The sequence below is a fragment of the Dendronephthya gigantea genome, unplaced genomic scaffold (genome assembly GCF_004324835.1).
Source record: "Dendronephthya gigantea isolate DGI-Jeju-01 unplaced genomic scaffold, DenGig_1.0 000046F, whole genome shotgun sequence".
NCBI classification, from domain to species: Eukaryota; Metazoa; Cnidaria; class Anthozoa; order Malacalcyonacea; family Nephtheidae; genus Dendronephthya; species Dendronephthya gigantea.
Genome location: NW_021163056.1, coordinates 530,897 through 602,985, shown reverse-complemented (window position 1 = coordinate 602,985; position 72,089 = coordinate 530,897). Strand labels below are relative to the sequence as shown.

Genomic DNA, 72,089 nt, shown 5'->3' with positions numbered 1-72,089 from the left:
TCCACGATTTTCAATTCATCCTTTAGACAATCAAGGTTTCTCTTGACTGCCATTTTTTCCATGTTGGTGGATTTTAAGCCAACATTGTCTCTTATCCAAGACTTCAACATCAAGAATATAATTTGACTCTACTTCCACCATGAAATAGCACATATCCTTGGCATTGAAGCCTGGTGAGTCACATTGCCCAAGACAAACTAACTGAACAACATTATATTTCTTACTCTGAATTACTTTCTTTCTCTATACTTCTTTCATCATTCATGTCTTCAATGGCCAGCTGTGTAATTTCATGTGATCTGTACAAGAAAAATAAAAAATGTTTTATGAAATCATAGACTTTTTACATAAAAATTGTTGGGAAGAATTTACCAGAAGATCATACCTAATATCCTCCAAACTGCTATCATCGGAAAACTCTTCTTCGTCATCAGTAAACATAGATGTATTTCCCTTATCCTCATCTCTTGGTGTGATATTATGACTAATGTATTATAAATATTTTCTTAATAATCTTATCAGCTTGTTACATGAAAGGTAATATTTATTGATACTGAGAAGTCAAATTATTAATAGCAGTATACTTCATAGGTTTATACCTTTCAAGTGATATACTTGGTCCACCAAAGTTTGAGTCACTGGCCATTGGTGGTAAAATCGGCGACTCCACAGGGACAACAATGTCTCTCACAGCTTTTAGCGGAGTCAATGTTGTCGATGTTTTATTTTGGCTCACTGGATATATCTATGGTTATGCAAAGCATGCACTTTTTTGAAAGGAAATCAATATTCTCCCTAGAGAAAAAAAAGCCTTTTCTTACCCTCGTTAGTGACATGTGACATAACCCCAATGTCATCTCCTCATGCGCCACTGTCACATGCCTGCGTTCTACCTTTCGGTCCTTTCCTAACTGCCAAAACTTGCCGATTTATATTTTCCCTAAAAAAATGAAATTGCCTTTCTAATAGCCATGCTTTACCTTTAATCGAATTGTTTCAAATAATCAACTTTACCTTCTGCGAAATTCCAAGGACAGAAGATGAGCAGCAAAGTCGCTATCATCGCTACATTTTTCGTAACCTGCGTCGCTTTTCGCATCTCTCCATGTTTCAAATAAATATATGCGTTTGTTCGCACTATTCCAGCCTTTCTGTGAACTTATAGAACCACTATATTTTCGTTTCCTTCCTGAATTGTCGCGTCTGCCCCCATGCGCTCCCACACATGGCGCCGCCATCTTGGATATGAAACTTGATATCTACAGGCTGTAGTTTTCAAGTTTCTATATGCCCAGAAAAGATGCGCACGAGGTGACACAGCTCCTTTAAGTAAGATAATAGATTTTAGGTCATTGCCTCATAGATAATCAAAACATAAATCCTAATAATGGGTTTTGGAGTTTGGACAGACAAAAACAAATCAGATATATCTGCCACATGTTTATACTGTCATGATGTACCATTTGCGTACATACGTTTTATGTTGTCAGTATATCTGGCACTGACACAGCGATACCAATTTGCAACAATTCGATTTTAATTTTTACCAATTCAATTCACGCTGTTATTAAACTCGTCTTGAAGTTATAGTCTTGGTTATTAAAGGCATTTTGTCTTGCCAAAAGAGATCTTGTAGACTGTGCATTACCCATTGCGAGATTATAAACAAGAAAATATGCTAGTGCTTTTTCACTTTTTCGTCAGCGTAGCTTGGCCATATTAAATTATGTAATGCTTTCGCTCCTGAACCCCCCGGATTAGAAATTTACGAACTATTTAATTATCCCGGATTTTGTAATCATGTGAGCAGAGTTTGCCAGGGCTCTTCTCTCCTCAGTGAGTAAAAACAACATAAGAGCCCTCCCTGGGTACGAGGTTGTGCAAATCCCTTTAAAACAAAACCAAAACCATGGAAAAGCAATGCTTCAAAATTTACAGTAACTGTGAAAATTCCTCAATATTTTGGTGAACTTGGCAAAAGGGATAGTGCATTAATAAATAAAGCAAGTTAAACTGATTTAAAAACTTTAAATTACTGATCATGTACAAAAAGTTACTATACGCTGAAACCAACCTACCCCTGTAAAGTTTACACTACGGCTGACTGACTGACTGACTAACTCGTTTGAATTTTCGCCACTCATCACAATGCTGCAAAGTTTCTTTGAAAAGTTTCTTTGCACTAAAAAACAATATTTCATCATCTAGGCTAACATTAGTACCGGAAATGGGACAGAGGGCTCTAATTTTCATGTCTGTGACACAATGATTACCAGAGGTAAGCTGTCTGGCAACAGGCTTGGTGTTACCCTGCTTGTTAACCGACCTACGGTGTTCACCAAACCTTACCCTTAGAGATCTCCCAGTTTCACCGTGAGGTAAACAGCGAATAAAGCCTCGAGACTCAACTCATATTGTTAGGCTCCCGTCCCTTTTCGACTGCTAATCACACCAGTCTAGCTAATCCCACCCATTTGGTTGTCACGATTTCTCCTGATTTTCCCCTCTCTGAGTCCGAGAGATCTGTCCTTGCAAAAGGTCTCAAATTTGTTCCCAACCCCGGATCCCATGACTTTTATACGACTAAAGCTGACACTGAATCTTTTTTTGCTGGCTGCGCCTCAGTGCATTTTTATGATCAGACCTCCGTCTCGAACAAAGACGTATTTGAGGCTAGTAATCCTAAAGGTGCCTTTGGGTCCCTAGATCTTTTCATTAGACAATGTTGACATGAAATAGATCAACTAAATTTTGGCCCAAAAGGCCATCAAACCTTACCCCTTTGGAATTTGAGGCTCTCAAATCTCTTCGTGGTCACACTGACATTGTGTGGGATGACACATCAAACCTGCTGATAAGGGAGGTGCCTTGATTGTCTGGAGGGCTGATTTATACCGTGATGAAGCCCGCAGACAACTTGGTGACACCTCTTTTTACCGCAGGGACTTGACATCCCATCACCAATCCATTGTTCAAACAACTGTTTTTCAACTGGTCTGCAGTGATGAACTTCCACAATCTTCACTCAACCTTCATACCAACACCCCTTGCACTCCCTGTCATCTACTTTCTCCCCAAAATCCACAAACTCAACAACCCAGGAAGACCCATTGTGTCTGCTTGTGTCCCACCGAACACATTTCAAGTCTTCTAGACCATGTCATGGCACCCTTGGTAAGGGATTTACCATCCTATATCAAGGATACCAAACATGCTCTTCAAATCATCAACAACATTCATTTTTTATCTTACAAATTCATTTTCACAATGGATGTCAAATCCTTATACACTGTCATCCCCCACCAGGAGGGTTTGAAAGCCCTCAAATTTTTAGACAAACGCCCCAATCAGGAATGGTTGACAACTGTTTTGATCAGATTAGCAGAACTGGTGCTCACTCTCAACAGTTTTTCTTTTGATGGTGAGCATTACCAACAGATAAATGGTGTAGCAATCAGAACTAAAACGGGTCCCAATTATGCCAACTTGTTTGTTTGTTTTGTGGAAAAAGAAATCAATGAACAGTACACTGGCCCTCTACCTGATTACTTTGAAAGTACCTTGCGCCTCTCCTCTTATAATTCTTATCACACTACTTTTGATATTCCTATTCCAGTTATATCAGTAAGAATTTATAAAAACAGCAGAATCCCTGACTGGGGAGAATTTTGACCAGTCTATTCTGTCCAGTTTGAATTATCTCTTTTAAGAAATATAAAAAGTGCTCTTATTTTTAAAGAAATAATATGATATTTAGGAGACTTACCATATCTAATATTACTGTGCCTTTATTAGAATACTTTTAAAGTCTTTTTTGCTAATAAACAGAAATATAAACAGGAATAACCAATGGGGATAACTCAGACTGGGGGAGCATTCAGGGCAGCTAGCTATGTGCCCAGCGGTCCGCTGTTTAGGCACATGCGCAGATAGTCAAAGAGGATAACTCAGGCTGGGGGAATGCTGAGATCATGACACCGGGGTTGGAATGCCGTCATTGTCTAAGGCGACGAGGTTTTCTTTGCTGGGTTCCGACAGGATCAAGCTCAGCCAGAAGAACTTGAACAACAGATCTTGGACAAACATCGACCGGTAACCAAGAAGAGAACCAGAACCATCTAGCTCTCTCTGGTTGTGCATTCTCGAACAATTTCTTCATCCACATTACGATCCCTTCTCCGGAGTTGATACTCTTTTAAGCGATTTAGAAGCGTTCTTTTTGAAATTTTTATGCCATGATATTTTTCGAGAAAGCTCAAAATGGTCTTATAGTCGTAATTTAATGAAAAATAATGGCGAATTATACTTTCTTCATCCTCAACATCCGCCATTTTTAAAGTTGAAAAAATGGTGCCATTTTTTAAAGTTTACTGTGATGTGTATTGTGTTTTCACGATCGATGTGTATTGTGTTTCACAATGTGTATTGTGTTTTCACAATGTGCATTGCGTTTTCGCTATGTGTATTGCGTTTTCACTAAGTGTGTTGTGATTTCACTATGTGTGTTGCGTTTTCGCTAAGTGTGTTGTGTTTTCACTATGTGTGTTGCGTTTTCGTTATGTGGGTTTCATTGTGTTTTGCACTTATGGGCCAACAGTAATGTGTATTATGTTTTGTTTCCCTGTGTTGTGTTTTTCACTTATGGGCCACCGTATATTGATGGGTATCACAAACTGGTTAACTGGCACCGTGGAATTGATGGGTATAGCAGATGTATTGTATACTTGAGATGTTCACCAAATAACTGTGCAACTGCTGTGCTTGATCTGTTTTGCCATGCAGTTCAACAATTTGGATTGCCATTGCGTGTCTGCAGTGATTTTGGTAGGGAAAGCGTTGATGTTGCAACATTTTTGTTACAGCATCCTGAATAGGGAAATAAATCGAGGTAGCATGATACCGGTACTAGTGTACATAATGAGAGAATTGAACGTCTTTGGGTCGATCTTCAGTGTGTGCTCATATCTTATAGGCCTCTTTTCTCATTTGGAAATTGCTGGGGTGATAGACAGACTTAATGAGGTGCATCTATTTGCTCTTCACTATGTATTTTTACCCAGAATAAAACGGAGGAATTGAAGAATTTGTTTTGGATTGGAACAATCACCCTATTAGCAGTGTTGGTAATCGCTCCCCGCTATCTATTTGGCATTCAGGTGTTATATTTTCAATCAATAGCCAGTACAGTGCAATTGAAAGTGTTGTTGGGAAGCGAGACTGGTCCACCTTTGGAATTGATGAAGATGGCCCAGTGACACCAACTAATGTTGAAAATTTTCTTGAAGTGCCAGAAGTTTCCTTATCCCTATCCAATGAACAGCTTGAAGAATTGAGACAACATATAACTCCACTTGATGATGATGGGAATCATGGGTGCAATTTGTACATGGAAACTCTTCATATAATTAGAAACGTCTTGCAAGTTCAATAATACTAGCCATTTCCAAAAACATTATTTAACAGATTTAAGAATAGTCTCTTAACTTGCCTACAGGTACATTAAGTAGTAAGCATTAAGTATATAACATAATCAGGAAAATATGAAGCATAAAAATTAGCTAATTTCCAACAAAACTTTCAGCAGGAGTATAACACATTTTAACAATAATATCAAAACCTTCTAAAGGGATGTTTTCAATGTTGATGCTACAAATGCTACATCGTGCCATCAAAGTGCCATGGACCTGTATGTAAGTGCATTGTGCAAGCATGGCCGATCAGGCCGAAGATATCTCTGGCTGTGAAGATTCTCTTTCAGAAGGTATTGTCTAAAATCATGACTAGTGTTACGCATTTTCGAATTTTTGATTTTGTACTGGTGCAAACTAATGAACTATCCAATTTATTTTAATATTACTAATAATATTAATATAATTTTGGTTTAGAAAACAGTGATTTGACAGATTTGTGCTGGGTATGTAAGGCTTGGAGACGTTGGGCAAGCAAACCAATGCATAAAGTGTGTCCATGCATTTTGCGGTAAACCTGCCAAAGAGGGTTATGGACAAAAAGTTGTATGCTCTCACTGTTGAATCAGATCATGGTAAGAATACACATTATACATAGAAATCTGCTTAATCTAGAACATTTTTGGTTAAAACTATATTGATATCATTCAAAAACATTCCCTCGATCAAGACACTTTGATTTTGGACTGTCCAGCTCCAAAAGAGCTTTCATAACAATGTTTCATTAAGAGAGTGAACGCAGGGCATAACTAAAATATATTAAATGTATTCATCTCTTTTATAGTGCAAAAACAACAACATTGTTTGAAGTCAAAATCAAATACCGATTCTGTGCCAAAGAAGGCCTCAGCCCCACCAAATCCTTGGTCTGGACTTAAACAGTTATCAAGTAGAGATGATAGCGGCGAGAAGCTTACGCCAACCAAGAAAAAAGCAGAACTTGTGACACAAAGGTAAAAGATGATGCCATACACATATGCCTTAAATGTAGAATCAAGATTCCATGTGGTAGAGTTTATTATAAGAAACGACATTGGATGCAAGTACACAAAGATGAACCACCAAACCTTTTCTTATCCATGATTGTGCCCGAAAATAATGAAAAAGCAAGGAAATTGACTAGAGATAAGAAAGAAACTAATGCTATGCAATCAACTAAAGGTAATGACTGTAATGTGAAAAAATGGTTATTCATTTATACAGTGCATGGAGTAACATCAAAGGTTGAATGTTGATAATATTATATGTTTAATCTGTTTAGCTACTTAAGACTCTCACACTGCTAGCAATTTGGAATATACAAATGAAAAATAGGTACGCAATGCGTACATGTGGGTAGCCTCTAAAACATTTGCAAATCATTGGCTGCGATGAAGCTATGGTTTGGCAAAAAAATTCAAGTTTGATGCAATGTCAAACTACAGGCTGCTATAGTGACGAGTCAATATAAACTAATGCTTATAATTTTACTTTCTAATGCGACATGTTAGCCAGTCGAATTAATGAAATCGATTTTTTTGCACAATATATTTAAATTTTTTATTGTATTAATTTAAATACATTTTTAACGACAGAATAATAACATATATAAAAGCATATTTACAAAAGATAGGAAATGCATGGTTTTTAAAAACAGAATAGGTGAACAGAACAAAAAAGAGAGTAAGGTTCCAGAGTGGTGGTACAAATTGTCTGATAACATAAAGCTTAGTTTGGAAAAAGAGAAAGTTTTTAAGACCTTTTCAAAGTATTTCTTTTTTATGCCCTTGATTATTTATTAGCTAGCATAGCATTATTGTACGAATTCAATTTGACAGCCTTCAACAGCATTGTGCATCAGCTCATAGCTAGATGTTCCACAGATGACTCGCTAGATCAAATGACACCAGAAAAGCTTATCAATCAATCGATAGCAGACATTGATGAACTGGACATTGTTTATGACACTATCCAGAAGAAAATCATTGAACTATCCTAAAAGTTATGTTTATAGGAACTGCACAGTTACATAAAATAAACTAAAACAAAAAAAGTATAAAGCTCTGTTAAATTATGTTAAAGCTTCCTAGTGACAATTGATGCTTGTTTTTTGACAAAATGGTATATATTTCATATCATTTAATTAAAGAATCTTACATGACTTTGAACTTATATATATATATATATATATGTTAGGTCTTGATTTGAATATATTATCAGTAGTTTACATACACATATGTTTCTACAATATACACATTGACTGTGAGTTTAAACTAACTTGAGTAAAATTTTTATATTAACTATATGTCTAAACGTGGAATTTTGGGAATGGGACTTGTTGCAATGACTATATTGGTCTTTGATTACTAATTTTCTATACAACCTGATCTATCAAGTCCCCTGCATTTTAGATATCTCAGCCATTTCCTTCCATCTTTCACCAGTAGTTAAGGGGTGCTGACACATTTTTGATGCATGTGTTACATTTTTCATGAAACTGAAGCATAACTTTTGCCAGTTTCATTAAAAACTGAAGCATAACCTTTGCCAGTTTCACCCAAATAGTATAAAGAAACTAAACCTTGAGATCTTGTTATAAATCAATAAGTTCTGTTTGTATCCCTGTTCCACTGCTTCGACATGCTGTTTGTGAATTTAAGCATAATTTCTTTGCTCAATTTTTGGTTTAGCCCAAACGTTTTTAAATTTAACTATTTGAAATTAATCAACAAATGAAATGGGCGATATAAGCAAGTTTTAATACTTATGCTGTGTTACCTTTGGAAATCATATACAATTATATATGGATAATAAATAGCATGCCAAAAGTACTAACGAATCAATAAATATGTTCCCCCATGCCAAAAGTACTTCGAAATCAATAAATATGTTCCCCAATTCCAGAAGTCGTGCAACTGTAATACTGGTGTGCATCCATGTTAGTTCGTTTTGGTCATCCGACAATCACCGAAGATGTTGACAAACAGTAATAGTTCATAATCGTGATCTGTTCATTTATCCGACGATTTCCGAAGATGTGGACATTTAGACGGACGTGGACACTTTTCAGCTATAACATAGTGGTTGGCTACCCACAAAAACCACCCAACTCATCAGGAACAACTCAAAAGTCGTTGGCTAGTTTTGTTATTACACAAGAAAAACCCAAACCATCCCCAGTGGAAAAAATACAATCGGATATTACCCATATATTAGTGATGCTGGACTCATTAACTGTCTCAGAGAAAAATCAGTCAGGAGCTATTAAACTTGCTGTGAATTGGGATGTGTGACAGCTTTGACAACTGCATCAAATCTATTGGAAATCAAACATTCAGACATTTATCAAAATCTTAGAGGATGGCTGCAAGATTACATGTATTACATGCCAGAACTTTTTTTTTCTCAACCAAATAAAAAAATGTAAGTATTTAATATTATAAGATGCAAGTGCATAAAGCATCCATCCTCTCCCTCTTTCTCTTGACAAGTAACAACTAACTAAGTACAGCAACACTATATATTTTATTTACACTACCTAATGAATGTCTATATTGTAAACCTCTTTGGACTTTGAGTTTAGAAATTGATTTATATCACTTTGATCAGTCTAGATACAAACTCTTCTTTTGGGCATGGTTTGACATATGAAAAAACAAAAACAGAGCATTTGATGGCTGGTGGAAACCAGCACTGGTGCAGTTTTAAAAATGCATTGATAGAGCACATTGGATGTAGCTCAATTCGAAGTGCTGGTCCCAAGCATTTCAAGGCTAAGCAACACGCTATGAAAGAAAGAAAGAAACAGGAGCGAAATTTGGAAGTGAACACCCATTTGGTTATTGCTAGAATTCAGATATGCAAGATGAAAGCTGCTGGAATGGCATACAAGGATATGGTTGGTTTTTTGTCATCTTGTGGTGCAGATGTTGGTAACATTGGACATGGACATTAAATTATAGTATATATTACTTATTATCTTTATTAAGTAGTTGCTTAAAAGTGTTAACTTGTTTTTGTGCTTGTTGCAAAGAAAGTAGTTCGTAGTAGTTTGTAGTTTATAGTTCACTTATTGTACACATACTATGTAAGTTGACATTAATTTTTGAATTATTTTTCTTCAACAGTAACCAGTTTCCAGAAAGAATTAAAACTGCATATGAATATGTAATTTTACAAACGAAGAAGTTTTTACAACAGCTGTTGCCATCCACTGGTCTACGCCCTCATATATCTGTTGAAGTTGATAAATCGACTCCACATAGGGACACAAACCACACGATTTTAGTGCTCTTGCTTGTCCATGCAAAACATGTCGCCATGCCTTTGGACCTTGTAATGGCAAAATTACGAGAAAACGACACATCATTGGAGTTTCTCAAACGCCTAATAAAAAGATCTAACAGGCTTCATACAATGTTTGGAATGGTCGTGTCCATTTAGAATATCAAGGTTTGGCAGCTTCCCTTAATTTGAAGGTGCTGGAGACTGTAACATTTGCCACAACACTATTTTTTAGCTTGTCTTATGAACAATAGGACAAGATTTACCAAAGCTACAAAGCTTTGATGGAAACATTTAGAAGATGCAGAGAAAACGAAGATGATGAAAATGAGGAGACAAGTATCAGGTTTGCCTCGTAGAGAAAACTTTATTGTTACCTGCAATTGCAAGTTGGCCTTCACTTAAAAACACGTTTTCCGTCTGTAGATTCCTGGTCAAAATTATGCAATTGATCTCTGCAGAGCTCTTGATGTCCTACAACCAGTCATCTCACTCATGCTACAAACTAAGGAAACCCGATTAAAGGAAGTCTTGAAGAATATTAAAACCAGTTTGGAAGAGGTGCTGAAAGGATCCAAACCTTCTAAAGCGATGTTGCCAAAGCTTTCTTTGCATCTAGAGGAATTGATGGCCTTGGAACACGGTGAAGATGACAATGAGTTTGAGGATGATCATGATAGGGTATGGTTCAGTAAAGGACAATATTTTTTTGTCTATGGCCATTTCACGATACACTGTTCTTTTCGAGCATTCCCCTAATTTATTACTTGATACTAACAGAAATTTGTTCTTTTCCTACAGAGTGTACCTGCATTAACTGGCTGGTTGGTTGTCAATGAAACCAGAGAAGAGCAAGATGGGAAGAGGAAGACAAGATTGCATCAAAGATCTTACTACTTTATGCGAAGATTTGCTAGTCGGCCTAGAAGCAGGGGAGGAGGGGGGTCAGTGGGCACCAAGTCTATGGGAATAATACTTCAAGGGCAGAAAAATTTGTGATGTGTTAGGCCCTCGAGGGCGGCATTGCCCTACTCGCAGTCTGGCTTATTTGTTGATCATGTCTAAATTTCTAATTTCCATTCTTAAATTTTAGCTTGACCTTTGTTCTTTTGGCACAGCTTACAGCTTATTTATAAAGTCAACAGCATTAAATGACCCATAAATTTCTGACCCATAGAGATATAATAGTATCTCTGATAATTTACCCCTTTTATGGAGCAGATCAAGGTAGTGATTCATGTGCTCCTTTGCCAAAGTTTCTACAAGCATCCTCAATGTTGTCATATTGAATAAGTTGCATCATTTTGTTGAGTCAATGTTGCCACATCGCCAACTATTGCGGTCATTTAGCCCGCAATGCGCTACCGGATACACCCACAAAGTTCAACCCAAATCACAAAAATATTGTATAAAATATTCAAATTTGCCTAGATGGGCTATTATTATTACACCATATATGAACATCATGGTTGAAAAAAACAATTCTACAAACCCTATCTTGTATTTACTTTTGAATTTCTAACTTTCATCCAGCGTTGTCTAGTGCTTTAATATATATTACTAGGTTACCCAAAGGGTAGTAATGCTGCCTTCAATAGCAAAACACAGAGTTGTCACAGAAATAAGACAAATAATATAGTTTGCCGCATAATCTTGAAAAACCATAGGCGGCCCAGAACTGATCTCACTGCCCTCGCGCGATGCTCATGTTGTCTGAACAGTCTTATATTATGACAAGGTTGGCAACTCTCACGTCAAATAAGCTAAAAACGCACGACGGTTGACCCAAACACCTTCACAAAACCGCAAATATTTCATAAAAATATGGCGAATAAGAAAAAAAAAGTACAACACATTAAACTTGAATAATTTTACTACATTTATACTATATTTTTAGCATTCAAATGTATTCCTATGCATGTATAAAACGTGAATGTTTTTATGGTTTCTGGCAAATATATTTCAAAACCTATGCTGGGGACACCTTGCCTATACCTTCGTCATATTTTTAAATTGAGAATAGAAAGCTGATTGGCTGTCGTTTAAAAAGAGCCAATCAGCTTTCTATTCTTAATATAACTGTTCAGACAACATAAGCGTCGCACGAGGTCAGTGAGATCAGTTCTGGGCTGCCTATGGAAAAACAACAATACAGTTATATTTAGTGTTTCTGCGTAAAATAATTTATATAAATGGTTAAATAGTAAAGCATTGGAGAAACATTCTATTCATAGAAAAAATATTTACACTAAAATTGCACCGTGTAACATGGCTTTAAAGAGCGTTTCTGTGGAATTTTAAAATGTCAGAACAAAGATAACAGAACAAAGATGACAGAACAGTACATGCAAAACTTCTAAAAAGTGGTAACAATGACTGAAGTGTTTTCGGCTATGTACAACCTAATGTTGACCGTCTAATGTTAACCGGCGTCTAAAGTCATGTACAATCTAATGTTGACCGTCTAAAGAATATAGTTTATATAAGCATGCTGTATATATATGTTACAAAGTAGAAAGCTTCTCTATGGAGACAACATTTCTTTTGTTGTTAAAGAGTACTTTCGCCTCAACGGTTAAAAGAATTTCCATGAGGAAATCGCTGTCAGTTCCCTCAAACTCAATATCGCAAGTGTTTTGTTCTTTGTAGATGTTGAATAATTGTTGTAGTTGTCTTCAAACAGCAACAGGGTGGTTGTGGATGTGCCATCCTGAAAGGGCTTTACAAAAAGATAATACAGCAACATACAGCGCGGTTATACAAAGTACCAAGTACCATGACTAACAAAATATTTTTGAGTAAAAAACATAACTAAGATAAAGCCTTTATAAAAAGGTAATCCTGAATGGGCAATGCAGAATGAAAACGTGAAATTAAAAACTTTTGTGCATGCATATGCGGCAGCAAGGCCACACAAACAACTACATGACTAACAGAAGGTAGCTTAAAAAAACTCACCCTTTTTTATATAGTATGTTCTCGTTGAAACGTTCTGCCAGTATATCAAAACCTAAAACGGTGAATAACTTACGATTAAACTGTGTCAAAAATAACGTTTTAAGTCTTCATAAAGGATCCTGTCGGCGAAAGTAGAATACAAATGGCGGAAATTGAAAGCTTCTGTGTAACACAAGGTCGAATTTCTTCACAAGTCTATACAGCGTGCATTATACAGCGCGCTTGTACACGCCCATGACTAACAAAATAGTTTTGAGTAAAAAATATCACTAAGATGAAGATAATCCTGATAAGATAAGATAATCCTGAATGGGCAATGCAGAATGAAAACGTGAAATTAAAAACCTTCGTGCATGCATACAAGGCAGCAAGGCCACACAAACTAACATGAGACTAACATGAGGTCGAATTTCTTTATGTCAGTAAAGCGCGCAATATACAGATACACAAAGTAAAATACGAATGACTATAAAATAAAATATTTTTGTGTTTAAAATATAAGTAGAACCGTAGTAAAACAAGACCCTTTCTACGGTATTTAGTACACTTCCAACTCGTGAAATATGGAAATGTGACGCCAATGCAAAACGTTCAGACTGTATCATAAATTAAAACCTAAAACGATCAATAACTTATATTTAACTCGTAGACATAGAAGTACATCGACAGTGGCATCGCCAGCTTGATAAGTGGGGGGGACTTATTCATATATTCGTGTTTTACATTATTCATTTCTTTTCAAATTGATTGCTTTATCGGTCTGTCAACATGAATATATGAATATGTTCACCCCACTTATCGATGCTGGCGACGCCACTGTACATCGAGAATAGACTTTAGAATAAAAAATCCTGATAGCATCGCAAAATCCATACACACAAACAACTACACGAGGTCGATTTTTTTTAATATGCCTAAACGCGTGTAAATTAATATTACAGCGCGGTTATACACTATCTGAAATACAAAGTAAAACAAAATATTTTAAATTCACAGTAAATCCAAAGTATATTAAAATAACTTATAAGTTGATCAGTAATGGAACCTAAAAAACTCACCTAAAGTTAAACTCCAGACGACGCCAGTGTATTACAATCTAAAAGGATACGACTGCATGTTTACCACACAAGTATAATTGTGTAAATGTTTGACAAGGGAATAAATAGACTTACCTTGGTCTTTGAAACATAGACGTGAAAGAGCAAACAATTGCGACCACGAAGGTTTTATTCAAAGAGCCGAAATGCATTATGGTTGAAAAAAGAACTGCAAAAAGTGTGACCACAATGCATCGCTCTTGGCAAAAATCAAGATTTCGGATGCTATTTTAAATTTAGGAATTTGGCAGCAATTAACATATTTTGGCAAACTTCAACTTTCTATTGCTTAAGTTGTGTAACATTATTGCACTTTGCCCAGATGGAATACACAAGTTAAGTCTCTTCACTAGCCAATGACAAAAATCTGATTGCTACATCGTAAGGGAAGTATTTACTTTTTTCCAACAAACATAGCTGCGTGCTGAAGGAACTTGTAGGCCACACTTTCAAGATTTGGATTGGCACATTTTCACATAATTCAAATCCTTGTTTTTGATGCAAAACATGTAAGCATCAAATTTATAGCATGAGCAACATATTTAGCATCAAAATGATGTGTAGTGTTGAATGCCGTTAATGTGTATGGGATATATGGGATATATATTACTTCCGGTCACCATTTCGCGCTGCCACGAATTTTGAATATGTAAACAAACTGGTTTTCGAATATGTGAACAAACTGGCGCTTCGAGAATTTTATATGATGCTGTTTAGAAGGAACTAATGAGCACGTTTTAGTGTTGCATGTTTACTAAGTTATTATATTAGCTAGAGACTTTAATCGTTGAGACCGAACTTTATTATTCATTATTTAGACTGAACTTTAGACCGAATTATAATCGAACGTTCTAAAACTGTTCTAGCAGAACAAATCGAGCGCTATTAGTATTGACTATTGTAGTAAATAGTTGTATCGCGTGTTTAGAATATTAGCATTATGTAAAGTAGAGAAAAAGCTATAAAAAGCCGTAAAGTAATGGTAAACAAGTTAGTTGGTTAGTTAGTTCCTTCGTCGCTCAGTCATTTTCGAAATAAAATATTGTTATTTGTATAAAGCTTTAGTTGTCTTCGTTCTCGCGAACAGATGCCTTCGGAATTTTATGTAAGAGCCTTTCAGAATTTTATGTATATTGGCCTTTGGAATTTTTTACGATGCCTTTGGAGTTTTTCGTGATGCTGGCTTTAAACTATAGAATTTCAATGAGCTCTACCAAATGCTGCACAAACAAAGACCCTCTAATGAGTATACTGCAACCTATATTGAAAAGGTTAGTTTTTATGGAATATGTACTTCAGCTTAAAAAATATATATTTTATATATTATATATTTATATATATACATATATTCATTTGTATAATAGGCAAAGACTTGGGTGAAATATCTGATGGTTTTGAAGAGTAAGCATCACCTTATATGCATGCAATGGTCTATCATCATGTACCTAGCTTTATAAGAATACGTGGTGGAATAAAGAAATTATCAGGCCAAGGTAAAATATTCGAAGAGCACTTGCCATTATATACTTTAGTTGTCTCACACTGGTCATATATATATATTCTTAATATTCAACAGTACTAAGAAGAATAATGATGACTGTCGTCGAATTCACTTGAACAGTCAAATAAATGGGATGCTGCTGGGGATGTTCTTCTTGTCGCAAAAAGATCTGAGGCAACTTCTGAACATCAATGAAGCCCAAGACAATACAACAAGAGAAGTAGTCAATACTGCGAACATGATCTACTGGAGAAACAGGCCAAACACAATAAACAACAATTAGGCGGACAAAACCAAAGCCAAACAAATCAAACCACAAATAACAATTCTGTTGAAAACTGAGGAAATTTAATATTCGGTTAGCACTTATATAGACAATAAGAAGAAGAATTAGAGAGGTCATGTGACAGGGTGTGAAGAGAAACAAAGGGTGATTGTGAAAGTAAAATATAAAAGAGTTTTTTGTTTAATTTTTGAGAGTATTTTGTGACTTTTTGCGGAGTACAGCTCTGGGAGGCGAGCATCCGCAACACCTGGCACCTCCGAGAAGGGATAGAAGCGAACTCTATTGACAATTAGGCGGAACTATTGGAAAAACGCTTCAACAGCAAATTCGAGCGTGTTTATAAGGTACGGATTTGATGAAAATTATCGAGATTTTCAAGGTGAATCTTTATATACTAAACGAAGATTTATTAGGACATAATCAAAGGGAAGGTTTTAAACGGCTTGTTTTAGCTTACACGTCGATTTTAACGAGAAATTGATAATTTAAAGGATTCTATTCACGGGAATTTTATAATAGACAGGATACTATATATAAATCTTATATGGTTTGACGGATTTCTAGCGAATTGTGAATTACACCTATTTAGTAAAACCATCTTGATATGAGAAAAATATTGCCATGACAACAAGTGAAGCAAAACTGAAAGCGAAATTGACTCAACTAAAAATAACTGCAGATCGCACAAACAATGTACTGCAAAGTGAACAACCAGAAGCTATAGAGCGTCAACTTAAAGCTTTAAAGACTATTGTAACTGAAGCTAACCAATATCGAAGAAAGGAAGAGACACGAAAGATCGTTGCAGAACCAGACCTAACACAAATTGGTGAATGGAATGTAGAGATTGACACAGAATTGGCCCAGGCAGAACAAGAAATAAAACGCTTGACAACATGGATTGACAAGTACAGTTGGAGATTGGGTGAAGAAAAAGGAAGACAAGAACTAGATTTTGAGCAAAAACTTTTTTAGACACGCCTCAAGTTTCAAACCGAGCTTCAGCAGGCAAAAGCAATAGAGGAAGCTAAACTCAGTAAACTTAGTAAGGTCAGTAGTGAAGCGACAGTCCAAGTAGATAAAAATGCTCAAGCTAAGCTCCCAAAACTAGTAATAACCAAGTTTAATGGGACCTACCAGGACTGGCCCCAGTTTTGGGAGCAATTTAAAGAGATGGTTGATAAAACATCAGTTGAACCAGTCATAAAACTGACATACCGTAGAGAATTGCTAGAGACCAGAGTCAGAAAGACCTTTGAGGCTTTACCATTCTCAAACAAGGGATACAACAGAGCCAAAAGTATCTTGAAAGAAAGATTCGGGAAAGAGTCTGAGAGAGTCAAAGCATACAACAAACAGATCCTTGATCTCCCCACAGTTTCTGACCTGAATGTCAACAAGATTCATGAGTTTACCGACAAACTCACTTATGCTGTGCAGTCTTTGGAGACCATGGGCAAGCTATCACAAGTCAACGGAAATGTAGCCATGACTTATTGCTCGGCAAGAAGATATCAATGTGAAAAAATGTGTTTACTGTGAAGGGAAAACACACAAGTCAAATGAATGCACGGAAGTTACATCAAAAGAAAATGACTATGCCACAACTGTATGAGTTTAGCACATCAGTTGAGTGTCAGAGCAGAGCCAAGTGCAAGCATTGTGATCGACTTCAGCATACCTCTATCTGCAAGCAGAAAGAAACAGAGAATAAAGAGAAAGGGAATACGTTGTTAATTTCCACCGAACATAGTGGGGAAGGAGTTTTTCTTATGCTTTGGCAAAGCTTATTAATCTCTTAAAGAAAAAAACAGTCCATGTTACGAAGAAAAGAACTGATATGCTGATGAGATCACAAGTAGCACATCTGGAAACTTACCAAACATCGGTCAGTTCGGTAAGCGGCGAATTTAAGATGGATGTGAACTTAGTCAAGATCAACAAAGAGGAACTTTTATCAGTGGAGAATCCGAGATACAACGACTTGACTAAGAAGTATCCGCATCTAAAGGGCGTAGAAGTTCTAGATCATGATTTGAAACCAAAATTGCCGGTCCATGTGGTGCTCAGCGCTGGAGAATATCCACAAATAAAACAACCACCAAACCATGAATCGGTCAGGATAAAGAACCAATTGCTGAGCTAACTAAATTGGTATGGTTTGTCATGTCACCCGGAGCATAGTTTCACCATACCCAAATGTTACTTACCCAAAGTTCCCAAACCGACTATGAGCATCTATGGCGGTTGGACGTTTTGGAATTGGAGGATACATCTAAAAACGATCAAGGGGATGTGTACACAGGGTTTAAGGAACAGCTGAAGCATGATGCTCAAGGATGGTATGAGTCAGGAAGAGGGAATCATTGAATTGGCGCCAGAGAAATCACAAAGAGTTCTATTCACCACATAAAGGTGTTGAAAGAGCCTCGGCAAAGGAATCTGACAGTCCAGTGCTTAATGATTGTTTAAATCCGGGGCCGCCTCTTCAAAATAAACTTTGGAGTGTGCTCGTACGGCAAAGATCTTACCCAGTATCAGTATGTGGCGACATAGAGAAAGCATTCTTACAAGTATGTGTTAAAGTCTGTGAGTGAGATGCACTCAGATTCCATTGGAAACATCCGAGCGGTGATTTGATAACAGTCTACAGGTTTACTCGGGCTCTATTCTGGTTGACGTACTCACCTTTTCTACTTGGCAGCATCATCGATCAGCATTTGGAACTTTGGCAAAAGCGCAAACCTGAGATAGTAGCATAGCTCCGAAAGAACTTGTATGTAGATGTTCTGCTGACCGGTGGCACAACTGTACACAAGGCACAAGAGAAGAAAATGAAAATGACAAAGGTCATGAAAGATGCAACCTTCAAGTTGCACAAGTGGAATGTAAGTGAGAAAGTGCTTGAAGGGGATGGAAATTTACATAATGAAGACAAGTGCGAGTGTCAGACATTTGCGAAACAGCAATTGAACGTCAAGGGTAGTGATTCGAAACTTTTGGGTCTACAATGGGACAAAGAATCGGACAGGTTAACAGTAACTTTTATAGCATAGTGGGAATACAATACTTATGTGTTAAGTATACTATTTAAGTGGTGCTTTATCAGATACAATACTCAATTAAGCAAAAGCCCAGGTCTATACTGTATCTGATAAAGCATGAACTATGAGAGTTTTAATGGCTCCATAAGAAAATCTCTAAGAGTTTTTAATGGCTCCTTAAATATGAATCCAGTTTAAACACATTCTGACTGAGATAATTAAATGATATTAATTTTAAAAAACTGACATGACATAATTGTACCTTTCATATCAGCAATTTGTCTTTTCAATGACTCAATTTTCCTGTCTTTTGCATAAATTTCTCTTCTCATGTTATTTACCTCCGACCCAGATTCCTCATCAGAAGATTGCAAAGAATTGGTGCATTCAAGCTTAGAGGTATTTAACCTGAGGTCTGAAATTTTTCCTTTAAAGTAGTTGTCATAAAAACAAGGTGGAAATTAAGTTGTAAAATTTTCAAAGGAACGGGAATGTTTTATTTATAATGGTACTAACCCATAAAGTGGCAAAACTCTCCACTTGATCAGTAAATTATCTGGCATTAATTATTGTGAAATGCATTTAAATATATATAACCTATACCATGCATTAGGTACCTCAAAAAAATCCCTGGACTGCTTTCCCCTCACTTTTTCCTTTAACATGGTGATATGTTAATGTGACATAATTGAATTTGTCACCTTTTTGGCAGTCTTTTGCTTCTTTGCAGGCTATATCACAACATGAAAATACATGTTCATGTATGACACACTCTCAATCTCCAGTACAAGGCAATATATGTTTTAACACAGATTATAATATAAGTATGATATAACGAGCAATTTGATTGGCTACCGCGCGTGCATTGTGAGGCCATAATGCACGCTTCTGGCTTTTGAAGTTTTTGTTGCTAAGCAACATCTTAAATAACATGTAAGGAGAATTTCATTATTCATCAAATAAATAAATTTTGTTGTTGCCCTATAATGTCTTCTTATATTATAAAATAATTAAAAAAGCTCGTTGCGTGCCTTTATGGTGTAATAATGCACTCGGGGAAATGTTGGAAGAATACTCGAGAAGCTTGTAAAACACTCGTGTTTTACAAGCTTGTCTCGTATTCTCCCAACATTCCCCCATCGTCCATTATTACACCATAAAGGCACGCGACTCATTTTTTAATTCTTAAATAAGGGCATAAAATATACAAGACTGGATAAAATATAAAGTGGGTAAAATTGAATATGGCTCTACCAAAACTCAAAGGTTGCTTTTTGATTTTGATCATTTGTCCCTTATTTATCAAAAGGAAATTGATCCATTAATTGAAAGAACATTTCGACTGAAATAATTGGTTAAAAACGGTAGCTCCTTAACTAGCAGGACTCTTCCACTGGCAAGTATGCAAATTGCCCAGCAGACCAGCACCAAATACAATTGATACTCAAATAGTGGCATTAATTCTTATAGTATATAAGTTATTGTCAGACAAGTTGGCAATGTATATTTAATAAAAATAACAAGAAACTTACTGCTTCTAATGGTTCATCTCTATCATCTAAACGGTCATTCTTCTTGCCATTTCATCACCCCCTTCCTCTTGAAGGTGTCTGTGTTGTACCAGTGCTTAAATAGTTTTTCATCACCACATAATCATCTGTTGGATGGAACAAGTATGTGAGGATTATGTTAAACTGATACAATCTTATTTGGATATCCCAATTGAGAATTTTGTATAAAGTAAGTAGTAAAACGACAGGCTGACGCCATTGCCGTGACCAGCTATATAGCATAGTATAATATATAGCTGTAGTTTAACGTCGCAACAGTCAACACACAAATATTCATTAAGTCTGAATTTACTACCTCTCCTTTCTATTGTGGTTGTCTTTTGGGCCATTCTGTCTAATGTTTATAAAAACGAGTATTTGCTCCAGATTTCAGTCATTTCACAGACACAAATAATTCGGATTTTATTAATTTAAATTTTAATATTCTTTCCAGTTTCCACATAGAACAAACAGTATATTTTAAAGTGCCTATAAACCCAAAATGGGTTTTTGGTGATTCGGATAGAGCGTAAAAAGTTACAATAGAAGTTCTAGATTAGATTTTGGTTTAAACTTCTACTTTTTGAGATATAGCGGCTCAAACATATGAAATTCTCAATTTTCTCAAAAAAAGTTACGCAGCTAAATTTACTGTGAAGGGCCTGGGTCGGATGAACACGTTCTTCCAATGTATGGGCCCTAATACACACTTTACGGAAGGTATGCTCGTCAACAATGGCGGTCACGTATAAATTAGCTCTCACACTATTTGTGATTTTAACTATAAAACGTCCTTGCTTTGTAAATGCAAACTCCATATGCTATGAGAAACAGCCTGCGGAGTTAACGGAATCGAAAGAGACATTTATTTATCCTTCAATCTGGCAATTCAAGCAAGAAAGAGGCCTGTATGTCAGAAATCGGTTCATGCTTCAGATGCTTTTATTGCTGGCTGGTGATGTTGAATTATGTCCTGGCCCAAGTCGTCCTTCGCCTCTTTCCTGTAAAACCTGTCTCAAAACGATTAGAAAGAATCAGAGCAGAGAAATCTGCAGTGCTTGTGACGGGATATCCCATTTGAAATGCCTCAAAGATCGGTTCGAGAACGGTGAGGAAAAGCTCTACTGCCCAAATGTGTGCTGTCCGAGTGAAGTGGAAGCCGAAGCTCTGCCTTCAGATTTTGACAACAACCGGGCACATTTTAACCTGACTAACCTTGTTGGAAAACGCGGCCTGAAGATATTCCATCAAAATATAAATGGCTTGCTCAAAAAAGTTGACAAGATAAAGTTATTTGTGCAAGACACTTGTAATTGTATTCAAATACTTGGATTAACGGAAAGCCACTGCAATTCAAACGTATTGAACGATCAGTTGGCAATTGACGGATACGAAATTGTACGAAAAGATAGGGGTAAAGGAAAGGGTGGAGGAGTTTTGTGCTATTTACGAAATGACTTGAACTAGCAAAGGCGCTATGACCTTGAGGTTGAGGGAATTGAATCTATTTGGATTGAACTGTTTATAGCTTTATCGAAACCTATCCTAATTTGCATAGCATACAAACCCCCGGAATCATCGACCTATTTAGATAACAATTTCGCTAACAAGTTTAGGGAAATGTTAGAAGCTGGGGTAAATGAAAATAAGGAAACGATAATTGCAGGTGACTTAAATTGTAATTACCTGATAAAGAACGACCAAAAAGAAATTAAAGATGCTATAAATCTGAACGGATTTAAGCAATTAATTGATCAGCCGACCAGAATAACGCCAACTTCCAAAACGCTAATTGATATTATAGCAACGACTCACCCGAACAGAATAGAAAAAACCATAGTAGAAGCAAACTCCTTCAGCGATCACGATCTAACGGGGGTTGTAAGAAAACTAAATGCTATGAAGTTTAAGCCAAGAAAAATTCATTGTCGCGATTACTCTAAATATAATAAACTTGAGTTCAAGAAAGATTTACATGATGCCCCATGGGACCAAGTACTTTCCGAGTCAAATTTAAATAATGCCTGGTGTATTTTTAAGAACTTGTTTACATCAATTGTTGATAAACATGCACCAGTTAAGCAAAAAACAGTGAGAGGAAAGGGTTGTCAATGGATGAATACTGAAATAAGGGACAAAATGAGAGAGCGTGACTATTATCTTAAGCGTGCCAGAAAGTCAAATGCGGAAAATGACCGGTCAACCTATAAACGGTTACGAAACATAGTAACAAACATGATAAGGAATAGTAAATCAAGGTACAATAAAAATATATTGTATGAGCAAGTGAACGATCCAAAACAATTCTGGAAACACATCAAGGCTTGTTTTCCAACAAAGTCGAAATCTGAAAACAATGTAAAAACGTTTCAAATTGATGGAATCAGCGTTTCTGACAAAAGGGTGATATCAAATAGTTTCTGCTCTTACTTCTGCTCTGTAAGTGAAAAACTGAGAAAAATCAGTATATGGAGGAAAAATGGGGATTTCTCTATTGAACTGGAAAACTCGGTGAATCCTAACAAAGAAAGATTCAAATTCAGATATATCACATTGAGGGAAATACGCAATGATCTGTGCCGACTAAAGAAAGGTAAAGCCGCTGGGAATGACAAAATACCTTCAAATTTAATCCGTGATGGGGCAGACGAGATATCACCTACCCTTTGCTACCTTGCCAATATGTCACTTCAACAATCCTTATTTCCTACTGCTGAAAAGTGTGGCAAAATAACACCAATCTTCAAATCTGATGCCAGAGACTCATTCGACAATTACAGACCGATTTCTGTGCTGCCAACCTTCTCGAAAGTACTAGAACGACTAGTTCATCGACAAATTTACGAATACTTGGAAAGTAACAAGCTATTCAATCAAAGTCAATATGGTTTTCGCAGGGGTCGGTGTACAACCCAAGCCGTAACTTTATTATCTGACCACATCCGTATGCATATGGATAAAGGCAACTATACAGGAGTGGTATATGTAGATCTGCGGAAGGCATTTGACACAGTGGACCATTCGGTCCTTCTATCCAAGCTCCCGGCATATGGCATTCAGGACGAAGAATTGGAATGGTTCAAAGATTACTTGTTTAACCGAAAACAATATGTGAAATACGACGGTGTAGATTCTGACGAAAGACCCGTAACAAGTGGAGTTCCCCAGGGCTCAATATTGGGGCCATTGTTATTTTTACTTCATATAAACGATATTGGAATGGAAATAAAGAAATGTAAAATGTTATTATATGCTGATGACATGGTAATATTTTACTCAGATATAGATCCCAAGAAAATAGAAGATACTATAAACGAAGAATTCAACTGTGTAATAAATTGGCTTGAACACAATAACTTAACTATAAACCTGAAGAAAGGAAAAACCGAGGCTGTTCTATATGGAACTAAAAAGAAACTATCCATATCATCTGAGATAAGTATAATGGCCCGAAAAACGAAAGTAGAAAATTCAACAGTCTACGAATACTTGGGTGTCTTAATGGACAACTCTTTGACGTTTAAACAACAAACAGACAAGTTGTTCAAGAAGGCGATGTCAAGGGTTAGATTATTATCATTAATCAGATCAACGGTTACAACACATGTAGCGGAGTCGATATTTAAAGTAATGATAAAACCGATTCTCCTTTACTGCCACCCCTTGCTACTCGGTTCTGATACAGTGGTAAATAGATTTCAGAAAATACAAGATCGTTCTTTCAAAATTGTGTTCGGAGAAAAATCAATTAGTAAATGGATCTCAATTAAAACGTCGTGCGATAGATTATCCATTTTGGATGTATGGAAATGCTTGAATGGTACTAGTCCAGAAACCTACAAAGACTACTTTAAACGGATTAATCACAACATTAATACACGAAATAACGGAAAAAATATAGTGCTACCGAAGGTGAAAACTGAGTGTGGCAGAAAATCGTTCATGTTTCAAGGAGCAAAACTTTTTAACTTGCTACCAACTAATTTGAAAGAAGAAATATCTATTACAAAGTTTAGATCTGGAATACAGAATGTTTTTGACGCTTGACCCTAGATAACAGGCAAATTTTAAAACCTTTTTGAAAACACTTTTAAACTTTTGACATTTTAACTATTCATGTAGTGACTTTTTAGTGTAGTTTTATAGTTAGATTATATGCCAGGTCCTCCATTGATAACAGTGTTTTTGTACACTGAAGGAGTAATTACCTGCTAAGATATTGTTAATAATAATAATAATAATAATAGGGTTTTCTATTGCAAGTCGACACAACTGCAAGAGTTTTGTCTCATCAGTGCGTAAACGGTGTATCGTTTACGGTTGTTCCAACGTTGCTGACTCAAGTAAGGGTATTTTTTTTAACCAAATACCTTTTTGGAGTGAGAATTCACCCGTGGCTGTCCGGAGATGAAAAAGATGGACGAGCTTTGTGCGACGCAGACGTGACAATTAAGGGCCAACAAGTTCGTTGGTTGTGTGCTCAGAGCATTTCACTGAGGATTCAGGAGTGTTTTGAGTGTGGCTCGGAAAGCGTGGAAAAGTATAAGACTCCCAAACATAAAATAGTTAGGCATGGAATTTGCGTCTTTTCTACAGTAGAAACAAATCAACTCTCGGGCAACGCGGTTTCAGAGCGCACCAGACCGAAGGAGGGTAAGCAACAACACCTCATGTTAATTTCACAATATGCATCATCAGCACGTATGAAACACATTTGAATATTTAATTTTGGGTCAAACTTTATTCTGTTGTTAACTTTTTTATATTTATATTGATGTATAAGATTTATTTCACGTCTATATGCAGTTCAAACCGGTGGATGGCCTATCTTGTGTATCAGTATCACACCTGTAATTACATACGAGCCAACAAAATCTCCCTTCTAAGAGAAGAAATAGTATGGCTGTTGGTGTGATCACATTTTTACACTGCATGCACTCACTTAGAAAAACAAAATTTCAATAGCTTTTTTTTTGTAGTAAAGGAGTTCATATGGATATAATTTTATTCTAGCTATTCCTGTTTATAGATTACAGAAACTGTTGGGAATTAAGCCTTGTCAAGCATGAAGAGTTAGAAAATCCTTTGTTCAACAACAAATGTGCACATATGGATATAATTCAACTACAAAAATGGTTAGACAAAGGTAGCTAACATACATACAAAACATATTATCGTGTACATGCTATAATACTACGTAGGCATGTACACTAGCCAGTCAGAACAGCACTTTTTTCCCATTAAGCCATATAGCTTCAAGATTGATGAGTTAAGTCTGGCATTAGACAAGTAAAAAATAGTGTGCAATTGTGCACATTGTGCAGTTCAATTGGTAAACTATTTTAAACATTTGCAGTTTCCATTGTTAATGCATATGAAAAAATGTGCTCTTCACTTGAAAAGAAAAGGTTGAAGGAGCAAATAAGTTGCTTGGAGCTCGAGGGCTTTCATTCTGTCTTAAACCAATTCTCTCTCAAGATGATTAGCTACACTTACAAAGGAATGTTTTGCAGGTTCATAGGATGCATACTGTTAATCTACAACATTAATTTATTTTCAGTTTCATATGTTACTGTATGGTACTAAAAACTACCATGAAAAACATTCTGTTTAAAACTTTTAGTTTAATATTTCACCAACAAACCCAGGTATATGGTGGCCCAGAACCGCCATAAGAAAATTTTCTGTTTTTAGTAAAGTTTTTAACAAAAAATATAATAATGAAAAATATTTAAATGCAAACGAAATTAAAAAAAAACATAATAAAACAAAATGAAAGCGAAATGAAATGAATATTATTTACATGGCCCACAACTGCCATAACATTTTTTCTTGAAAAGCAGTTAAAATTCCTAACACCAAGTATTGCACCCATTGTGGACTCATTCAGTTCAAAATGGCGGACAGGATTCGCAATGCAGACTGGAAAGAAGACGAAAACTTAAAAACGGATCTTGAGAAATATGTAAGAATGAACATGCAACGCGTTGAGATACTAGATTTTATGAAGCGAGATTTTGATGAATATGCGTGGAGTATGAGAACGTTGGATCATAGGCGGCCCAGAACTGATCTCACTGACCTCGCGCTACGCTCATGTTGTCTGAACAGTCTTATATTATGACAAGGTTGGCAACTCTCACGCCAAATAAGCTAAAAACGCACGACGGTTGACTTAAACACCTTCACAAAACCGCAAATATTTCATAAAAATATGGCGAGTAAGAAAAAAAAAGTACAACACATTAAACTTGAATAATTTTACTACATTTATACTATATTTTTAGCATTCAAATGTATTCCTATGTATGTATAAAACGTGAATGTTTTTTGGGTTTCTGGCAAATATATTACAAAACCTATGCTGGGGACACCTTGCCTATACCTTCGTCATAATTTTAAATTGAAAATAGAAAGCTGATTGGCTCTTTTTAAACGACAGCCCAAGGACTGAACCTTGAGGAACACCGCATGAAATTGTTAATTCGTCCGATAATATGTTATCCACACAAACAAACTGTCTTCTATTAGAAAGATAGGATGAAAACCACTTACTAGCAAGTCCCCGGATTCCATAAAACTCTAATTTTTTAATCAAAATATCATGATTGACTGTATCAAATGCCTTACTTAAATCTAAGAAGACACCACAAGCATAATCATGATGATCTATTGCTTCATTAATTTTATCAACAATACTTATTAATGCATAAGTAGTAGAATATGAAGTGCGGAAACCAAATTGCTTGTAGTAAAGAATTTCCTTCTTTTCGAGATATTGAAGTAATCTTTTATACACAAGCTTTTCTAAAATTTTATTAAAAATGGAAAGAAGCGAAATAGGTCGATAATTATTTATACAGTTCTGCAATCCCTTTTTGAATATAGGAATGACCTTTGCTAATTTTAATCTTAATTTGTTGGAACAATACCAGTTGAAAGTGAAACATTAAATATGGTCTCTAATGGTTGTGACACAACATTTACAATTAATTTTAAAATTACCAGAGGTATACTAAAGGGGCCGGTTGCTTTAGAACTGTTTAGATTAGCAATTTCTTTCTCAATAACCCTGATGATGATGATCATAGGTGTGTATAATATATACATCACCAACAACTTTTTTACATATTTAATATGTAGACTTAACTGAAATTTAAATTATGCATACCTAACTATATGTAATCTCAGGATGATCCTTGCATTCCTGCTTATCCCTGTTCTGCAAGTTCAACTTGACATTTTTCGAGAAACCGTATGGAACAGCCATAGAATTCGTCACCAGAAGGACACATTGCTCCCTGATGGTGTTCCTGACCACATTTATAACTTCCCACAAGAATATAATTTGGAAGAATGTGGTAAGTCTCAGGCATTTTACGTGAAGCTTAGTAAGCCATTTTCACAATAATGTCCCCCCCTAGCCCCAACATGCCTGTTAAGCTTACTTGAGAGACTACCTAACTCTGTTTCATAACATGCATTTTATAGGCTTTCCTGTGACAGATGAACAGCTAGCTGAGGTTGCTCAACATTCTGGAGTTCTTGAAATAGATAACGACTTCCTTCCACCAGAAATTAGAAAATGTGAAGCTGTTATACCTTTTCCAGAAAAGGTTGAACCTTCAAATTGTGCAGATGCATATTTGTATTTAAAGCAAAGAATCTGCCAAGGTGACCAGACACAGTGACTATAAAAATGTATTAACATAACACTGCATTAATTAACTCAATATACAGTATAAACATAATGTCCCAAAATGTGAATGTACATGTCATTTAAAGTTTTTCTATACAACAAAACCATGAATAAAAAGATGCATCTGTTCATGCATAGTATCTGTTCGTGCAATTGAGTCTTATCACTTCAATTTGGTGAGACCAGCAGAGATGCAGTAATTATTACATTGATACTCTTTGACAAAGTTATTAATTGCCACCATGGACAAATTTCCACTGCAAAATAACATCTCAGAATTCTTGCTAAACAACTCAGAGGTTGCTATCTCTGGATCGAAAAGTGTGTGACCACTTCCTTGTATATCAAGGATAATAAGCTTCTTCTCAGACATTTCATATGAAAAATGAGCAAGGCAATGTGCCTTTTTGCTCAAATCATCTGATTGATCAACACATGATATGCCATCATTGTTAATATACTTTTTAAACTTGCCATCAACATACTCTTCCACAGTGACACATTCATTATCTTCAGTTATCCCAAAATATACTTTATTATACTGAAGAGGTTGAAAATAGCTGCTAACTGTTGATGATGCCATGACCTTCTTGAGTTGACATGCAAAATTTCGTGCTAAACCATGCATCTGCACTGCTTTTTTGGTGTGTGCCTCAATGGTTTGATTTGTTTCTTGAATTAAAACCTTTGCTTCTTCCAAGTATCGCTTAACAACCCAAGTGGTATTTGCATACATGGGGTGTTGCGTTGTTGCTTTAAATGCTGTACGAAATCCACCAGAACCCAGCACGTGTTCATCAACAACAAATTCGACTGGGGTTGGAATTTTGTTCCAAGCCATCAACTCGATACTGAATGAATGGAGATTGATAACAGTTGTACTCTTCTTCTCAACAACATTGCCCATCTTTAATATGTCAAGGACTGAAAGACTCTTAGGATATTGACTTTTTCCGGGCAAAACTTTGGAAGTTGAAGGTATTGCATCGAAGGATTTGGGGGTTTGTTTCCTGGGTTTTTCTTTCACTTGTTGGGCACCTTCGTCAGAGCTGTCACTGTTTATAGATTTATACATGTCGTTTTCATCACATTGTATAAAATGAACATGAATCAGCTTTGTAGCATTGGGTACCTGATCTAACGTTTTGCATGATGGTCCTTGTTCGCCAGCCAGCACATCACACTTAAGATTTCCAGATAGAGTAGAAGCAAAGTGTTTTTCACACGCTGATTTTATACCCTTCAACGTCAAATCTTTGTCTGGGTCATAGAATACAAATTCTCGCGGGCCCACTCTTGAGAATTTCTGCGCCTTGCCTGACACTTCGGCACTAAGACGTTGAACGATTAATTCAGATTTTTTTATCCGTTTACGATCCTTTGGCTGAGCCCCAACTTTTCCTCGTTTTCGTTTCATTTCTTCCTGAAATGAACGCCATGCATTTTCTTTGGCAGCCATGTTGAAACGAGTCACTTCTCTCAGACAAGCTTGCACTTGGTGTTAGGAATTTTAACTGGGTAGTCGAGTTTGCAAAGTATGCTGGTCTATGGCAGCTCTGGGCCAGGGTGAAAAATGATTTTGCTTTTCAAGAAAAATGTTATGGCAGTTGTGGGCCATGTAAATAATATTCATTTCATTTCGCTTTCATTTTGTTTTATTATGTTTTTTTTTAATTTCATTTGCATTTAAATATTTTTCATTATCATATTTTTTGATAAAAACTTTACTAAAAACAGAAAATTTTCTTATGGCAGTTCTGGGCCACCATACAGGTAACATAGGGGGGACATAGGGGGTACATTCCCATACAGGGAATATACGATAAAACTAATCACTTAATTTTATGATTTAATCAATGAGAGTTGTAATTGACAATAATTAATAATTTCAGATGCAAAAGTCCTATGAAAGGACACAAAAGTGTTATTAATTGTCCTCGAAACAACAAGCTTTGGAGCCATTTTATTGTAAATACATGTAAATAAAGTTATGAGCTTTCTTCATCCAATTTCAAGTCTTCATAACCTTTGAATTCCTGATCACTCTTCACTCTTGATATTTTGAGTGGTATATGTCTGTCCTTTAATAAATTTATCATGCACCATGCACCATGCAGGTAAACTGTCTATAGGCAACAACAGGAAGAAACCTACAGTGAAAAAGTATTTTTTCATTAAATTTTGTAAAATCAAGAGAAATCTGATGGAGATTATACAACTTGTTATAACTTGCAAACAAGTAGTTCCATCTTCTATATTTATTGACAGCTTGGGCTAAGCACTTACAAAATTGGAAAATTATTACATGTCAACATGATATACATAAGCAAAATCACAAATTGAAATGCTCTTATGTAATACCACGAAGTCAAAGATTCATTCCATTCAAAACGCAGCTTCAAAATTCTAACCTTTTCGTCACCCTCTTCTCGCTTTGGATGATATTCTTGTAGCCAAGCTTGGTCGGCAATTGGTTCATTGAAGTATTTATAAATAAAGCCTCTTCGTATGTGTTTTCATACTCATACACTTCGATGCAATGGCTGGCCTCAAATTCGATTTAAACGTGTTCATATTCAATTTCACACACAGTATCAATAGAATAATTGTCAATGGTGCTAGAATGTGAAGTTGAACTCGGCATTTCACAAAAATAATAGCCGATATTTTGGCATGTAATCATTCTTGCGTGTAAAAAGTTAGGAGAGAGCGGAGTAAACAAGGAAAAAAATCCAATTTTGAAACGTTTCGTGGCGGACCTAATGTTTATCAAATTTTTTGAAATTGTGATACATTGCACAAAAGATTCCAAACTTTCACCTCTTTAACTGAACTAGGATTTTCAACGTCTCATTTTCTTTGCACAAGCGGTTAAAAATGAGGCTTTTACAAACCGTTCTCCCGCTTTTCGAGGTTAATTTTTCTGCTAGTTTTTACTGTTAGATAAGCCAGAAGATGCTAAAATACTTAGACGTAAATATATTTTTGAGATATCTTGATAAAATGATAGTTCTTTGAACATTTTAAAATCTTCTAGTTTTTTCTGATATACCCTGTAGAACTTCTATTGTAACTTTTTACGCTCTATCCGAATTACCAAATACCCATTTTGGGTTTATAGGCACTTTAATACAAACGTGGCATTAGCATTTACCGTAGTTAATATAAATATCAGCAAGGATGTTTATACTTTAATACTTGTATTATTTTGAAATCAGTTAGCAATGTATTGTTGTATCCTTATTAATACTAGACTGCAGAGTTAGGCAGTTTTCGAGGAGATCTTGGGTGTGGAAAACAGATTGCAAAAACCAGAAAAAACCTAAGTTCCTCAGGTGCCCAATACTGGCAATACAGTTCCCAAGTGTAAGAATGAGGTCACAAAAGTAGCCAAATATGTGTCAATAAAAACAATGAAAATTAAAGATTTAGGGCCCAATCACAGTGCAAAAATTGGCGTATAGTACACCCTAGGTGCGCTAAAAGTTTTGGGTGCGACATTGCCCAACTTATAATTATGTGATACAAAATGCAAATGGTTACTCAGGAAAATAATAAAACACCAGCCTATACATACAGTATTCTGTCTGTATTCAGTCTGCATTTTATACTAGTTTGAACTTAAAAGCATCTAGGGCTTTCCAGTTATCACAAGCCTCATGTTTTAGGGCAAAATAATACAGTAAATAGTGCCAATGCCCACAGTGGGGACCAAAAACAAGTGAAAAAACCCATGAGTAGGTTCATTAATCAGTGGCAAATTCCCCCACCCCAGGGGCCGGTTGTATCAAGCCTGTTTAGCCTAAATGGTGGATAAGTTCAAAATAGAATGCAAGTCTGTCGTTTTATTCAACAAGCGAACTAAATGTTTTTTACCTTAATACAAAGATACTGATTACAACTACATATTCAGTGCATTATTTTCAAGTTGACTCATTCAAGAGAGATGTAAGAGTGTTATTCAATTTTGACTTATCCGCCGTTTAAGCTAAACGGGCTTGATACAACCGGCCCCTGGAGACTAGATGTCATAACAAAATATGAATAAATGAGAGGATATTACATGAACATGATTATATGAATATATGAACATGACTATATGAATATATATCCCCCTCCTGGCAGCTAGTTATGTTCCTGAGAACGAAAATATCAATAATATTTTTAAGGGGTAAAATATGCATGTTTTAACATGGCAATGTGTTTAACAATCTATATTTTAGATGACCTGCAAAATTTATGCTGCTGATACACAAGCAACATGTTAGCATCAACACCAGTAAAATTACTCTAAAATAGCACTGTTAATATCATAAAGTCCATTCTAGAAAATGATATTACAGTCAAGATGTGAGAGGGTTCATGGAAAAAAATTAATGCAAATTGATTCCAATTTTTAAATACCTTACTTGTATTAAAATTCGCGCAGTACTAGAATTCGTGCAGCGCTGAGTGCGTAATTTTTAGTACTGCGCGAAATATAATCCATGCGAAAAGATAATTATGGTGTAATATGAGACACTAATTGTCAATAATGCAAATCGGTTCATTTATTAACACATAAACACATTTCACTTATGTTTTAAGTTGTCCTGGTAACATTAAAAGTCAAAAATATCTTTATCTTCATCCTCGACAATTTCAGTCGGGATATCGTCAGGTTCCACGTAGTATTCCTTCATGAATGCCTGCATTTTGCTGTAGATCCTCTGACTTGCATGTTTTTCAGGACTGTAACGGTAATGGGAATCTCCAAGCCTCCCTGTGGTAATGGAGATCGACGAAATTTTAATGTCACACACATTTGCTTCTATATTGCCCTCATATTCAATGAAAAACTTGCAAAATTGGGAGATCTCTTGAGGCAAATGTCCAACCAGTGATAATGGTTCAATCTTGCCTCTGATTTTGGTAAAAAGACCAATAGCATATGGGTCGAATAGGTTCCTTGATTCTGGCTGTACTGTCAACTGCTGGTTGATCCTTGGAGCTTTAATTTTTCTGTATTCATGAAAACCTCATAATGCGGAAGCCAGGAAAAACGATGTCTCCTTGGTGCTCTGTTTCACTGAATCAGAGTCGTCTGTTTCTGAATTGTAGGTTTCTTGAAGTGAGTCAAGTGCTTACATGCAGTTAGATGCATACTTTTCTTTCCCATCGCTCATTTCACATAAAGCAACACTCGAACCACTTTTCCATCCAGGATAATCTTCAGATGCAGGGATTGAACACTGGATTCCTCGGTTACAAACAAATGATTTGCACTTAAAACATTGCAGCCTACACAAATGCCCTCCATTTTTCCAACACAACAGAACAGTCAATGAGCAGTCGCGTTTGCTTTAGGTGTTACCTGTCATTTGATGTTCTATTATTATTTTACTGACTGATTTTACTTCCTTATTAATAATTAATTGGCTAAAACGTCAAACATTTCCGTTAAAGTATTTTTAACAGAGAATAGCTTGTGGACAGGAAATCAACGCACATGGCTCTGTTACAACATTTCAAAAAAGTTTCCCAGGACGATATTTCTGTTGCATCATCGAACAGCAATTAAATGCTGCCGAAGAAACTGCAGTAAGAGAGCAAATATCTGTTGACGCTCCAGAACCAAAGAAAAAGAGGGTCAAATATGGGGCATATGATGCTTTTCAACAAACAGAAATTAGAATGGGGAATTGCGCACAAAATAAGGCCTGCAGCAAGAAAGTATTCTGTACCAGTTACTACTGTTCGTGGACTTAATATTAATTAATTAATTAATTAATTAATCACAAAGATCGAAAAGAAAGCACCGAACTCGACCAATTGCCAAGGAAGCATCGTGGAGCAAAAACTTTGTTACCCATATTATTATTATTATTATTATTATTATAACATATTTACTGAGGATGAAACAATTCAGTATAAATACTGCTATCAACTTGTGTCCTCTCTAACAGGTCTAAAATATATACATATAAAACTATCTAAAGTATTACGAATGTTAGAAATAATTTTAAAATAATTTAAAAATGAAAAATATCCAATAAATAAAATGTTTGACAGTGTAAGCCACTCATCATCCCAAATGTTCGCTGAGTAGTTTCTTGAAATTTTCATAGTCTTCAACTACGCGTATGTGTTTAGGGAGATCATTATAAATCTTTGCAGCAGAAAATCTGAAGGATTTCCTGGCATATTCAAGTTTAACTTTAGGAAGTTTGACCAAGATTGAATTGTTACGAGTTCCTTTGCAGTGATTGTTTGAAAGTAACCTTGAAAATTTCTGCAAACCTTGTTATCCAGACACTCTCTTACGAATTGATAAACTTTCCTTCTAATTAGACGTTCTGTGTTAGAAACATTCCTCCCACATCCAACAATTGCACTTACACGACTTTCTATCGATTGAAGCTTCATTAGTTGAGTCATCTATAAAAACAGGCTTAATCATAGAATTATATGTCAATATTGGTAGAATCATCATTTCGTAGATTTTGAAAGCAGCATCCGGAGTTAGGTATTCACACAGTTTCGATAACAGTCTTAGACGGTTACTGACTCTCTTGTACGTAATATCGAAATTTTCGTTCAGTAACAAGCATGTATCCAAAGTATAGCCCAAGTACTTATAAGAAGCTACGTTGTTTATAGCATGTCCTCTGTACCTTAGCTCTAAATTTCGCTCTGTGGCAGAAATTCTCTTTCCTGTCCCAAATAACATGGCCTCAGTTTTTCCTTTTTTAAAGTTTATCATCAACTCATTTTCATCGAAGTACTGTGAAAATGTTCTCTCAATTGTTCCAATTTCATGGCCAGGAAAGTATATAACAGTGTCATCAGCATATTTTAAGACACGAGCATGAACAAGCTGGTCTGCCATATCATTGTAGAAAACGAGGAACAACAATGGCCCTAATATTGAACCTTGTGGTGCCCCACAAAAAACCGGTTCGATGGGTGACATAGTGGTGCCCAAGTTGACATGTTGCTGGCGATAAAAGAAATAGTCGGTGAATAAACATTGATGAGAAAGTTATCGGTATGATCAAAACCATGAGAGCGGCCGGTTGTGTTGTCAATTACAACATTGCTGTTTCCATAGCGAAGGGGATAGTAGTGGCTAATGATCGGTGGAATCTGTGAAAACGGAGGAATCCTGGAATTCCACAATACATGGTGCCAGTCAATTTTCAGAAGATTGGGTTTCAGTAAACGCTGACCAACAACTGCAAACAACCTGTATCTCCTTGGCTTCTTGAAAGAAATTCGCTTCACATTTTGTCGTTCTGTCAAGGAGGTGGTTAGTGCTTATGACGTCCCGGATGATCTTATCATAAACATTGAACAGACACCTCTCCCGTTTGTGCTCATCAGCAAGTATACAATGGACAAAACCAACGAGAAGTTTGTGCCAATCAGTGATAGCGCCGATTATCGCCAAATTACTGGGACATTCTCAGTCACCGCGTCGGGAAAGTTTCTGCCCATTCAACTAATCTACCAGGGGAAAACAGATCGGTGTCACCCTAAATTCAAGTATTCATGCCATCAAAAGTGCTCATTATAAATGCGTTAATTGTTAATATAGTTCTATTAAACAAAGCAACAAGAACAAAGACGGAAAATTACTTGTGCGAATTTAAAGCTGCACGAATAAGTCTCATCCAGGTGCGCTAAATTAAATCGTGCAAATTTAAAGCTAAGCGAAAATGAGTACCGTGCGAATTTTAATACAAGTAAGATATATTCTGGTCAATGTTCTGATTCATTAATACAAGTAAGATATATTCTGGTCAATGTTCTGATTCATTTCACATTATAGATTCAAAATCTGTTGAGTTAAGGAAAGGCTTTAACGTTAGAATATATAATTATATACTGTAAGGTTAGAAAGGTATGCATGCTATAGAAAATATTGTGGCAAAGTTATTTTTCTATGTGTTAGCTACATCATTCAGTGGCATCGCCAGCTTGATAAGTGGGGGGGACATATTCATATATTTGTGTTTTACATTATTTATTTTCAAATTGATTGTTTTAACGGTCTGTGAACATGAATATATGAATATGTCCCCCCCCCACTTATCAATGCTGGCGATGCCACTGGCATCATCTAACAGTAGGTACAATTCTATCAGTCTCCACCGCAGAGATTCCACGAGAGAGCACGCATGCGCAAAGCTGGTCATACACACATTTGCTTTACGCCAATTTGGCTGTGCTGGTTTACATCGCGAAAAATCCTTAAAAATCCATCGATAAATTACATAATCAACGCATCCTTTCTTATACAAACGCTAAACTAAACGGTACAGATCCTACAGAAACACTTTATTCGGAATTAGACTGGGGATTTTGTAGTGTTATCCAGAATGAAAAATGGATGAACTGCAGGCCAGCGTGGACTCGCTGTCCGATGTCAATGAGGATTTGTGTTCGTGAGGCCGAAGGGCACCGAAGAACAAAGCCCTTTGTCCGAGAATGACAAAGCGGATCAATCGAGTGGGGAACGACTAAGATTCTCGACCCCGAACAGGAGAAAGAAACCTGTTAAAGGATCGGGATTTAAAAAATCTTAACACTAAGATAGATAAACTGACCGATGTTATGGGCGAGATAGTGCCCATCGTACATCAGTTAAAGAAGGCTTATGACGACGAGGAACAAAGCCGTGGTGATCTTGAGGACGACTTATTGGACAATGGCAACACGTCTGGCAAAGCCAAAGATGCTTTGTCTTCTGGGTCGGCTGCAAAAAGGCGTAAGCTCCTCGACACAAAAGTGCCAGAGGCAGGGATCGTCGATTCACTAATTATGGAAGTCTCTGACACGGAACAAACAGGAGCTGCTCTGCTGGAAAAACTTGTATCAGTATTGGATAACATGTTGTCCAGGGGCCTGAATGCAACAGCTGCAACCTCCAGGAAAGAAAAAATTAAACGACCGGAAAACTGTAAACTTTTGTTGGTGACAAAAGTAAACCAAGAAATATGGGATATTGCCCATAGTGCAACTTGTAGCATGGACTCGAGATTGCAAAAATTGCAGGAGCTTTTAATTAAGGGTCTTACCCCAGTTGCAACACTTACAGGATCCATAGGTGAAGCTATGGAATCCTCTTCTGATCTTCCAGACACAAAACATATCAGGGATTATTTATCCAGTGCTCATTGCTGGAGCAAATCATGAATTAAACATGTGCAGATGGGACATGTTTAAGGCTGATCTAGATAAAGATTACAAGACCCTATGCAACATCAAGCACCAGGTAGAAGGGGAGTTATTTGGTTCAGACCTCATTGACCATAAAAGAGAGTAACAGAGTATCTAAACAATTGACAAAGCAGGCGTCAAACCTTCCCAAGAGATTGGGAAGAAATCAGATCACCACCCGAGGGTCTTTTTTATTGCCACGCCGGGGGAAGTACCAATGGAACAACATTCGAAAGAGTTACGAGTTTGCAAAACAAAAAGAAAAGCAGTCCAAAAAGGGGGACTGCAAATCAAAAATAGATGACAGATTATCCTCCTGTGTAAGTAATACATTTGTCAATTTCAAAAAGGATAATAAAGCCTTCATAGCAGGCAATATTAAAAATTATCTTGATCAGTGAAAGCTACTGACCTCTGATAACACAATTTTAACTGCTGTACGGGGTTATAAAATTGATTTGCTTATGCAGCCATCCCAATTTACACAGTGCCTAGACCACTTAAATACTCTTCACTTGAAACCACTAACCTGGATCTACAAATAGCTACCTTTTTAAAGAAAGGTATCATTGTTGAAAGCTCAGATGAACCTGAGCAGTTTATTTCGACTGTCTTTCTTCATGAAAAAAGAGAACTTTCTGTATGATTCTAAATTTAAAAGTCTTCAATAAATGGGTGAACTATAACCATTTTAAAATGGATTCGATCCATGCATGTACACAACTCATGAAGCCATATTGTTATATGGGCTCTATAGACCTAAAAGATGCATATTTTTCAATTCCGATCCATCGGAATCATTAGAAGTATCTGAAATTTTATTGGGGAAATAAACTCTACCAATTCACCTGTTTGCCACAGGGGGTTGGCATGTGCCCCAAGGTTATTCACGAAGCTTATGAAGCCAGTTTTTGCATCTCTCAGGTAAAGCGGACATTTATCCAGTGGTTACCAGGATGATTCTTTTCTTGTGGGATATACATACACAGAATTCCAGTCAAATATCACAGATACAATAAACCTTTTAAAGAATCTTGGGCTTTATCCACATGAGGATAAATCAGTTACAATACCCACACAAGTTATACAGCATTTAGGATTCATATTGAACTCCATTGATATGACTTTGGCAGAGGCCAAAGTAGCTACACTGACACATATAGCTCAATTGGTATTAGCTAAAACGGCTCTACCTATTCGAATGGTTGCAAAACTTGTAGGCCATATGGTCACATGGAATCTCTGTGGTGGAGACTGATAGAATTAATAAATTAAAGAGACTTACCTGGAAGTTGAAGTTTGATTGGGATTCTATCAGTCACCACAGAGCAGAGATTACATGCCTGCCCTATGTGTACCTCCCTGCAATGCCTGCATGTTTACCTGTTCTTGAGGTACTTCAGCATCTTTAAAGATTGACCAGCTTTGTGCATGCGTGCTCTCTCATGTAATTTCAGCTCTGTGGTGACTGATAGAATCCCAATCAAACTTCAACTTCCAGGTAAGTCTCGTTTAATTTATTAATTATAGAATACCTAGCCATAGTGTTAGTGTTAGGATTTTGGCCTGGTATTCCAAAATTGCTGATCTTTTAGTCTAAAGGCTTTGTGTGAATAAAGACTATGTAACTCTGTATAATTATTGGCACTAAAGAAATTATAAGAGTCCCGTGCAGAATAAATGAGCAATTTGGCAACATTTTCAATGTTGGCAAACACACAAGCACAAATATACATACTAACACAGAAGCATGCAATATCCAGGGTAGTCACTCAGTGGAATAAGTTGGTAGTGTATATTTGTATCCCTGGTAATATCTTCCTACTCTCTACACCTGGTATAATGTAGCATTTTTTTGGAATAATTCATTAAAGCTTTAACATGCATATCCTTTGGATAACTTATTTTAGTGTACTTTAATTCTTTATAATGAAAGCCACTAAAAAAAAACAGAATGTTTTCATGGATTGATTTAGTAAATTCAGCTGCTATGTTACCAGCACTGAAAGAATACGGTGCATAAATAATTATGCATAATAATCAGTTGCAAATATAGTCTGATTTATAATTTCATATGCTGAATTTTTCTACAGTAGCTGAATCATATTTTTATATTATTTTTCCATCAAGTGTCAACCTTTCAAATGTAAACAGTAATGTTGTTTTTTATGTGCATAGAACTGATAATCATGAATTTCATGATCATGCTTTCCTGATCATCAATAATCATGCTTTCCGTGATGGATCAGCTAGAGTCAATGAACAAAAACATGTTAAGAGTGGACGTTTTCCCAAGTTCACTGTTGAAATAACTTACTGATCTTCCGTTTAGCATTAGAATTGCATGTCCTTTGCAGTCACTTAGGCATAAAAGTCACCGGGTAGTGCCGCAATTTTAAACCCTGCCAACAAAAATTGAAATACAACTGTACTTGGACATTATAAATGCTCCAACAGTTGTAATGTTTCAGTAATATATCGTTTTGTATGTCAAAACACACACTCACACAATTATAAAAAGCTATTAATTATAGCTCTTAGTTAAATAATCTTAATTCCTTATTTTAGGCAGATATTTTAAATATCCACAATGATTGTGAAGTTGTGATTTTAATATTCCATAAGCATGGCAGTGTAGATACGGTTACGTTTTATGGAACTGAAGGGGCTGGAGTATCCTTTATTGGAAATAAAGAAAATATCCCAACATCAGAGGGAGGGGAAATCGTGATAAAATTATTTGGAAAATTTATGGAAGGTATGTTATATGATTAGCGCAATTTCATTAAATTGTATTAAATGCATTTAACACTGCATGTAAAGGGCCGGGGTTGCCTAATTTGGCCTAAACAGCCAATTGTCAGTTTTGCAAAATCTAGACATGTAAAAGTTAAATGCTAAGGCATCATCGCATGCAGTCACATAGTGTACGTTGTGTAAATAAAACATTAAACGTTAATTCCTGTGTATAATACAGATTACAAACAAGAAAAGTTCAGGAGAAAGCGGAACAAATCCGGTTAGCAACACAGCAAGAACAAGAGCAACGTGAGCACCGACTGTAAGCTCTAACACCGTCGAACGCAAACAGTAATCCCAATACGGTATAAGCTTACGTGTGAGCACAATTGAGGCGGGGAAAACAGTCCAAAACGCACGTAGAATGGGTAGATACACTTTTGCCAATGGCAACGACAATAGTAGATCATAAACTCGTATACAATCTGAATATAATTTTAACCCGAAATTGACGATATGCAAATCGTGAAACGTGAACGTGGTTCGACTAAATAGAACAAATACATAAACCTAAATTAATACAGTGTAACTCTAAAACAAACCCTTACAATAACTAAATACAAATAAAAAACGACTTACAGATGTTTTCCCAGTAACTCAGAACTTTACTTTAGCTTGTAGATTTTGCTCTTTGCTTACAAACCTTTAGCTCCTTACTGCCAGAATACCTCAACTATACTGCCAAGTTTCTGGTCCAACTGCATGCCTTACCCATGCGTAAATCTAGTTAACTTAATTTCCTATGGTACTTGAGATAAATGATTAAGATATATGTTTTCCTGTGATTAGCACAGTTGTCACTAATGAACATAACATAGACTAGCAGTTCCAAACCTACATACCGGCCCCTAAATGCGACTTTATGGACTATGAGCATTTAAACGAACTACACTAGGTTTGACTGCCAGTTAATAAACTAAACGTAAACAAGATGTCTAAGCGTCTCTCGCTTAAAGATAACTACATTTGTACTTATCGTTCATGGTCCTCTCCCTTCGACATTCTCCACAGTTTCCAACAGGACGATCTTTGTCACCGGGCGGTCCAGGGTTGTATGCTCTGTCTTTACCGCTACGCTTCGCACAAGACCATCTTTGCTGTTACGTCGAACTTCGGCGACTCTGCCCAGCGGCCACGTATTTCGAGGTGCATTTTCGTCAGCTACGAGCACGATATCCCCGACAGAGAAGTTTCTTTGGGTCTTGGACCATCGCTGTCGCTGCTGTAGACACGGGAGATACTGTTTTATCCAACGCTTCCAAAATAGATCCGCTAAATATTGGACCCGTCTCCACTTGCGACGTGAGTAGAGGTCGTTGCTCGTAAAGACTCCGGGCGGACACTCGGGTCCCTTTCGGAGTAGCAAAAGGTAGTTTGGTGTGAGGGCTTCGAAATCTTTGGGATCGTACGAGACTTTCGTGATGGGTCGGTTATTTACGATCGCTTCGACTTCGCACACGAGGGTCGTTAGTCGTTCGTCGTCGAGTTCTTGTTCCTTCATCAATGCATTCAGTACCTTTCGCACCGTGTGAATACAACGCTCCCATATGCCTCCATGATGTGATGCTTTAGGTGTGTTGAACGTCCAATCGTACGCTTCTTTGCAGCAAGAACCCATTGATCTTCTCTTGATTCCACGCTTTTATCGCCTTCCGAAGCTCGTGATTTCCACTGACAAAGTTGGTTCCGTTATCGGACCTGATCTCTTCGGGCAGTCCTCGCCTCGCTACAAACCTTCTAAACGCGTTCAGAAACGAGTCCGTGTCCAGACTATTTGCCACTTCGATATGCACTGCTATAGTAAGGCACGTAAACAGAACGCCATATCTCTTTGCATGGCTCCTACCCAACTTGACCATGAAAGGACCAAAGCAATCGACGCCTACGTTAGTGAACGGAGGCTTTCCGGCTGTGACGCGATCCGTCGGCAGATCTGCCATCTTTTGCTCTCCGACAGGTGCTTGCCGCTTCTTGCAATCGAAGCACCGATTTAGTACGCTTTTGATGAGGACCCGTGCTCTGATTATCCAGAATCTTTCTCGTAGTACCGACAGAACGTACTCCAAACCACAATGACCGGAGAGATCATGATAGAATGGGATGATCAAGGTCACAACGTGATGATTTCCAGGCAATATTAATGGATGCTTTGCTCCTTCAGGAACCGAGCAATTTCTTAACTGACCCCCGACACGGAGGACGCGCTTGTCGTACACTGGATCTAGCCTGTAGAGTTGACTAGAGCGCTTGATTTGTTTTGGGAGGACTTTCACGTTGTCGCTCGACTTTGAGTTCTGCTGTATTGCTGTGATCTCTTCAGCGAAGCTTCGTTCTTGCACGATTCTCACGATTACTAGCTTCGCTTCGCGTAACTCCTCAACCGTCAACCGCTTGATAGGCGCTTGCTTCCGCCCACGCTTCTGGGACGAGTCTTTCTTACAAGCTTCTCGTAGTGTGCGTCTGTAACGAAGCATCCAGGCAACGAATCTTTTTAATCGGTGCCAAGAAGAGAACCGTGCGAAGATCTGATCGAATTCTTTGATTACGGTTGCATTCACCATAAACGCCTCAACCTTCTTCACTTCTGGGTCGTTTCCCTTGACGACTTGCACTCCGACGCTAGGCTGTTCCGGCCAGTTTTCTCTCGGCTGCGACAAGAACTCTGGACCTTGCAACCAATGCTCATTTTTCAACAACTCTTCTTCGGCTTGCAGGCCCCTAGACGCATCATCCGCTGGGTTCGATTTCGTGTCCACGTATTTCCATTGCGAGGGGGAAGACGCTTCGTGAATGGAAGACACGCGATTTGCGACAAAGGTGTGAAATCTTTTGTCTTGACTTGCGATTTAGCTCAATACGCACGTGCTGTCCGTCCAAAATACCGAGTTGTTGATCGGTATATCGATTTGTCTAACTTGGTCGCTAAGACAGCTGCGGATAGCTCCAGGCGTGGGATCGTAATGGTCTTCAATGGCGCCAGTCTCGATTTGCCCATGACGAACGAACAATGGTTGTTTCCATCAGCATTGGTCAGGAGTAGGTAAGAAACTGCACCGTAACCACATTGAGAAGCATCAGAAAAATGATGCAACTCTGCAAAGGCAACTTCTCCAAAATCGTGCGGTTTGAAACAACGATGAATCTTTAGGCTCTCCAGCTTTGGTAGCTCAATCAACCAAAATACCCAACGCTTCGTGTACTCTTCTGGAATGGGATCGTCCCATCCTTCGTTGATTCTACACAAGTCTTGTAGAATTTCTTTCGCGAGTAAACTAAATGGCGAGGCGAACCTGAGAGGATCATACACAGATGACACGACAGATAAGATTCCTCGTCTTGTAAACGGTTTGTCCTTGACCGTGATTGCGAATCCGAATGTGTCTGATTGTAAATCCCATAACACTCCGAGGGCGCGTTCTGTAGGCAGCTCTCCGAGACGAATTTCCTTTACCAATTTGGATCTTTCGGATTCTGGAATTGACTCTATTAACTCTTCTGGAGTTCGACAGCCACTTCGTCAGACGGAATCCACCTTTAGAGAGAAGAAGGCGTAACTGCTCTGCTGTGGTGATTGCTGCTTGCTCATTCTCAGATGACTTGAGGCAATTGTCGACGTAGAAATTTCGCTTGACCGTGTTGACCGTTTCGTTGTCGAATTGCTCGCTGTTGTCGTCTGCCGTTTGTCGCAGGGCGAAATTCGCGCAGGTGGGGGATGAAACACTGCCAAAGAGATGCACCATCATCTGATACTCTGCCGGTTCGTTACTAAGATCATTATCCGGCCACCACAGAAATCGCAAGGAATCGCAATCAGGAGGTCGGACTCGGACCTGGTGGAACATAGCTTCCACATCTGCCATCATCGCAACGGGACCTTCTCGAAATCGCGTCAAAACTCCGACTAGACTGTTCGTTAGGTCCGGCCCCTGTAACAGCTCCTTATTCAACGATGTTCCTCCATATTCAGCTGCGCAATCGAATATGACTCGTAGTTTGTCCGGTTTCTGAGGATGAAAGACGGGCTGGTGAAGGAGATACCATGTAGCATCGTTTTGCTTATCGCACTCTTCGTTTGGCAGTCTTCTTGCGTACCCTTTCTCGAACAGGTCATCCATAAACGTTGAATATTTCCTCAAGAGCTCGCTATCGTTTGCTAGACGTTTCTTCAACAGCTTTAATCAGCGCTCGGCAAGTGGTCTGTTCTTGGGCAGCGAAGGTGGTGGTTTTCTCCATGGTAGGGCCAGTTCGTAGTGACCGTCCTTCAGTTGGATGGATTCTTTCATGACTGATAATGCTTGCCTGTCTTCGCACAACATCGCAACCTCATCGTCTACGTTGTTGAACTCTCGGTCGCAGAAATTTCTGAACAGATTTTCCAACTCTCTGTCAGCATGGATGCAGTTAGCCGTTGCTTCCTGCGTGTCGTTTCGCCCTAGTGGTCCATTTACTGTCCAACCAAGGGAGGTTCTGACGGTGTAAGGTCCGTCTTGGTCGCTGCTTCATGTTTCCTTAGGCTGTAGTGCTCGGGGGACATCGTTGCCGAGTAAAAGACCGACTTCGCCGTCGATTTCTGGGATCGTGATACCTTGTAGATAAGGCCAACGGTCCACGTCGCTTTGACGAGGAATATCGTTTCTCGATATTGGCAGCTTCTTTACGGAAAATACGGAAGGGATGTTGATTGTGTTCTCGCTATCGAAGTCGCTAACTTCGAGCCTGACGACTGAGCCTCTTAGGACACTCTTTTCTTTCTCCATGGTTGTCAGAGACAGTGTTGTTTGTTCGCCAGTGGCACCAAGTTTCGCCAGTAAAGATTCCGTGATGAACGATGTGTTGGAACCTCCATCAAGGAAGGCGTATGCCTCGATTGTTAGATTGCCATCTTTCGCTTTAACCTTCACTGGTACAACAGGCATACCTGTTACACTTGCGGAAAAGTGACGCTTTTCGCCAACATTTACGTAACCGTTTTGTCCGTTTTTCTCTTCGACTTTCGGCTGTTCTCCGGCTGTGGGACTTTCGTTTTCGTTTTGATGCGGTTTCGGATTTTTCTCTGTGTTGTTACTAACTTTCTGATGGAGAAATGTGGAGTGTTTGAACTTGCAGCCGTCGATCTTGCAGAAACTTTTCTTCTCGCAAGATCTCGCCACTTGTCCTGAGGTGAGGCAGTTGTCGCACAGTTTGAGAGATCGAACGAGTTTGAACCACTCTTCGACTGTTTTCTTCTTGAAGTTCTCGCATTGAGAGAGCCAGTGTTCCCCGTCACACAAGGGGCATTTCACCTTGGCACGTGTTCGAGGGCCGCTAGCATTGCCACTCGTGGCGAAAGACCTACCAGTCGACCTCGGAGTCTTCATGGTGGGTTTCTCAGACCTAGTTTCTTTAGATATTTTCCCAAAAATCGGATGACTACTCGCTCTCGCTCGTTTCTCTACGAATCCCGCGATGTCTTCGATTGTGATCTCGCGCTGGCGAACTTCCGTGATATCGTCAGCCACGTCACGCCATTTTTGTCTCATTCCAAATGGTAATTTTTCCATGATTTTTTGCAAGCTATCGGGATTTTCTATCTTATTTAAGTAGCCAATTTGCTTGAGAGCGTTCTTACAACTTGTAAGTAAAACCGAGAATCTTTGCAAACTTTCACCGTCCTCAGACTTAATTTGTGGATAGCTATTTATGCGCTCAACATATGCTGTTGCAATCTTATAATTGCGGCCGTACCTTGCCTTGAGTAGCTTACGCGCTTCTAGATATCCTTCTTTGGGATCCATCGAAAGACAACTACGCATTAGTTCCTGAACGTCGCCTGACGTATATTGTACGAGGTAGTATAATCGGGTGCTGTTATTGTTTGTTTTCTGTTCGATCAATTGCTCAAAGGCTCGGACAAAACCGTGGAAATCAATAGGGTTTCCAAAAAAGGTGGGAACTTTAGGTGTTGGTAGTGTTAGTGCTAATGTGTGCTGTTGCTGCTGTGCTAATAGCTGAGTCATTTGTGTGTTTGGTACTAGTATCTGCTGATTTGCCTGAGGGTCGATTACATTAACCGTCGCGTGTGCTTGTTCCGGTGGAATTTCAACGTGCCTATGGTCATTAGGATGTGCTTGACTTGTAGGTACATTGGTATGATTCACAGGTACATTTGCCTGAGGTGTGGGTACACTTATGTTGTTTTGACACCAAACTTTGGCTTGCGCGTTAAGCGGTGTTGATGGCACGTGTTGATTACTCGATAATTGCTTTGGCACATTAGGAACAAGGCTAGATTGTTCTTGCCTTAAGGCTGTGCTTGGGCGGGGTGCGCCAGCTGGAACTAGTTGCGAGTTGATAGATAGCGCACGCAATCGTTCATGTGTTTTTTCGCGCTGGTCAATATTAACCTTTTTCGGCGGCGCCAACATCACTATAAGTGCGTTCTTCGGCAGCGGCTTGAGCGATCTTAGTCTTAAGTTCAAGTTTGTCTTTTTGTTGCTGAAGAAGAAGCTCCTGTTGCTAAAGATCTTGTCGCCTATGAAGTCTTAATGCTTCTTTTTCTAAAACGGCTTTTCTTGCAGCGGCAGCGGCTTTTGCGCTAACAACGGATCCTCTACTGGAACCGCGAGAACTTAAGCTAATTTCAGAACGTGTGTATTTAGATTTGCGTGATGTTATCGAAGCATAACTGTCGCCAGCATTGCTCATGGAATCGCTTGGTTTAATTTCGTTTGACGGGTCGTCTCCGTCGTTCAAAATTGGACATATCCCTTCGTGATTATCGTTTAGCCAAGTTCTATATTTATCTTCAAACGCAGATGTTCTGCGAACTTCGGCTTCGTAATACGCCTTGGATTCTTCCAAGTCGTCTTCGTCTGATAGCTTTAAGTGAAAGGTTTTGTGTGCTGAAAAGAATTTTCTTGATACCTCTTCAAATTCACCGTACGCGCTCTGAACCCGGTGTACGTTACTAACGGCTTTGATCAATTCGTTAATCTCATTTATTTTGCGCGTGAGCAGGGCTTTGGCGGATTTTCGTGCCATTTTACATTGATGCACTTGTTGGGTCGCATCGTTTTGGTTTGAGGCGCTGGCCTCGTGATCTGCTATTTCTCGCCCTAGCGGGGGTTGATCGGTGGCTTGTGATGCCAAACTCATGGTAACTTTCTCTAAAGGCTGGTTTCCATTTAATCGTTACGATCGCTTCAGTCGTTACGATCGCTGAAAAAAATTACGAGCGACCGTAACGATCCCGATCGTTCGTTGATTTCCATATGATTGCTGCACTTTTTGCATACAATTGTGCCGCGAAAGTTTAAAAATGGCAGCGGTAAACAAGCGTTTGCTATTAGAAGCTTTGTTCCTAAACCTTATGGGAATGTTCAGACGACGACGCCAGAAAAAGAAGAAATTGAAGCGAAGAAAGCATAGATTTTGGGTCAGAAAAATATACGAGGAAAGGGAGCAACTTGGTAGTTTTCACACATTAGTTAAAGAATTAAGACTACATGACCGAGAATTTTTTTACAAGTGAGTACTTTTTACCATAAAATTACTTTATTAATAAATTCTTGATGGAATCTCAACTTAAATTTGCAGGTTCATAAGAATGTCCCCAGAGAGATTTGAACATCTTTTAACTCTTGTTGGACCTTTAATAACGAAGAAATTTTGCAGGTCACGTAAAACAATCAGTGAATCAGAAAGGTTACTTCTTACTTTGAGATACCTTGCCACAGGGGACTCTCAACAAACACTCTCCTTTCAATTTCGGATTGGAAAAGCGACAATCTCTAACATTCTTAGAGAAACTTCGGAGGCAATTTGGTCAGCACTGAAGAAAGATTATTTGAAAGCACCATCAACAGCTGAGGAATGGATTGAAATTTCAAATGAATTTGAGAGAGAATGGAATTTCCCTCACTGTATTGGGGCAATTGATGGGAAACACATCATGATAGAATGCCCCCAAAATGCTGGCTCTGCTTTTTATAATTATAAAAATTTTCACAGCATTGTTTAACTTGCAATTTGTGATGCCAAGTACTGTTTCTCATTTGTTGACATTGGAGCATATGGTGGAACAAATGATGCAGCTGTTTTATCAAACACTCAGTTTGGACAAGCATTTAATGATTTCCCTACCATGTTGAATATACCTTCCCCAGCCACTTGTGGAAACACAAGCTTACCTTATGTATTATTAGGGGATGATATATTTCCCCTAAAGCCATGGCTTATGAAACCATATCCTGGCAAAAATTTGGATGAGTCCCAAAGAGTTTTCAACTACAGGCTATCTCGAGCAAGATGCACAATTGAAAATGCATTTGGAATTTTATCAGTGAAATGGAGGGTGTTTAGGAGACCAATACGAGCAAGCCTGGAGCTAGTGGAGAAGATTACCATGGCTACTGTATGTTTACACAACTACCTGCAACTGACTGATAATGCCATGTATTCACCCTCTGGCTTTGTTGACAGTGAAAATGCAAGTGGCCAAATAATTCTGGGTGATTGGAGAAACACTACACAAGTTGATGCACAGGGAATAAGGAGTATTGGTAGAATAGCTGGCAATAGATACACATTTGAAGCCAACAAAGCAAGAGGAGATTTTAAGGATTATGTGAACAATGAAGGACAGGTTTCTTGGCAGTTGGACTATGTCAGGAGTTGTGGTCAGAATACAGTTAAATCATGACTTTATTTTAAACAACTCAACAGTTCAAAGTATCTAGTTTCTATTATCTAGTACCAATGAAGTTAAACAACTCAACAGTTCAAAGTTTTTAGTTTCTAGCATCTAGTACCAAGTTAACAACTCTACAGTTTAAAGTATCAGAAGTTCATAAAAAATATGAAATATAATACCTGTGTGTAAATTAACTCAATAGCAAGTAGAACATGTGTTAATACTGAAATTCAAAGTCAATAAACAACAGCCACAGTTCAATTTAAATGTACATATGTGTATCCATTCTCTGCTGAATACCTTCTTTGGGTGTTTTGATTGACATCATTCATGATTGTGGAGTTGTCTTGTGCTGCATGTTTTGAAGACTCGACTTGAAAAAACAACTGCTCAATACTCATTCTAATGAAAGCTTTTGAATGTTGATCAAGTCTTCTCATTCTTGCAACAAGACTATTACAAAATAAACTATCTTCGCACTCTGGCTCTTTGACTGTTTCTTTTTCATCTCCTTCAGTCCTCTTTATGTGATTTGCAAAATACTGGCATGAATTAATAAAGGCTTTATCCACTTCATCCAACTCTTTTGTTTTTTTTTGTTGTATTTACTCCATGGGCGTGTACTGGCAGGTTTTTGTACAGGCGTCTCATTTTTTTATTTTCCTCCTCCCTTGGAGATTCTGTTGTGCTTTTTGATGCCATTTCCTCTGCAAAGCTCTCTAATGTATTGCCATAAATAGACTCTTCAATGTCATCAATATTTATTGATGAGTCAGCTGAGTGTTTGTCAGAAGAAATTTCGCTGACTTCCAAACTTGACTCAGCACTATCAATTGAAATGATCTCATTTTCGTCTTCTTCCTCTCCTTCTATGTGTACATCAAAATTGCTTGCAGTATTAGCTCTGAAAGACATATGTCCTTGAAGCCATCCTAAATTGATAAATTCCCTAGGAACAACTGGTACTGATTCCCTTCCAGAACCAGAACGCACTGATTTCTTTCGCTTCAAAAACCGTCCATATGCTGTTCGAAGATTTTTAAACTTTTGTTCTGCTAGTTGAGCCTCAATATCAAATTTTTCTGCAATCTTTTTCCAGCAGTTAACTTTGATGTATTTATTTTTGTATTCTTTGTCGTACTTGTTATACAAGCAGGGAGATTTTCGAACTTCTTCCATAAAACTGTGAGCATCAAATGACGCCATATTGAAATATGATACACCGTAATGGTTTATGGGATTGCCATTTCGTCGCTATGATCGTTGCGATCGCTAAAGTTCCGTTTCCATATGGTCGCTGGGTCGTTACGATCGCTGAGATAGAACTTTTTCTATCTCAGCGATCATGATCGTTACGATCGTTGTGGTCGCTGGGATCGCCAGCTAGTTGATTTCCATTTAATCGCTACGGTCGCTTGTAAATTTTTTCAGCGATCGTAACGACTGAAGCGATCGTAACGATTAAATGGAAACCAGCCTTAAGGGTTGCGTGCCAAATAAACGTATTGGCCAGAGACGAATAATTATACTTTTTCTTTGGCTGGCTTATTCACAGACAGTGTTCAATACATTGCAGGCATCTTCGAACTTATGTAAGCTCTAACACCGTCGAACGCAAACAGTAATCCCAATACGGTATAAGCTTACGTGTGAGCACAATTGAGGTGGGGAAAACAGTCCAAAACGCACGCAGAATGGGTAGATACACTTTTGCCAATGGCAACGACAATAGTAGATCATAAACTCGTATACAATCTGAATATAATTTTAACCCGAAATTGACGATATGCAAATCGTGAAACGTGAACGTGGTTTGACTAAATAGAACAAAAACATAAACTAAATTAATACAGTGTAACTCTAAAACAAACCCTTACAATAACTAAATACAAATAAAAAATGACTTACAGATGTTTTCCCAGTAACTCAGAACTTTACTTTAGCTTGTAGATTTTGCTCTTTGCTTACGAACCTTTAGCTCCTTACTGCCAGAATACCTCAACTATACTGCCAAGTTTCTGGTCCAACTGCATGCCTTACCCATGCGTAAATCTAGTTAACTTAATTTCCTATGGTACTTGAGATAAATTATTAAGATATATGTTTTCCTGTGATTAGCACAGTTGTCACTAACGAACATAACATAGACTAGCAGTTCCAAACCTACACCAACCACGGCAGCCGCAGCAAGCTAAGAAACAGCAACAACAACCACAGGAACAGCAAACACAGCCACAAAAAGAACAGAGGCAACAAGCACAGAAGCAGCAACAACAACCACAGCAACAGCAAACACAGCCACTACAAGCACAGCAACAACTACAGCAGCAAAATCTGCAAAAGCAACCTGGTATGTAATATATAAATGTCTTCTCTCCCTATGTTCTGGAGGCTGCATGCATGCACCAGAGATAAAGTATTTAAAGAGCGTTGCGACTCCGCATAACCACACAATAGACGCTTGATCAGATTGAAAACCAATTGGACATATTTTGATATATTTTCTAGAGTTAACGCCTGTTGCATATGTGGCGGGAAATTCCATTGTTGCTGCAGGCAAACTGATGCGTGAAAGAAGGACACTGCATGGAACCAGCATCCCCACAGATCATGTATGCATCATGCTAACCTCACCCCAACAAAATTATCCAGCACCATTACTAGTTGGCGATGAGTCCGAAAACTCAGTTCTTGTTGCTGGCCAGTTTTTTGCATTGCCAATTAAGTCACTTAGGCTGGTTTCTAAAAATTCCAATACTTTGCATTTAAAAGCATTAACATAACAACAATATAATACATAGTTAAACAACCTAAAATGTGGTTTCTATCACATGTTTCCATTTAGTTTTAACAGTGGTGGGCACATCAGAATGGCTGATGTACACATATTAGATGTCAATATACCTCTGCATTATAACCGAGTGATTACAAGGACGAAATATAAGTCCAGAGTATTTTACGTCATTGAATGTGACCTTTTGCATTTCTCACAGCAGTTAGTACCAAATGGATATCATGTTTACCGCTTTAAGGCATTGTTACATTGGATGAGTTTTATCAATAAAAGGCTGTTTTCCACTGTCGCATTTTGATACGTACTTACACGCACGTAAAACTTTAAATCGGTTTAAATGATCACGAAAAAATCAACAGAATTTAGTGTTTTGTAACTTATTTGTAAAATCTAAAAAATAGGAGGATTTAAAGTTTTACATGCATATAAAAAACGCCACAGTGGAAACAGCCTCAACTTGCATATGAATGAGCATATAGCTAGGGAATTTGATTCGTTATAAAACAATTTGCATATTGAGTTGTTAAATGTTGCCTCCTGTTGTGGCATTACCTTTTACCAGTGCTGTAAGTAACTTTGTTACAAGTAACGAAGTTGAAAGTAATCGTTAGTTTTTATGGTAACTTTATGGGTTACTAGTTACATTTTGCGAAGTTGTAACTGCAACTGTAACTAGTTATATTTTTGCTAAAAATTATATATAGTACGTTACTTACTTCAGTTAGCAGCGCTCTCATTACTTTTCCGTTACATTTCTGATCGCTTTTACGCTCTAACATTATTAACATACGAACATCTTCAAGATCTGATATTTCAGGGCAAATAATAGATTGTCAAGTAGTAAAACCAGGCTGCTCATTTAAATTCGGGTTGCTCAGGATTCTTGGAACATTAATGAAATTACAACAGAAGACAGTCAGACTGCTCTGACATTCTGTTACTTCATTCTGCTACATCAATGAAGGTTGTCAGTGATAGTAGTCAAATTCAATATGTTTAAAACATCAGCAATTTGCGGAATGACAAATGCACAGTTATTACGTATAGTGACATTTGAATCTAAATACAATATTTGTAATCCCACGAGACTATACTGATGTGTTAAATATATTTAAAACTATGACTTTTTCCATCATTCTTTTGTGCTTAACTATACACTTGTCTATTGTCAGTGACAACCCCAATTGAAATAGCTGTATAAATTTAGATGTATACAGTTTAGTTAAAATCTGATACACTCCAACTAGGAAATGGAGTATGTTACTATTCTCATTTCTAATGCACTGTATATCTTCTGAACAGATCAATATGCCGTCCATATACAGATGAATATTGAGCTTCTGTTGTGGTTTTGTAGCTTTCATTGCATATCTTGCAGTGGTAAAAGTTGATGCAGCCAGTATGTGCACCCACACTTTTCTTATGTAGAGAAAGGCATTTTTTGCAATTGAAGATGTCTGGGCGTCTGACGGCTTTTGCTGTTTTCTTTCCACAGGCTAGACAGTTACCAATGATGAGATTGCTGGTATCAAATGGGAAACACACATATTTTGCCTTACGATAAAACGCAGCTAGGTATTTACTATATCTATATATTTCAATCAATGTGGATAAGGAGATGTCGCCAAATATCTCCCTACAAATTAATGAAGCATGAAAACTTGAAATGGAACCTCTTTGTACATGCGCACACAAAGCTAAAACACTATAATGTGTTGTTTGGTGCTTAAGGTTAGCATAATCGCTCAAAAGAAAATTTGTCATCAGTTATATCATCGATTTCATGATGGTCTGTATTGAAACTCCTGCTGCTTTGTGAAACACGACCAGGTGGTAATGAATTTTTAGTACTAGTTGAAGGTGTTGTGAGAGATGAAACAGTGGATTGCAGAGATTTAGGAATATGAGATGGGGACATAGTTTGGGTAGGTATGTGACGGTATCAGAGGTAGATACAAAATGGGTAGATGCACAAGTTTCGTCAGAAGGCAATGAAATATTGTTGTTTAAGATCACCTTATATTTTCTAACACAGGGCTCATGGGATTCATTTTCTTTCATATAATGGGTTTTCTTTAGATACTCTTCCATTCCAATCTTGAGCATATTTTTCAAATGTTGTCTCAAGTGAATGACTTCTTTTCCACAACCAAACAATAAGCATTCCACAGGTTTCGACTTAAGTGGCTTGTTGTCATTCTCGCCTCTGGTAACACCACGGTGATAACAGTATAAGTGGTTGTCAAGCCTTTTTAAAAATTTTCCAAATTGTGGGCAGTCAGAAATATGGCATCTACTAGCTTGTCCCTGCAAAAAAAGTAACACTGGTAAAGGTACACTGCTACTGATTTCAAAGCAAGTTAGTTGAAAATGCTTATAAAAAAATATAAATGTTGAAATTAGTCTTCGAGATACTCTGGTATATGATATGTGTAATATGCCCATTGTCTGGCTACAGGAAAGATCTAGCTGGCATTTCACAAGCAAACTGAGATGGTCCCCTACTCATTAGTACAAGTATACACATACAAAGTATGAATTTGTTTACTACATACTCATGTGAACAATTTAAGGCCTATTTTTCTATTTTTTAACTTGTTCCATGCAAAATTCGATGTCTGGAACAGAGTTTGGAAGATCTTACACCCACGATATGATTCAACAATTTAGTCACAGTATGACAGTAATTCTTTTATTTCAAATTTTTCTAGGATTATTTAGAGAAAGCTTAAGCCTGGTTGAAAAGATAGGATGAGATGTGTTTGTGCATGAGAAGGAAGGGGGCAGGGGTAATTTTTGTTCAATGTTAATGCCTGCCCATGTGGCCCCATCCCCCATAGCCGTTAAGATATTTCATTGCGGTCCTACTAAATACCGCCTGGGAGCAGCTGAGAGCGCCCAGGAGTGCGCAAGGGTAAATAAATCTATGTGTGATCACTTTTGAAGATTTTTGACTTTTTTTTTCAACAAAAACAATGTTAAAAGTGATTCTTAACCAGCCCCAACAACGAACACTGTTGAAGGGCCGCCCATGCAGGAAGCTGTGTGAAACATGATATTTGAGATGCTTTTAACAGCCTGAAATATACATAAAAATGTACAGGAATTGTGGATTATACAAAAATGCACACACCAAACCACGCCAGACTGTACATGTATAAAATATCATGTTATTATTTCATATAGTTATAGTTAAGGGAGTATTAGAGCTAGTATATATGCTAGGATTACTACGCTATTATACTATCTATGTCACAATGTTCCTGGGCCGGTTGTATCAAGGCCGTTTAGCTTAAACAAGGCTATCCTTTTATTCAACTAGCAAACTAAAGGTTTTCAATCTTAATACACAACGGCGATATCATTATGTTTAGAACAACATATTTGGCTCATAATATTCAAGTTGACTGATTCAAGAGGGCTGGGAAAGTTTTATTTTATTTTTCTGTTTAAGCTAAACGGGCTTGATACAACTGACCCCAGGTATTTTAATCTTTATCTAATTATTGCCTCTTAGTTCTCGGTTTGTTGAATGTTTTGGATGATTTAACTCTTTTTCTTTGTCCCGGTTTCCTAGCAATCTTTGCGGTCTTAGGCACTTCAAGACAACCGTCTGTTGATGATATAATGTTTTTCTTTGCTGGTAGACCTTTTTGAAATGTTTTAAATATTTTTTCTTTCTCTTCCTCTGTTTTTTGCGTCCATTGTACATGCTGAACCTGTAGTTTGGCCATCCAGGGTGCTAATTCGTAGTTATCTTGGCCATGCAACGCTCTTCTGGAATCTACCTGTTGCAACATAACAATCTTATGCAGTCTGTCAACCAAGTCTGGCAATTTCATGGTTTTCCAGTTGGCAGATAGTTTGATGACATGGTTCATTGCCTTGCACAAATTGTTTTTCCAAATTATTATCTTGTTTTTTGTCTTGTCGTTTGCTCCAACTTTATGGCATAAGTAACGTCGGACGTTTTCCTGCAAATGTCTCGTGCAGAGTAATTGAATAGAAGATGGGAAACACTGTTTTATAGCTTTCGTCAGTGCCGCCTCCTCGTCGGACCCAATGACAAGTCGCAATTGAGTCCCACCAATGTCCATTCCTAATTTGTTTTGAAGATGGGCAAAAAATCTGTGGTACGTCTCGTACGAACCGTCCCAATGCAAATAAATTGCCGCAAGCATAATTGGGGAGTTATTCGTCCCTTTTCTTTTTAAATTATTGTGCTGGTACACCAATGTTGTCGCAAAACATGCACCAAGATTAAATGTCCTATCTATCCCAAGAACACTTGGATTTCTGGCATGCAACGAACAAAACTGTTTTATATCGTTCAAATTGTCTTCTAAGTAAAGTACAACACATGGGGGTTTCCCTTTGGTTTGCACGATTTCCTGGATAAAAGGGTGGCTATGAATGTCAGTTAACACGCCTGTACCTCCCTGTAAACATGACCTTTTTCAATTCTCGTTTTTTTCCCGGTATTGTATTTATGATTCTGTACCTGTTTTAAATCTCTCGGCGTAGAACTTGAACTATCAAGTGCCATTTCTTCGTATATTTCACGTGGCCTTTTATTTCTTGCTGTCATGTCTGCCAACTTTCTCTTCACTGAACATGAAGTGCGAACATAATCGCCAACAGATTTTTTACTGTTCCCGTGCGGTAGATTTTGTTCTGGGTAGTTGCCCACATACTCCACTATATTAACGTTCTTAATGTTGTTCATTTCATCTGGACAACTGACTACCACTGAAACACGTTTTTTAAATGATTGGTCCCGTTTCAAGCAACAGTAATAGTGTCTAAATACAATTACATCATTATTGTCAGGTTGGGGTTCCAGACAAACACGTTTACCTTTTTTGTACTTGAAGTACTGATTGCCTTTTTTGTCAATATAGTCAAGTCCATTATTCTGTGATATGACATAATGATGAATTTTGCTTGATCTGTTTGACCAAGCACCGCAGTCATCAGCATAACACAATCTCTGTCCATATGCCTCTTCGTTGTTCCCCAGCACAAACAAAACATTTTCTTTAATGTCTTTTGGTACGGTTACACCGGTAGGGCTCTCCTGTAACATTATCTGAAGGATAGCACTTGGTTCATGGAACTTCCCGCTTCAGATCGGAATGGCTCCTGGCAGATGTCGGCGATGACTGGCAGGTAATGTTTTGTCAAAAGGTAAAGAGGAACCATTATCATCTTGGGACCCGCTGCAGATTGAGTTTAAATCGTCTTCACTTTTGAACTCTTCGGGAGCGGATGATAAATCGCAGTTATTCTCGGATTTTGAAGAGGATGATAGAGAGGATGATAAGGAAGACGCGGAGAGGTCAGGTTTCTGACTTTGGAAGGAAGTGGATAAGGAATAGCTAGAATCCAACTGGCATGTAGCTGACCGCGAAACCGATTTCCACACTTGATCGCTTTCATTAGAAATATCAATTGGGCTACAACGCGAGGTTGGAGTCAGTATTTCCTGAACGAAAGAAAATGGAATAAAGCGAATTAGTAGCAACAATTACCCTTTCTCTCGCAGGTCACTTCGCGAATAGGCATTAATCATGTTAATGTAATTGATTATATTGACTATATTATACTATGACTGAATTATAACAAACCTGTTTGGTTGGTGTAGATGTCTTAAGCTGACCACTAGTGACCTTGGCATATGTCGGCTGCCACAATTCCGCTTTTTTTAATTTCTCTGAGTCCGACATTAGCAACGGAACAAAATGGTTTGGAAACCAGGTGCCAGGCAAAGGGTTTGATGCACTGCTCCACATCACCACAATTGGAACTGTGGATGAAGACTTCGCTGGGGTGAATGCGGTATTTAAAATTGGAATTGTCCTGTCCAATAGGCCATTAACAGGTGGATAAACTGACACAATTCTGGTGTTTATAACTTCTGCAGCAACGCTCATAGCCCAAGCGGACGAATATCGGCCGTTGAATGCACAATCTCTCATTGCCTCTTCGTAATCAGGTGACACATAACTGATCCTGGTATCCTTGTGCTTCTTAATGTGGGTACTTTTCTCGGACACCATCTCAATGCACGTACGAACTCGTAATTCTGTTGCCATTGAAAAGTCACCCTTGATAGCAACTGACAGCGAATGAAAAAGACAATTCCCGTCACCGGGCATGGCAGCAGGCGGGCGGGAATGCACACGACCTATATAGGAGTATTAAGAATACTACGAAAAATTACGAAAGTAGGCGCGACTCGACCAAAAAACGAGACGAAAACGTAAACGAAACACAAATACACACAAATAATTATAATAACACATAATTTTTTATAATAACACATAATTTTTACGAATTGTTATAGCGCAATTGCAACTTTACTTTCTTGCTACAAGCAACTTCGAAAAACTACATATAAAAACAATGCGGATAGTAAAAAAACAAATTCCGAACAGACAAGATATCTTAAATAATATAAATCAATAATATCATTAATATAAGTTCAAACAAGACTATTATTATATAGTATGGTATAAGGGGTATTTTACCGAGAACTAAAACACTCGTACACTCATACACCCGGGGCACCGCACGGTGCACGTTTGGGGGTGACAAAATTTTCCCGCCATTTTCATTGTTGTTGTGAAAATGCAAATAATGTTTAAAATAGTGAATAAACGAAAATATGCTCAATTATATATATAAAACAATAAAATCAGTGAGGAGAAACTCTGCACATACACAAAATAAATAACTTGCTCATACACAAAATCAACTACTAAGCGACTAACTGATCAAGCGTATATATTACCCGACATTGAAAAAACTCTGGCCATAACTAAACACGTAACATAATTCATAAACTTACGTACCGAAGTTTTCCAGAATATTCTGGGCCACAACATCAATGGTGCAATTACCAAACTGAATTTCCTCAGCTCTCATTGTTACTGGAGTAGTACCACGTAAAAAAATAAGCTCAATTTGGACAGCACTCTCCAGCGTTCCTCGAATTGCTCCGTGCTCCAATCTACTCAAGGCCGCTGAATAGTCGTATACGCCAGACGTATGTGTACAGGATGAACGCAGAAAATCTTCTGTTAATCGGTACAGGTTCTGCAATTTGTTTGGTGATAGACACTCGCATTTCGCATGATACCAAAGTTGACAGCCTTCGCAAAATACCAAATAATTGTTGCACTGTAAACCGCACGAACCACATGCCCATTTGAACTTTGCGACTCGAGCAGATTTTCTTGGAACGGCCATTTTTCAGAAGATTGGCTAAACTCTAAGGACTTTACTAAGAATTTTCACAGTTTTCTAAATACCAGCTTGTCGCTTTGATGCAATCGGGAAATGATTGTTAGTATTTTGTTATGGTTCTTCAAAACATGTTGGCAAATTAATTAATGCAATGATTAATTACATTCCACACAAACAGAAACACAATAGCTGATCTCCGCGTAAAGACGTAAACAAAAACATAAGGATACAATGACTCATCGAGACCATTTAAAATAAAAGAGTGCATTGCTTTTTATGTTTCTTTGTCACTGATCGGCGATCTTCAGTTTCTACCTTAACTAAAGGAATCAACATAGCAAACAATTTGCTTTTAAAACTTTATTTCAAAATGAGTTTTTGGCAAGAAAAAATTATTGTCAACAATCACATTTGAAATTTGTTATACGATTATATACGCCGAGTTCGGTGTAATGTAAAGATTAACAAGTTAGTATATATGTTTGATCAGTTTGCGCTACGGCTTCTCAAATGCAATATCTCTGTAATTGTGTGTCGGGCTATCTATAGTATAATTTGAACCTATTATGGCATACATTTAGTATGATATATTAATTTACCGCATTAAACTAATCGAATTAAAAAAAAAATATGTAGCTCATAGAGGATGTAGTGTGGCAAGTTCGGCTTTGATGACAGCTTTTCGTCAATTGATTCTGTAACTGCCAAAAATTAATATACATACATAAAGTATACACATTTTTATGTATATTCCAGGCTGTTAAAAGCATCTCAAATATCATGTTTCACACAGCTTCCTGCGTGGGCGGCCCTTCAACAGTGTTCGTTGCCGGGGCTGGTTGAAAATCACTTTTAACATTGTTTTTGTTGAAAAAAAGAAGTAAAAAATCTTCAAAAAGGATCACAAATAGACTTATTCACCCTTGCGTACTCCCGGGCGCTATCAGCTGCTCTCGGGCGCTCCCAGGCGGTATTTAGTAGGACGCATTTCGTTGCATATACGTGTTGGAACAAACAGCTGTTGCCTCAATAGTTAAAAAATGGTAAAGAATATAATAAATTAATTAAGATTTATGGATCACTTTATAAATACTTTAAATAGTGAATGTGCCTTTTGTTATTACATGTCAGTGGTGGTGAAGTACCAGTATTATTAATTACTTCATTATTCACATGACCTATTTACAAGGCCTTGCTAAAGCTTAGTATAAATGCATTGCTAAACCTAAGTATTGCTTAAGCAAAGTATATTCAAAATTTACAAATTCTAACATCTAATTTCATTTCCACCAGCTTTAAAAATAATCATAAGCCTAATTAGGCTTTTCTGGTTGTAAAATCATTAATACAGCTTTTTACACAGCTACAGTAGTCGGCTATCACCAAAATGTTTTAAGAAACTATTGGTAGCTATCAAATTGATTCATTTGTTCAGTATATTCCTCAATCTATGATGATTTTACTTGCAATGTATGGTATCATATACTGCCAATTACTTGTCAATTTCACAAAACCTTGACCCAAAAAGCTGGTTGGGCAGTGTAGTTAACTGTTCCCTTACTCATATGCAATTACGCATGCATTTTTGTGAGGGCATAAAAAATTGGGCATAGATATGGTAATTCACTTCAAAGAAATACAAATAAAAACATTTACAAGTATTATATACCAGTTTCATATTACTGGTGCCAATTGATATTAGATGTGCAATTAAATTAGACTGACTATAACCTTCAGAGTAAAAAATCTTTTGAAATGCTAGCTAGTAGGGGCCAATTTATATGCATATATAAAGGGGTATTCAAATCTTCGACGTCATGCATGCATATTTTAAAATAAAGTAAGGAAATGCACTTACTTTTGAAGGAAAATTCTTGCGATATCTCTTCATTTAGAACTGATACCAAAGAAAAATCTATGGTAAAACAAGCGCAAAGAAATAACTAAACAGCAGATATTAAACTGTGTATATATATGGCAGCCAGTGATTTTCACTCAGCGATTGTAGCCAGATTCACGCACGTAAATTTGGCGCGAAAACTTCAAATGAGCCATTAATCTAATTTGCGACCCTCACCACCCATCGATGGCCATGGATAATCAGGGGAGTGGGACAGCACCTAAGAATTAAATATCCATAGAGGTAGACTATGTGATTATCCCCACTCAAAAAATTGATCATATTCGAGGGGTAAAGGGGAAACTAGAGCATCATATTAAACTACTAAAAGTGGGGTGCAGTCCGTAACCAGTCCACCGCTATATTTCTTAAAATATCAAGAATTGGCAGAATGTTTGAAACTATTTTAGTTTCCTATCCTTCTAAATGAATATGAGCTGGGGTTTATGTTCAGAAGTATCAAACCATCCTGTTTTTATCAATAACAGAAAATCAAGGTGTGTTCATGTGCTCTCTTCAGTAATACTATAGGTAACAACGCTATTAGGGTATCAAATCATCCCGTTTTTATCAAGAACGGAAAATCAGGGTGTGTTCATGTGCTCTCTTCAGTAGTACTATAGGGTAACAATACTATTGGGGTATCAAATCATTCCATTTTTATCAAGAACGGAAAATCAAGGTGTGTTCATGTGCTCTCTTCAGTAATACTACAGGTAACAATGCTATTGGGGTATCGAATCATCCCGTTTTTATCAATAACAGAAAATCAGGGTGTGTTCATGTGCTCTCTTCAGTAATACTACAGGTAACAATACTATTGGGGTATCAAATCATCCTGTTTTTATCAAAAACGGAAAATCAAGGTGTGTTCATGTGCTCTCTTCAGTAATCCTATAGGTAACAATACTATTGGGGTATCAAAGCATCCCGTTTTTTATCAATAACGGATAATCAGGGTGTGTTCATGTGCTGTCTACAGTAATACTATAGGTAACAATACTATTGGGGTATCAAATCATCCTGTTTTTATCAAGAACGGAAAATCAGGGTGTGTTCATGTGTTCTCTTCAGTAATACTATAGGTAACAATGCTATTAGGGTATGAAATCATTATCATTTCATAATTTATGACTTACCTTTATCAAAAAAGTCTGAATAATTTTTCCAGGGAAATTTACCTTTAAGTATATCATTAACGTTTTTCAGTGGTTTGGACGAGACTTTATTGAAATTAAACAACGTATTCTCCAAGCTACTTTTCTCATTGGAAATCTTCTTTTGGTTTCTTTTACGTTGCTTTGACGAATCTAAAAGTTATATATGCATTACTGTACTTACGATAATTAGAAAACAGTAAAAATGCACAATACAATACAGTAAGAAAGTTACTGTAGGAAGAAAGCTGAGTGAGTTTTCAAACTTGGTTCCCATATGTCAAAATTCATCGAGATGTTCTACAAAATTCTTTCCGACAGACAAAGCCTTTTATACACCAATGACCACCGATAAAAAGACATCGCTGCGATAATTACGACGTATGAGAACCAGGCTTTAGGCTTGCCTCACATTGGTCACACGAATCGGCGATCCACAGTGTTCCCTTTCGGCAGACAAAGCTCTTACACAACTTTATAAATATTAATTGTATATTGGCATTTCAATTTCTGGAGCATTTACAAATACGACTGATGCCTTTTGGGTACAATTCAGCAAGAGAAACTTTTAAATATACTGTCAGTAAAAAGTTCAATTCATTGCAGCATATTAATTTAGAGACTAACTGGAATGATAGTGTGTTATTTATCACACAAAGTCTCTTAGAATTGTAAGGCTACAAATATTATGACATTGCATTTAAAGAGCTCAAATGAGCAAATTATACCTGCCAGCTTCCCCATATTGAACGCGAGTTGGGTCATAGAAGCATGGCAATGTTCCATATCCAACTTGAAAAAGTCTAAAGCGTTTTCCGTTAATTTCTTTTCACCAAGGGAATATTTGAGTTGCTTTTTCCCTTCCGGTTGTTTAACATGCTTTCCATATAGTTTCCCAGCCACATCAAACAGAATTTTTTGCTTTGGTGTAAATGCATCTAGTGAAAGTAAGTGCTGTAAAAACATTTTCTCTTCGGGTGACAATATCGCTTTTTTATTCAGTGATTCCTGTTTTACTCAAAATATACACATGGAAGAAAATTAGGCTATGACAAAAATAATAAAACATTAGAAACAAATGCAAGTTGCTGTTCTAGCATATAAAGTACTACCAGTGCCGTAGAGACGCATATACAGAATATGTTTAATATTTGAATTTACAACTCTTAATGCGAGCAGCTACTAAAAATTCATTCTTCCATATTGACAATTTATCACCCATCGTATCTTTGTCCAAGTCATCAGCACCTTCAACATCTTTTTCTAATTGTTCTCTAAGAGAGGTTGCTTTGCTTTTGACCTTAAACATAAACATACAATATGTTTGACATCATGCCGTGATCATGACTTAAAATTTCTCGATTTTAGTAATATAACTATATAAATTAGGACCTACTTTCGTAGAGAATGCAACATGTGTACTTTGGTAAGTGGTATGATATCCTACCATGGTATATCTCTTAGACAAACTGCTAGCAAGTTTTTGAATCTGTTCCTGTTCCCAAAATAACGCATGCTCTGTAAGCAACTCTTCTCGACCTATAGTAAAAGTATTTAACATAACATCAATTACGAGAAATATTGGCCGAACCTCAATAACCCCTGATATATGGGGCGCCGTTTGTAAAAAAAATATTTAGCACTGATTGTGTATGTTTTTGCGTTATTTAGTTTCGCATAGTGAATGTTTCCAACAAAATATCGTTATTTATTAGTTAATATTTTCGATGTATTATGAAACAGATGCTGAATCATAAATCGCAAGTGCGACATAATAAATCGCAAGTGCGATATAATAAATCGCGAGTGCGATATAATAAATCGCAAGTGCGATATAATAAATCGCAAGTGCGATATAATAAATCACAAGTGCGATATAATAAATCGCAAGTGCGATATAATAAATCGCAAGTGCGATTTAAGCGGCTCATTGAATGACCAGCGGCTGTAAGATATTATAATTTTTGGCGGGAAAACTGGCGGGAATTATTATTAATGAGTCACGAGCGGAGTATATGTATATTGCAAATCAAAATTGCAAATGGCAGACGCGGCCAACTTAGCTAAACTTATCTCGGAAGCTGTAACCAAAGCTTTAAATGAAAGTGGACAGCTGAATCAATTTTGTGTAAATAGATCTACTCAACCACTGCCTGGACGTTCTGAGCAATTGAATACAACAAACATTGTCCCAACACAGGTAGATCTATTAATTTAATAGTATATAATTTAGTAAATTTACTAATTTTATCTGTCAGTGCGATTGTTTTATTACACGCATCACATTTTAGTAATATATTACGTTGCGTTATTGTCAAATTGACTGTAAATATTTAATATAATTGGAAGAGGCAGTTTTTAAGGGGGTCCTCTACCAAAAAATTTTTTAACCTTGCTATTCATAGTACCAAACTGATACTTTAGTATGTTGTTAGGCTATGGTCACTGACAAAAAGTACATACAATTGCAAAGTTGTGTTGCCTCGGTTACCAGAAAATGCCACGCCTAATAGCAAAATGGATGCCATTTTGCAAACATAACTACACAACCATTAGCCATAAAATGATGAAATAACTTTTATTTACTCAAAAATAACATGGTCTAGGAGTTGAACTAAAACTTTTTAGGTTGGTGGGGTTTTAGCAGTTTTACAGGCAAAACAATTGAAAAGGTTACAATACATTCCATTGAATTAGATACCACTTGATATCTATGCATCAGAATTTAATTTCTTTAGTTCATCTCCTAGAGCTACTCATACTGAGGCTATCCTGAAAATTTCAGCAAGATAGCTCCAAAACTTCTTGAGATATCTTGCATACAATCTCGGAAATTGCTGAATGTCGGCATTTTGAGAAAAATGCATTTAAAGTGTAATATTAAGTTCATAACACAAACAGGTCTATATAACAAGGCTCTATTGCTATTTTATTGCTACTGTACATTTGTTACCACATTAGAAAGCTCCTGCTTCATAAGTGGTGCCCTCTCTTCCTTTATTTTTATCTTCTTTCTTCTTTTTCTGCCAGCGGAGGATTTTTCGTCGTTTCCTTACTTCAGGAGTGTTCCTATGTTCAGCCTTCCTTACTCGCAAACGATCACCTTTTTCTATTCCTTCTTCAAAGAAATGTCCTGGAACTAAGTCCATCTCTTCAAAATGTTCACAGCTGCTTGATTGCCAAGATTCAAATGAGCTACAGCATCATATGTTCCAAAATTCAGGACATCCGCTCCAACAAAAATGGTTTTCGGCAACCGGTTCCAAATCATGCCATTTAGTGACTCATTCTGGTTTTGGGTTTTTCCATCTAAGCACTTGCTCAATAGTTCATCATTGCTAAGCCTAGTATAAATAGATTTGAGCAATGCAATAATATCATCAGGAAGACCTTCACCGGGTTTGTACAGCTTTGTATTGTTTGCTTTATCTTGTGCAGAATTACTGGCACTGTAGGCATTTGAATGGAATGGAGGTGGCATGTTCATCAAGCCACAGAAACGTTTCAGTGATGAGTGTCCTTGTCCCATACTTTGCATAGCATACACAAATCGCTTGTTGATATAAAACGAGTGCTGAACTTTATTTCATGTATAAAAGGTATACACCCAACCACATGTTTGGCAACGAACACGAAGATGAGACGCACTGCCTTTTCGTTCACGTGGGTCTTCTTCCAAAACAAGACAAGACGATGAACCACATTCACTGCAAATCATTTGCTTAAAAACATAGTTCAGGATCTCCATATCAATAAATCGATACCCTGTCACGGTAGCTGAAACTGGGGGAGCATTTCGTGGACATGGATTGCCAATCTTACGAGCGGAAGCAGAAATATTTGGAGACGAATTGCCTTCGATCATTAGTTGAAGTTGATGGCACAACAGAATCATTCTCAAGACGCGCTTTCCTTACAGAGTCCGTGAATCTATTGCCATGAAATTTCCATTTCCTTACTCTTGAACCTTTCCTTAGCATCGTGAATATATGAATATATAATATCGGAATATGCAAATAACGCTTGACCAACGCTTGAGAGTTTAGAACACGAGAACAACACAATGAGTTTTATATTTAGCTCAAAAGACGCCTTCAGATCGTTAAAAGAGCTTTCAGCGGGTGTGTTAAGAAAGCAGAAGGACTACTTCATATAATATACAGAAAATCGTTCTCATTGGATAAAAAGAAGGGCTTTCAGGCGGGATTTTCAAACAAAAACAGCTGTTGCTAAGGGCGTTGCTAAGGCAGAAAATAGCCAAAGGTTCAGGAATTTGCTTTTTTTTAGTGTGTTGTAGTATTATATGCGCACTGAAAATTTCTGAGGCCATAGAGGAAGGTTGAAAGTACATATAATGACTGTCTTTGAAAATTCAAAAATTTCGAAGTCAAAGTGAAAATTTTAGTAGAGGACCCCCTTAAACCAAAATATGTAAATGATACATCATTGTTACCAAAGTATGACTTAAGTGTCCATGTCCCAATTACCAGTAAGATGGTCACAGTGTATGTAAGTGTCAGCAAGGCACTCACAGAGTGAAACTGATTAAAATTGTCATAATCTATGCTCTCTATCATTTTAAAATATTTTAACCATAATTTTCAATATTATATGCAGTGTAGTAACTTTTATTTCAATACAGCTGCCTTCTGGATCCAATGCCAGTACATCAACGGTGCTGCCAAGTGGTTACAGAAGAACTATACCAATCAGTAGAAATGCTGTGCCACCAAAGAAAAGGAGAGCAACTGCAACAACATCACGTGTTAAGACATACACAAAAAATGTTGTTTGCATACCTCCAAGCAATTTTCAGGAGTCCACCTCGATTCCAATTCCTCGTGGAGAAAATCGTGCAAGCCTGATGGAAGTGGGACTAGTGGCAAAATTATCATTTGATAGTACATGGAATGAGACTCAAATCCGTGCTGAGATATATGGATTATTCAAACAATGTTTTGAAAGTGAAAATGAGCCAGATAGACTGTTTTCGTTTGAATATCTGAGGTATGTAGATTCATATATACTGTACATTATAATAGTAAACATTTGATTTTATCAACATTTGAGAGATCTCTTTTCCGCAGTACATTGGCTGGAACCAAAAAATTGTGTCGCCCAAGAACATCAACTTTGTTTCAATGGGATGCACAGCAAGTTTTGTCAATTTGTTCCAGAGACACATTATATGTTATTGCTGACATAGAACCATTACCACACAAAACACAACCTGATATCACAGTAGAGGTAAGCTTTATTGAAAGTAATGACATTGACAAAAAACTTTATTATCTTATTACTGTTTATTACAATATTGTTCTAAAGGCAGTGGGACAGCCAACACTATTTAATGTTGAAGATCCTTCATCCAATATTTCAAAAATACAAAGTAGAGAACCATATCTCCCAATACAATCCAAACAAGGTACAGTATTATTGTTTGCACAAAATTATTTGATTCCATAAAATGATTTTCAGTGTTCTGCTATTTAATAGCAAAAAGCTTTTGCCTTCAAATTTTTACTGGTTCTTCTAGTTAATGAGAACATTTTTATAATTCCATCATTACAGTTCGTATGAAACATTAGTGATTGAAGACGAAATGGCATTATCAGATGATGAGCCTGAAGATGAAGATGCAAATGATTCAGATATTTTTGAATCCAAACAAACATGATAAACTTAAGTAATATTAACTACCTGGAGTCAGTTGTATGAAACTGTTCCCCTAAATTCGTATTGGGATGTTGAATCATATTTACATCAAAATACACAGTTCTTAGCAGATATTTCGGTGAGGTAGTTTGATAAATCCCCCCCCCCCTCAGAAATAAGTTGAAAATTTTTTTGACTTAAATCCTTTTTGCTTAAAAAAATTTGAGGGCGTGTATCCTCAATACTTTGCTACGCTCTTTTTAAAACCAAGACTCAAGATAAGAGTTTTTCATTAGGACAAAGATCTGCGCAGGAAATCAGGTGGCAAACTGAAATTCTTAGAATATCAAAACAACCAAAAGAGATTGATGATCACTCCCTATCGTTTTTCTTATGCCCCCCGCCCCCTCTTAAAAAAAAGCTGAATAAAATTTGGTAAGGTTCGTGCTCTCACCTGGACTGAATTTCCACCACTCATTCTGAATTGTCAATCCTGGCAGACCTGTCTATAGCTACGCCAGTTTCTTGTTCTTCCAATACTCCTTGCTGGACTATGTTTCTATCAAACTAGAAAAGGTTATGAATCATCAAATATAGTAAATAGCATCGACAGTATCAGGAGATATTTCAGGTATAACGGGTAAAAAATATTTATTTATGGAGTGAAACTTGGCTATTAAATTTTAATTGATATTGTGCGTATATTGGTGTTTAATATATACTGTACTTTATTTTGATTATAGTTAGATGTGTTAGTTAATTAACATACTTTTAACGTACCTCTTCATTCCCATTATTCCCTATTTCTCCAATTCCCTCTGCCATTTTACACCCAATGTTAATTACAATAATTCCCGCCAGTTTTCCCGCCAAAAATTATAATATCTTACAGCCGCTGGTCATTCAATGAGCCGCTTAAATCGCACTTGCGATTTATTATATCGCACTTGCGATTTATTATATCGCACTTGCGATTTATTATATCGCACTTGCGATTTATTATATCGCACTTGCGATTTATGATTCAGCATCTGTTTTATAATACATCGAAAATATTAACTAATAAATAACGATATTTTGTTGGAAACATTCACTATGCGAAACTAAATAACGCAAAAACATACACAATCAGTGCTAAATATTTTTTTTACAAACGGCGCCCCATACTGATACATTTCTTTAAATAGGGACCCAAAGATAGTCCAAAGTTTTAAAGTAATGCATATAAGTGAACGTTACACGGTACCAGATAAATTTCATGAACCGTGTAAACATACAGTAGCCGAGGTTTTATACTTTAGAGGTTTTGTACTTACTTATTTACTGTATGATGACATGTCCACGCGTTTAAAAATCAATGCTTGATTAAATTAAGCTTGAATGACATCCACACTGATATTAATAATAGCAGAATACCAAGCAGTTCTAAACACGTCTACTTTTAGTACGCATTTAGTTCTAAAATTGCTGAATGTTTCAAGTGTAATCGTAAGTAATACTAACTATTCATATAATTGTATACAGTTATACTGTGTGTATTACATAAATAATACAATTTGCTGCGTATACTATCTCGGAATACCTTCAGGTAACATGTGCTTTGTAGACGTTCCCAATCTTGAAAAATGGCTGTTTATTGCCTCCACTTCTTCACCTGTTGTTGCTGTTGCACCGACCTGCCATCGGCCACCCCAAATATCCTATAGAATATGTACAATATTTGTTTAAGTTAATGTGGATCAACTAAAAATATTGCTCTGATTGTTATCTGCTTCAATCAATGAGTGCAAATCTTCACTTGGGTTTTTTTAGTCTGTGCATGGGTTTTTTTTTTGAGTGGATCCATGCGATTGACGGTACAGTCACAAGGTTTTAGTTGTTACTTTAGTGTAAGCAGTGCAATTTATATAGTATTCTTTTTAAATTTCGTTATCTATATTTGGTTATTTTCGGTGTAATCATCATTGTTCGACATCACTATTCACAAGAAAGTTTAATACAATACCTGACAGTACCAAGCATGAGCTTTAGCATGCATAACAAATAAAGCAGGTTTCATAAGCTGTTTTGCCTTCTTATTAAATTTTCCTAACCAAGGCCAGTACTTGTTAATTGTTTGAATGTGTTTATCAGACTTTTCTTGTGAGGCAATGAATACCTCATCATAATAGCAATTCTTTCTGCGGCTGTAACAAAAATATGTAGGGAAAGACCCACATTAGTGGCAATAAATATTTCAAATACTGATACTTATATTTAATATTTATATATAATAATATTTTAAATATTTCAAATACTAGATATTTGTAAATAACTTGTATGACCTTAGATTCACAGTGCAGTCATGCATTCTCAAAATGCATTAGACACATACTGAGTCTCAATGCACCAAGCAAACACACTAGAGAATATTTCGAGAATCAAAATTCTGAAACATTACCCACTTAATACCAACAGGATAAAGATGGATTTTTAGAAATGGTGTTGCGGAGCTAAAAAGGTTGTGTATATAGGAATATACTGTGAATTACATTACATTCCTTACGAACCTCTTCCCCTACTGTACCTGGTGAACCACACCAGATAGACTTACTGTTATTCTCAGATTAAAGTATATATAGAAGCTACTGTATGTAACACATACTTTCCTGCTGATTTATAATGGTATAATTTCATATTTCCATCTATATGAACAGAGTGTTGATGTTCTGTACAGCATGGGCACTCCATCCAGTTCATTTCTCTCATACAACTCAAACTGGAGGTATTTCCACTCACGAAAGGAAGCTGAAAATGCCTTGGTCATTTATCACACCAACCTAGTAAGCATAAAGTATCACAAATTATTATAGAAAAATTTTCTTTCTAAGGGTTTCTAGTAAATAGAGCACTTTGTACAGAATATAGGGGTAAAACTGCATTATTGGTGCTAGGCAGATGTAGCTAACAATATACGTGAATAAGGCTGAGTTTGGAATCATGTACTCTAGGAATCAGTTTGTACTGAAATTCAATAAGATCGGTCTGGCCGTTTTTACCCTTGAAAGGAAGGTGCGGTTTGATTGAAAAATGGCATACAAGGCTTTCATGACATACAAGGCTTTCATGACATACAAGGCTTTCATGATTCATGTGATCATTGTCTGTAAACCCGTTTTAGTGTAGCTTTACCACGATCAGTGTGTGCTAGTGTATGCAGAGTGAGCATATCAAACAAGACAAGACGAGAATCCAGCATTATGATTACCTGTACGTATTTTCTCAAACGACAGACGTCTAGATTTCCTGCGCTATCATCGCCCATGCACAGCGACTCGTGTACGTGTTATTTTATATGACGTGTATCGTGCATGCAGTTTCCTGCTTTTGGTTCGCACAACCCGAGTTCGAATCCCGGCGACAACAAACTTTTTCAATTTTTTGTTTCAGTAAAATATTTCTTTTGTGGGGGTTACCAGGCTTAGGTTACTATTTGGAGTGTGTTTAGCACAAAAATATTTCGATATGAAATCAGATGAGTTCAAAACACGAGTATCTTAGTTGGCCTGCGCGGCCAGGAAGACCGGGTCGAAAACGTAAAAAAACCAACAACAAAACACTGACAGCAATTTAAAACTGCGTTCACGCAGTGCACGACACAGTAATTATCCAAATAGGATACCAGGATTCCCAACTTTGAGTCATAAACTTTTCATCCCTAAACCAACACATCTTAAATGTGAAAATACTTGTTACTTTCTGAATGGCAGAGTTGCTGACTTCACTGGCTTAAGGGAATATGTACCATTTGGTATCTAATATTAAATACATTGTGATACGTCTGCAAATTTCAGATGTAGTCCGTATTCCCTGCTCGAGTATCGTTCAGTTTCGTCGGACCTATTTCCAAAAACTCGGAATGTATAAATTTTTACCGACCTTTCACATTTCTGCTTGTTGTCAGTGCCAGGAATCCACAGTTTTTTTAGAAATTTACATCTAATTCTCAACAATCAACACTCCTTAAAACTTAAAATCCGCCATTTTGATTCTGGAAACTTCATGTAAAAATATGTTGCAGTATCTAGACTCAGGCTCTTTTCAGGGGGGGGGTTACGCACAAATGAAATGAAGCGCAATTTATTTGTAAAAAAACCTTGAAAATATAGGACAAAAATTAACTTTAAACAGCTGGGGTCAGTTGTACGAAAGCTGGATAGCGATATCCACTGTATATTGATTTATAAACATGCCTGAAAGCAATGAAATTAAAGATTTGGAGCTAATAACAATTATTAAAAAGGATCCCCAATTGAAGATTACTAAGGTTTAATCCAGGCTGTACCAAATGGGCAATTTTAGAGCAATTGAAAACACTATACGGTGGATAGCGCTATCCAGCTTTCGTACAACCAGCCCCTGGTTTTCAGTATTGTTTCACACAAAATTATTTCAAAGTATATGTTACACAACTTAATTAAATTTCATCATCCATATCCAAATCAAGCACTTCCTCTTCATCCATCTCTCCGTCAATCTCTTCGTCAATCTCTTCGTCTGACTGTTCGTTATCGGTTTTTACGGCATTCTCACAACCAGCACAAGTACATACGTCTGTGCACTGCATCATGGCTTTTCGGCACGAGCAACATTGCGTTTTGCAGCCAGTTTTGCAGCCACAATTGACAAACTCAAGTATGGAGTCTGGTGCCAGAGGACGAGTCATCCAAACCATATGGCATTCCATCCATACATTAAAGAAAAGTCAAAGTTATTCAAATCCGAGAATAGTGCTTTTTCAGCGGCTGCATCTGACTCA

At 37.2% G+C, this 72,089-nt stretch overlaps 3 protein-coding genes, 1 long non-coding RNA gene and 1 pseudogene across 4 annotated transcripts; 1 reads left to right on the top strand and 4 right to left on the bottom strand.

Moving 5' to 3' along the window:
- Nucleotides 1–12,680: 12,680 nt before the first annotated feature.
- Nucleotides 12,681–13,876, bottom strand: LOC114527711. The gene is made up of 3 exons (XR_003687443.1): nt 13,862–13,876; nt 13,748–13,785; nt 12,681–12,741 (listed from the first exon to the last, which is right to left on the bottom strand). It is a non-coding gene; the product is annotated as an uncharacterized LOC114527711 (long non-coding RNA).
- Nucleotides 13,877–41,434: 27,558 nt separating this feature from the next.
- On the bottom strand, nt 41,435–42,340 carry LOC114527733. Its single transcript, XM_028549429.1, has one exon. It carries the CDS (start codon nt 42,338–42,340, stop codon nt 41,435–41,437), a length of 906 nt encoding a protein of 301 aa, XP_028405230.1.
- An 825-nt stretch (nt 42,341–43,165) lies between these two features.
- Nucleotides 43,166–43,726, bottom strand: LOC114527732. The gene has a single exon (XM_028549428.1). It carries the CDS (start codon nt 43,724–43,726, stop codon nt 43,166–43,168), a length of 561 nt encoding a protein of 186 aa, XP_028405229.1.
- Nucleotides 43,727–47,451: 3,725 nt separating this feature from the next.
- LOC114527731 lies at nt 47,452–48,978 on the top strand (annotated as a pseudogene).
- A 132-nt stretch (nt 48,979–49,110) lies between these two features.
- LOC114527730 lies at nt 49,111–49,743 on the bottom strand. Its single transcript, XM_028549426.1, has one exon. The coding sequence runs from the start codon at nt 49,741–49,743 to the stop codon at nt 49,111–49,113; it is 633 nt and encodes a 210-aa protein (XP_028405227.1).
- Between the last annotated feature and the right edge of the window lie 22,346 nt (nt 49,744–72,089).

What these genes read in the sequence shown, in the direction of transcription:
- LOC114527730 (XM_028549426.1), bottom strand. Translation starts at nt 49,743, where the DNA reads ATGGCGTCATTTGATGCTCACAGTTTTATGGAAGAAGTTCGAAAATCT.
- LOC114527732 (XM_028549428.1), bottom strand. Translation starts at nt 43,726, where the DNA reads ATGGCAGATGTGGAAGCTATGTTCCACCAGGTCCGAGTCCGACCTCCT.
- LOC114527733 (XM_028549429.1), bottom strand. Translation starts at nt 42,340, where the DNA reads ATGCTTCGTTACAGACGCACACTACGAGAAGCTTGTAAGAAAGACTCG.